The following is a 66,028-nucleotide window of genomic DNA, read 5'->3' on the forward strand; positions in this document are numbered from 1 at the left end:
TTGTCGTAAGTCCCGGTATGTTATGATCCTTGTATTGAGTTGAATAATTAGGCTAAATAAGTAGTGTGGTTGTCAAGGATCGATGGGGGTTGTGAAGAAAGAAGCTGAAGATTTAGCAATTGAAAATGAACGACCCAAATTGAATGCGGATTAATGAGCTTCGAGGGTGGAGATTGTGCTAGCTCAGCAGGGCCAACTCAGTAATTCTGTTACATAAGCTAACAGAATGCAGGGGATGAGGATATACCCGAAAATCTAAATTCCTTTCTTTCTCTCTTTTCTTCTTCTTCTTCACTCCTCTCTTCTCTTCTAACATCAATTCCCTTTTCAATTCTGTAGATCTTAGCCATGCAATGAAACATTGTAGCTTATCTTCATTCTAGTTAATTAGTTAGTTCATTTTGTAATCACATTTTAATTAATTAAAATTATAGAAAATTATCCCAAAAACTTATTATCTTTTATTGTTTGATTGAGAAATTCAAATTACAAGTCAGTTCCTGACATTTGGTATCAGAGCCTTCATACCTGCGACTTGTGAATCGTTAATTGTTAAAGGTACGAGGATGCAGACCATGGACGCGAAGATCACTCACCACGAGGAGGTGTTAGTTGAGCTCATTGTTGGGCAACAAACCTTGCAACAGACGCAACTTGGCATTCAAGGCACCTTGGAGCAGATTTTGGATCGTTTGACTACTTAGGAAAGACCACCAGCAAGGGTTCCAGATCTGGGCGATGGCTTGCTCCCTCTGCCAGCACATGAAGCAAGGCTCAATAGATAGGTTGGGTTTCTTATTCCCCCTCCCAAGTGGGAATTACCCAGTTTTGAAGGCAAGGAACCAAAGGTATGACTTCGAAAATGTGAGAGATATTTCAAATTGTATAAAACTGCCGATAACTTGAAAGTTGAGGTTGCTGCACTTTATTTGAATGGTCTAGCTGAAGTATGATATAATTCCTTAACATTGAGCAATGGAGTAGTAACTTGGGATGAATTTAAGGAAGAATTATGTATTAGATTTGGAGAAAATCTTATGGAGGATGTGGTAGAGGAGTTTAACAAACTCCAACAGATGGGGACAGTAGAGGAGTTTCTGGGCAAGTTTGAGGACCTTAAGGCTCACATGCTTATAAGAAATTCTGTTTTGAATGAGTCACATTTTCTGTCCAGTTTTATGGGAGCTCTCAAGGGGGAAATTAGGTATGCTGTTAAGTTGTTCAAGCCTACAACCTTAAGCAGTTCCATAGAACAAGCAAGGTTACAGGAAAAGGCTCTAGAGGTTTTGCAAATAAAGGATAAACTAGGGGCTAAATTTAGCCCGTCCCATGCTAACTCTGCTACTGCTAGGACCTCAGCAACTCCTAATCATGCACCTGCTACATTCCCTAACACTAGGAACAACAACCATCCAGCCAGTAGGAACAACACTTATAGGTTGAGTCCTGAAATGTATGAGTACATGAAGGCCAAACTGTTGTGTTTCAAGTGTGGGGAAAAATACACTCCTGGGCACAGGTGCCACAACCGACAATTGAATTGTATAGTTGGGGAGCATGAAGAACCTGTTGAAACCATAAATGAAGCAAATGATCTGCATAATGTGATGATAGAAGGAGATATTCAGCAGGAGGTACTGGAAGCTGTGTGTCTAAGTGCCTTATCTGGTAATTCCTCAGGAGTGAATTCAATACTAGTTAGGGGAATCATTAAACACAGGAACCTCACTATTCTAGTAGACTCAGGAAGCACTCACAGCTTCATTGTTGAGCAAGTTGTTAAGGACACTGGCTATGTACCACATTATAGCAGCCCAATGAAGGTCACAGTAGCTGATGGCAATTATGTCATGTGTCACACTATTTGTATTGCCTTTAGTTGGAAGATGCAGGGCAAACCCTTTAAGGAAGATCTGATAATTATCAAGCTAGGTGGGTGTGATATAGTGCTGGGCAATGACTGGATAAAGAAGTACAATCCTACCAAGTTTGAGCATGAGAAAAGATGTGTCACCATTGGGAGGAAGGAAATAAGACAGTGTTACATGCCATCCCTGAAAAAGGTAATCTAAGCATGATCAGTGGTAGCTCAATGGGAAGGTTGATCAAGAAGGGTCAAACTATACTAGCTCACTTGTTCATGGTCAGGGTGAATCATTCATCCAATCAAGAGAAGGTGGATGTGCCTATTCAAGAAGTGTTGAACCAGTATGAGGAAGTTTTTACTGAACCAAGGACCCTCCCTCCTGTCAGAACTCTTGACCATGCCATTCGAAAGATGGAGCCTCACCTGTGAGTCTAAGGCCTTACAGGTATAACTACTATCAGAAGGAAGAGCTTGAGAAGCAAGTCAAAGAGATGTTCTTCAATCAGATAATACAACAAAGCCAGTCACCCTTCTCCTCACCAGCCTTACTAGTAAAGAAGAAGGATGGTACATGGAGGTTTTGTGTGGACTATAGGGTTTGAATGAGATAACTTTTAAAGACAAGTATCCAATTCCCATTGTAGATGATTTGTTGGATGAGCTGCATGGGTCTGAAATATTCTCTAAAGTGGACCTAAGGGCTGGGTATCACCAGATAAGAATGAAGGCAGAAGATGTTCATAAAACTGCTTTTCGAACTCACATGGGCCACTATGAGTTCAAGGTAATTCCATTTGGGCTTACGAATGCCTCTGCAACTTTTCAGGCATTAATGAATCAGGTGTTCCAACCCTTCCTCAGAAGGTTTGTGTTGGTTTTCTTTGATGACATCTTAATCTATAGCAAATCATTGGAAGACCATGTGAAACATTTGTCTACTGTGTTTAAAACATTGAAGAAACACTCCCTATATGCCAAAAGGTCCAAATGTTTGTTTGGTCAGTCTAAAGTAGAGTATCTTGGTCATGTGATAACAGCTGAAGGGGTGACCATTAACCCTGACAAGGTACTTGCTATGGTCAATTGGCCTAGACCTACCACTGTCAAGGCACTTAGAGGATTCCTTGGGCTTACTGGCTACTATAGGAAGTATGTAGCTAACTATAGAGCTGTATGCAGACTCTTAACTGACTTACTTAAGAAAGATAGCTTCATATGGAGCCCTGAAGGTGAAGCTGCATTTGAAGCTCTCAAAAGGGCTATGTCAGCCACACTTGTGTTGGCTTTACCCGACTACACTAAAGAATTTGTGATTGAAACTGATACTTGTCACTCAGGAATAGGAGTTGTACTTATGCAATAAGGCAGACCTATAGCTTATTTCAGCAAGGTTCTAGCCCTAAAACATAGGGGCAAGTCAGTATCTGAGAAGGAGTATATGGCACTACTTAATGCCATTGATAAGTGGAAGCATTACTTGCAATTCAAGCACTTTGTGGTGAGGACTGCCCACCACATCTTGAAGTACCTTCTAGAACAGAAGGTCACATCTGCTATTCAAGAGAAGGGTCTAACAAAATTATTAGGACTTGATTATAAGGTTCAATACAAAAGAGGAGCAGAGAACTGAGTGGCTGATGCCCTATCAAGACAATTTGAAGGAATACAGACTCTACATGATAACCTCCCAAATGCCCAGATTCATGCTATCAGCTCTTCAGTTCCAGCTTGGGGGTTAGAAATCAGCACCAACTATGAACTAGATCCTCAAGCCCTTGATATGATCACACAACTAGTAGTAGCTAGACAAAGGCCTCATCTCTGGCACTATAACTCAGGTATTTTGAGGAGGAAGGGAAAAAATTATGTGGGATGTACTGGCAACTTGAGGTAGCAATTGATCCAAATCTTTCATGATTCATCTCTTGGGGGACACTCAGGGTAGTTGGGAACACTCAAAAGACTGGGTCAACTCTTCTACTGGCCTCTCATGAAATAAATGGTGATTCAACATGTGAATGAGTGTGAGGTTTGTCAGAGAAATAAAGATGAAAATGTGGCTTATCCTGGACTTCTCCAACCTCTTCCAATCCCAGATCAAGCATGGAGACACATCAGTATGGATTTCATAGAAGGATTACCAAAGTCACAGGGAAAGGATGTCATATTTGTAGTAGTAGACATACTAACTAAATCAGCTCACCTCATGGCTTTAGCTCACCCTTTCACTTCCTTAGAGGTAGCTAACAAATTCTGGAAGAGGGTCCACACTTTGCATGGCAGTCATGAGACCATTGTCTCTAATAGAGACAATTTTTCTCAGTAATATTTGACAAGCTTTGTTCAAACTGAAGGGTATTCAATTGTTGTATAGCTCGGCTTATCACCCTCAAACTGATGGCCAGACTGAAAGGGTGAATAAATGTATTGAGAACTATTTGAGATGTATGACTAGTAACAGACCTCAGAATTGGAAGAAATGGTTATGCTTGGCTGAATGGTGGTACAATACAAACTTTCACACAAGTTTGCAAGGTACCCCATTTGAGGCTCTTTATGGATTCACACCTCCTCAAATATCCTTGGGTCCTCTTTTGGAAACTGCTATACCCGATGTTGCTGATGCTGTCTTACAAAGATAGCAAATGGTGCAATTACTCAAAGACAACTTATGCAAGGCTCAGGAGAGGATGAAACTGTATGCTGATTCAAGAAGAACTGAAAGGGAGTTCCAAGTGGGCGACATAGTTTATCTGAAGCACTGGCCTTACAGGAAAACATCTATAGCTTTGAGGAAAAACCTTAAGCTCAGTTCCAAATATTATGGTCCATTTCTAATCATTGCTAAGATGGGTCAGGTGGCTTACAAACTTCAGCTGCCTCCAACTTCTAAGGTCCATCATGTCTTCCATGTTTCATTACTCAAGAAGAAGGTAGGAAGTAAAACAGTGGTCCAGATAGTTCTACCTATCTCCAATGAAGAAGGTCAATTCATGGTCAAACCAGTGGTCATACTCCAAAGACAGCTTGTGAAAAAAGGCAATGCAGCTTCTGTTACAGTCTTAGTCCAATGGCCGAATTTACCTCCTGAAGATGCTACTTGGGAAGACTATGCCTTCCTCAAGTCCAAATTTTCTGGGTTTGATTCTAATCCTTGAGGACAAGGATTGTTTTTGAGGGGCAGGGTATGTTATGATCCCTGTATTGAACTTAATAATGATGCTAAATAAGTAGTGTGGTTGTCAAGGATCGATGGGGGGTTATGAAGAAAGAAGCTGAAGATTTAGCAATTGAAAATGAACGACCCAAATTGAATGTGGATTAATGAGCTTCGAGGGTGGAGATTGTGCCAGCTCAGTAGGGCCAATTCAGCAATTCTGTTATATAGCTAACAGAATGCAGGGGAGGAGGATATACCCGAAAATCCAAATTCTCTTCTTTCTCTCTCTCTCTCTTCTTCTTCTTCTTCTTCACTCCTCTCTTCTCTTCTAACAGCAATTCCCTTTTCAATTTTGTAGATCTTAGCCATGCAATGAAACATTGTAGCGTATCTTTATTCCAATTAATTAGTTAGTTAATTTTGTAATCGTATTTCAATTAATGAAAATTACAGAAAATTGTCCCAAAAACTCATTCTCTTTTATTGTTTGATTGAGAAATTCAAACTACAAGTAAGTTCCTGACATAGTAGCAGCAAACATGTAAGGACTATCCCTATGTGTTACTTTTTCTTGAAGTAGACTCCTTCAAGTCCTCCCCTCACCCCCCCCCCCCCACCCCCACCCCACACCCCACCTCCTAAAAGGGAATGAAAACCCTAGAAAACAGGTATTATCCCAGCGTGTCAGCGTCATCAATGGAATAGAAAATGGTTCTAATTCTGATCTTGTACAAATTTTTTATATACATTTTGATATTCAGAGAAGGAAAAAAAGTCAGTGAGATCAATATTTTAATATACACAAAGAAGAAAAATAAAATTGTGATATACATTTTGGTATACACATTATTTGATGTGTTATACACTGTGATATATATAAAACAAAAATACTATTATTTTTGTGTTATACAATTGGATATATAGACAACCATAAATTATAGGATAACTATATTTTTAATTTTATATTTTAGATATATAAAGAAGGAACATAAAGTTATGATATACATTTTTATATATATAAAGAAAAAAAAATAAAGTTGTGATATACATTTTGATATACACATTATTATTATGATACAAATTTATTGGTTATCTCATACCAATATATGTAACTAAGGCTTTTTTCTGCAAATTATATAGATACGTAGTTGTTCCACCATGCCCAAATCCCCTTTTTTTGTTGGGATTTTTTCATATATATACAAAATTAGAATAACATTTACTAGGTTTTTCAATTTACAAAAAGTAACTTAAGTTTTTACAAAATATATACAAATTTGGTCAAAAGCTACAACTTTTATACAACTTGTATGTAATTCTTTATTATACAGAATCTGATCAAAAGCTACAATTTACATACAACTTTTATATAATTTTTTATTGTACAGAATTCTTCAAATAACTATAATTTACATGTAACTTACATACAACTTGTGTACAATTACATTAGTTGTATATATTTTATATATCGTTTGTACACCTGACATATAGATATATATAATTTTTTTTTTTGGTAATAACTATAAAATATTACCATTTAACAAACAAATTAGCACAATCTAAAGAGCACCTAGAACCATTACCACCTTCTAGGAAGGGTGCAATGTACTCTTAGGCCTCTAACCAATCACTAATTACAGAATTTCTGGAGCAAAGAATTGCAACCTCTAGCTTTCCTAGAGTTCCTGTGTATATCTATTCTATCTCTAAATTCCTTTTGTATCTGTGTCCTTACAAATTTAGTATTTACATTGATTCCTTTAAACGTTTTTCCTTTTCTGGCTTTCCAGGTGTGATAGCTCAAGGCCCCCTAAATTGTTGTAGCCACTTCCTTTTTTAAAAACTTTCAGTGCTTTCTTTTAATCTTTTCCAGTACCTGATGTATAGCAACCCTCAATTCTGTTGTCCATCGATAATCACAAAACATGTGTTCTTGGGTTTCAGCAACCATTTCATTACATAAGCAGCAATTTATATCTTGTACTATAACATGTAGCTTCAAAAGTCTATCTTTTGTAAGCAGTCGACCATGAGCAACTAACCAATGAATCATTCTGTATCTGTGAGTTTGGCTGCACGATAGAGTTCCATATAAACTCTGCTACTGGTAGTATGGTCAAGTTCCCCTGCATAGCAATATAACTGCTATTGATTGAGTATTTCCAGAAGCAGGTAACACATATTTCCCATTATAGTACCACTCCATCATTTCAAACCTTTAGAGAATTCAATTTCCTCCAATACCAACTACAATCAAGAGGAGGTGCATGAATCCATATACAATTTATTTATGTCTCCTTCTTCGAGTTTCAATCTGAAATTTTAACCAAAATCAATTTAAATCTTCACAAAACTCCCTCAAATGGAGATATAAACTTCAAATAATATTTTCAATCATTTGTAACAACACTCATCCAAACAAATAATAATTTTACAAAATTATTTGAATTTAAAGCTTCAAAGCTATTTAAAGATTATTGATAAATGACTAAAAGTGCATGTGTGAGTTGTGAAAAATCACATACTTACAAACGTGAAATATACTCAGTACGTGTTTATCATGTGTAGGAATGAATTTGGATGGAAGTTGACAAGAATTGGATAATTTGATGCAAAAAGAGTAGAGATGCAAGAGCTGGGAGCGTGCTAGGGGTCGCACGTTGCACCAACCCTAGCACGCAACTCAACTTTTCCTTTGCGAATTAGGAGAGATCAAGGACGCCCCACATAAACCCTAGTTGATATAAATACATCATAAAATATCCTTTTGAGTGGAAAGATACTACTTTAGGGTAAGACAACACCTAAGGAGGCGAGAACACGCTAGGAGCAAGGAGAAAGATTCAACCACGAGTTTTTCCCCTTCTTCTTCCTATTTTTCATTGTTGGTCATGACTTTTAGTATTGTAGTTTTATATACTATTATGAGTAGCTAATTTATTATCCAGAGTTTTGATGGAACCTCTTGGAGGATGAATTCTTGTTATGTTTTAATATAATTTAACCTTTGGATTTATCTACTTGTTCAAGTATGTGCTCATTTCAGTTGATTGAATAGCCATCGATTGATTGTGTCTATTTAGTATGTATTGCTTGAGAAATAGTGCATTATTAGGTTGTTGTTGAACAACGTCACTTTCAAGGTATATGAGAGATTAATACGACGGGTTTAAAAGTGAGATTAGAGATAACGAAACTTTGGTGTGATCATAGTGAGCGGTGAAAAAGTGCAAACTCGCGTAATTCGAGAGAATATGAATTATTGTAGTTGCTCGAGAGAGAATTACGATAAGTCGAGTCCTCATGATCAGTAGAGAATACTTAGGCGAATTATAGAAGATGTAGCGGGAAGGATTCTGACAATTGGGAAAATCATAACTCTAGGTCTCTTTAATCTTGTCTCCAACCATTAGTATCCTTAGTTGTTACTATACTACTTTAATTTGTTAGTTAATTAGCTAGACATAAGAATCTTAATATTTATAACTTAGGACTTATTCGAGCTTGTCTTCTTAGTGATATTGAACAGTTATCGCCTCCTTAGGTGTTGTCTTACCCTACAGTAGTGTCTCTCCCCTCAAAAGGACGTTTTATGATGTATTAATATCAACTAAGGTTGATGTGGGGCGTCCTTGATCTCTCCTAATTCTCAAAGGAAAAGTTGAGTCGCGTGCTAGGGTTGGTGCAACGCGCGACCCCTAGCATGCTCTCAATTATTTTTTTTCTTCTTTTGTTTTTTCGCATGCCAGGTCCAGTGCCAACCTCCATACTTCACTTTTTTTTGTTCATTTCCTAGGCCATTGCGTGCCTACCTTCATGCAATGCACTAATTGTGGCACGCTCCTAGCTCTTGCATCTCTACTCTTTTTGCGCCAAATCATCCAATTCTTGCCAACTTCAATTCAAATTCATTCCTACACATGATAAACACGTAATGAGTATATTTCACATTTGTAAGCATGTGATTTCCCACAACTCACACACAAAATGATATGAAATTATACTAAATAACATGCACTTTTAGTCATTTATCAGTTATCCATTGAGCTTTTACTGTACTTTACACGTAGTTGAGATGCACAAATTTCTCTTCCACGTTAATCATTTAATAGCAGTTGTAAGTTGCTATTAATTGGTACATTAACCATTTAATAGCAATTGTAAATTATTAATTAATTGGAAATTTGGTTTACTCATCGATTTCGTCCCCTAGAAATTTTGCCAATACAATCCAACTTAATAATATCAAGGAGAGGGTGAAACCAGATGAAATTCAACGAAATCAAATTTGATAGCAAACAACGGTCATAATGAAGCTCTATATGATCGGAAAATTGAAATTCTTCTACAAAAGTATCGATCATAAGCTGGGGTGGTGGAGAGGAAGAAGAGGGCGAGAAAATATGAAAGATTGGAGTCCAATACATAACCTGCTCTGATACCAATTAATATTTTATACGTCAATACCACACAAGAGGGGGTGATTTGTGTGGTGTCTAATTTTTCGCGTGCACAGATTATAGAAGGACTTGGTTCTTTTATGTGTTCCAACTACTACTGTTGCGGAATAATAAGTACAAAAAATAAAGAACACAGAGAGTTTTACGTGAAAAACACCTGGCTCAAAAGGTGAAAAAACCACAACCTACTTCCCAACAAGATTTTTTCAAACTCTCCACTAAATCACTGAGCCAAAAACTGCATTTACAAAACACTTTTGTAAGCCTACGATTAACTCTAATCCCGTTGTGGCAATCAGCCTCTAACTGTTGCGACAACTTCAAGTTAACTCTAACTTGAATACTTTGAGTACCTATTACAATTGCATCTAGATAAAGTTGAAAGGTACAATATGAAAACACCTACTATAATTGAACTAAAATAAAAGACAGACACTTGAAGCTCGTTGTTCTATCTGGTTCATGTAGCTTCAGGTTCGCACACTTGAATCACACACGAACTACTTGCAAAATGCCTTGCTATTTTGCTCTCAATTCACGTTTCACTTCTACTTTTGTGTGTCCCCTGTAGAATGAGAACATCCTGCGATTTATAGAGTTAGTAGAGTAGAAAATAACTAGAGTTCTAATGCTACTTTTCCTTGGTGGAAGAGTTCTAGTTGATCTCAACCTCTAACTCCTCACTTATCTTGGATAGTGTTCTTTTTGATTAAGGAGTCCTTCTCCTTATCAATTTTTCCTTATCAATTATGCAACCTTTTTCGATCAGGAGATATTAATTCGACCAAGTTAAGCTTATCTCATTCACGTGCATCCCACATACTCGATTCTGCCCGTGTCTATGCACACAAGGGATGGACCTGAGGGATGGACCTGGTTCATGCCTAAGCTTCCTTTGTCAATCTTCAAAACTAACCTTCACTTAGGCCAACAAATTCCCCTTTTTTTATGATGACAAACTCTATGCTTCCATAAGCTTAGGGCCTGTTTTAACTTAGCTCAACATCAACACAATATTAGAAATATTTTTTCTTTTTATCACTTATCATCAAGGACCAGGTAAATTAGGTTATACACATCACTGTTCAAAGTGTAAAGCACAACCTTTTTCCCCATTTTGGCATCATTGAAAAGTTGCATAAAAAATGTGAGATAACCAGATTTTAAAACTTACTCATGGCCACTGGGGCTACTTCAAATGTAATCATGGATTAATCATCATAGATCAAGCTAAGAATTTTAACCATCAAAGAAATATAAACAAATAGTTAGAGCAAAAACAGTGAATTTTATTGATGATTGATACGATTCTTCCATAAAGTATAAAAAGAATAAAAATACTGAAAACATGAGCAAACAAAACATCCCAACCACTCTGGTACAATAATAAGCCAATCATTCCCCTATACAACTTTTGATCAACAAATGAACCAGGTTCATCTATATCCAACTTTGTAGTTGTTGCAATAGGAGTGTCAATTTCTTTGGAATCTTCCATTTTAAACCTTTTAAGCAACTCTTTTACATACTTCTGCTGATGGATCATAGTTCCATTTGAATTTTGTTTAATTTGTAAGCCTAAAAAGAAATTAATCTCTCCCATCATGCTCATTTCAAATTCACTCCCCATTAGTTTAGCAAATTCTTTACTTAACTTATCAGTAGTTGCTCCAAAAATTATATAATCAACATATATCTGAACTACCAAGAGATCTTTACCTTTTTTCTTTCAAGAACAAAGTATTGTTAATTTTACCTCTCTTGTAGTCATGCTCAAGCAAAAACTTTGATAATCTTTCATACCATGATCTTGGCGCCTGCTTGAGCCCATAAAGTGCTTTGTCAAGTTTGTACACATGATTAGGACTCTCCTTGCTTTCAAACCCTGGAGGTTGCTTGACAAACACTTTCTCCTTTAGATAGCTATTGAGGAAGGCACTCTTGACATCCATCTGGTGGAGGCTGAATTCCATGTAAGCAGCAAAGGCTATGAGGAGTCTTATTGCTTCCAACCTTGCAAGTAGAGCAAAGGTTTCATCATAGTCTATGCCCTCCTCTTGGCTATATCCTTGAACCACCAATCTTGCCTTGTTCCTTGTAACAGTTCCATCTTCATCAAGTTTATTTCTGAAGACCCATTTTGTACCAATTACTGATCTGTCCAAGGGTCTTGGCACCAGATGCCAAACTTGACTCCTTTCAAATTGGTTGAGTTCATCTTGCATTGTATTTACCCAGTCTGCATCCTGCAAAGCCTTATCAATATTTTTAGGTTCAATAAGAGATAAGAAAGCATCAAAAGCACAAAGATTCTTTAATGAAGATCTGGTTTTGATTCCAGAGGTTAGATCAGTGATGATGTTCTCAATAGGATGAGAACTTTGATATCTGTAAGGTTTCATAACCAACTGGTTACCCCTTGATGTTCCCTCAATGTTTTATTGTTGTGGAACAGGTTCAGGTATAGGTTCCACTGAAGTTTGAGAATTGTTTTGTTCTATTCCCCTTGTCATGTTGCCAGGGATAGATAAACCTATTCCATCACCTGTTCCTTCCTCCAGAGATGCTTCAGTCTGGGCTGTGGTTTCATTTAAGTGTTTAACCAGCCCAATTGCTTCATCATCATGTTCCTGTCTCTCAGAAAGAATGTTAGTTTCATCAAAAATCACATGTACACTTTCTTCAACACACATAGTTCTTTTGTTATAAACTTTATAAGCTTTGCTATGTGAAGAATATCCCAAGAATACTCCCTCATCACTTCTAGGATCAAACTTGCCTATGGAGTCTTTACCATTGTTGTGCACAAAGCACTTGCATCCAAATGCCCTAAGATGGGATATATTTGGTTTTCTCCCTTTAAGTAACTCATAGGGAGTTTTATCAACAAGAGGTCTAGTCATGCACCTATTTATGATGTAGCATGCAGTATTTACAGCTTCTGCCCAGAAGCTATGGGGCAGTTTACTAGAAAGAAGCATAGTCCTAGCCATATCTTCAAGAGTCTTATTCTTTCTTTCAACTACTCCATATTGTTGTGGAGTTTTAGGGGCAGAAAAATTATGATCTATGCCATGCACATCACAAAATTCAACAAATTTATCATTTTCAAATTCAATACCATGATCAGACCTAATTGATGCAAGTTGATTTCCTAATTGTTTCTGAGTTTTTCTAACAAAGAAAGTGAACATGTCAAATGCTTCATCTTTAGATGTTAAAAACAGTGTCCGGCTAAATCTAGAATAATCATCAACAAGCACCATCACATATCTCTTACCACCTCTACTTAATGTTCTCATTGGACCACAGAGATCCATATGAACCAGTTCCATCGTTCTGGTGGTACTTACCACTTTCTTGCATTTAAAAGAGGATCTTACCTGCTTCTCCCTTGCACAAGCCTCACAAACTTTGTCTTCCTTGAACTTAATCTTAGGAAGTCCTATCACCAAGTCTTTGGAGACTAATTTGTTGAGTTGACTTAGACTTGCATGTCCAAGCCTCTTATGCCAAAGGAGGGGATCACTATCCAGCACACTTAAGCAAGTTAGTTCATTCTCTGAGAGTGTGGATAGATCTATAATATATATATTATTCACTCTTTTACCCTGCAAATTATTCACTCTTTTACCCTGCAAAATAATCTTGTCAGTGATAAGATTTATCACAAAACATTTAGTAGAGGTGAATGCTACCAAGTTACCTCTATCACACAATTGTGACATACTGATTAGGCTATACTTCAAGCCGTCTATCAAGTAGACATTCTCAATGGAATGAGAGTCACCGTTACCTACCTTACCAACCCCAATGATTTCACCTTTCTTTCCATTTCCAAAGGAGATATTTCCTCCTTTGAGGTCCTCAAGTGAAAGGAACTGGTCCTTGCTTCCTGTCATATGCTTTGAGCAGCCACTGTCCATGTACCATATTTGGCTGCTCCCCTTCACTTGAATCTACAAAAGGAAATCAGGGGTTAGTCTTAGGAACCCAAACTAGTTTGGGTCCCTTTCTATAAGCAAAAGGATGAATTAAATTCTTTTTAGCCCAACTTGGTAACCAATTCTTCCCTTGAACAAAATTTTTGTTCTTTTGACTGGCCCTTTCTTTTGCGTTACATTCACTTTTATAGTGACCAGTCTTACCACAGTGAGTACAAATCTTGTTCTCAAGAAGAGTGAGGTACTTTATTTTAGGATCCCACTTAGGTAGCTGATTCCCAAAGCCAAGTCCTCTTCTATTGCTACTGTGATATTCCTGTAGCCATGACAAAGCATCGGAGGACCTGTTCCATTTACAAGTTTTGTCTAGTTCATGATTGACCTTGCCTAGATCCTTTGCCAAAATTCTTACCTGCTCATCCTTCTTATACAACTCATCTTTTAGTTTACCTACATTTTCTTCTAGAGTGAGTTGTGTGCAATCAGCTGTCTTCTTACTTGTTCCTAATTTCAGTTTTAGGTTTTCAAATCTAAGTTCTAGGACATTTGATTCAAATGCATAAACCTGGTTCTTTAGTGCAGTATTTTTACTTACAGTCTCACTAACTCTAAGTTCCAGGTTCTTATACTTTGCTTTTAAGATCACACATTCTTAGACAGCTATTTCTTTTCATTGTTTATATCCCTAGATTCATCAATGAAATCTAGAAGTAATTCAGAGAGTTTTTCTTTAGACAAAAACTTAATCTTGTCTTTGAGATGAATTATACTTACCTCAGATTCCTCAGGAGATTCCCCATCTGATTCTCCAATTGCCATAAGTGCTTGTTCATATCCATCTTCACCATCTAATTCCTCATCTGAACTTTCTCCCCAAGCAGCAACCATAGCCTTTGTTGATCCTTTGTTCTTCTTGGGATGAACCTATTCCTTATTCATGTTCCTTCGTTCAGATCTTTCCTTCTTCCATTCAATTTCCCATTGAGGGCAGTTCTTGATGTAATGATCAGTCTTCACACACTTGTAGCAGCCCTCATTGGTCGTTTTTTCAGGAACCCTTGCTTTGCTGTAATTTCCACCTCTTGAAGAACATTTTCCTCTCATAAGGTATTTCTTGAAGTCCATGGTGATCATAGCCATTTCATTTTCCTTCAGATCAGCACCTTCAGTGATTCTGAGTGCCAGGCTCCTTTCCTTCTTGGGCACATCCATCTTCATGGTCTGCCTTCTAAGTTCATACGCAGTGAGATTTCCAATCAGCTCATCCAGTTTAAGAGTTGCAATGTTCTTAGATTCCTGAATTGCAGTGATTTTGCTTTCCCAAGAAACTAGTAGAACCTTAGTTAGAATCTTCTCAACTTTGTCTTCTTCAAGAAGAGTCCTTCCAAGAGACTTCAGTTCATTAGTCAGTGTGGTGAACCTTGTATACATCTCTTGGATAGTCTCTCCTTCCTTCATAGAGAAATTCTCATATTGAGAATATAGTAAAGTACCTTTGGACCTCTTCACCTGAGCAGTTCCTTCATGAGCCCCTTGCAAGGTGTCCCAAATTTTCTTAGCAGTAGTACAACTTTGAATTCTGCTGTACTCGTCTGGACCAAGTCTACACACAAGTCATTTCTTGGCCTTAGCATTCTTCTTCCACTTTCTCAAGTCGTCAGCAGTGCAGTCAGCTCTTGTTTTTGGCACCTCTTCTTCTTCGGCATTTATCTTCATGGTAGCCAATGGCCCATCTGTGACAATGACCCATAGCTCATAGTCTTCTCTTATGATGTGATCTCTCATCCTGTTTTTCCACCAAGAGTAATACCGGCCGTTGAAGAGTGGTGGCCTAGCAGTGGATTGCCCTTCCCAATTTCCAGATGGTGCACTCATCTTGATCTTCTCCTAAGGTGTTAGCCTCTTCAAGGATAACCTGCTCTGATACCAATTAATATTTTATACGTCAATACCACACAAGAGGGGGTGATTTGTGTGGTGTCTAATTTTTCGCGTGCACAGATTATAGAAGGACATGGTTCTTCTATGTGTTCCAACTACTACTGTTGCGGAATAATAAGTACAGAAAATAAAGAACGCAGAGATTTTTACGTGGAAAACACATGGCTCAAAAGGTGAAAAAAATACGGCCTACTTCCCAGTAGGATTTTTCCAAACTCTCCAATAAATCACTGAGCCAAAAACTGCATTTACAAAACACTTTTATAAACCTAGGATTAACTCTAATCCCGTTGTGGCAACCAGCCTCTAACTGCTGTGACAACTTCAAGTTAACTCTAATTTGAATACTTTGAGTACCTATTACAATTGTCTCTATATAAAGCTGAAAGGTACAATATGAAAACACCTACTATAATTGAACTAGAATAAAAGACAGACACTTGAAGCTGGTTCTTCTATCTGGTTCATGTATCTTCAGGTTCACACACTTGAATCACACACGAACTGCTTGCAAAATACCTTGTTATTTTGCTCTCAATTCACGTTTAACTTCTACTTTTGTGCGTCCCCTATAGAATGAGAACATCCTGCGATTTATAGAGTTAGTAGAGTAGAAAACAACTAGAGTTCTAATGCTACTCCTCCTTGGTGGAAGAGTTCTAGTTGATCTCAACCTCTAACTCCTCCCTTATCTTGGATAGTGTTCTCTTTGATTAAGGAGTCATTCTCCTTATCAATTATGCAACTCTTTTCGATCAGGAGATATTAATTCGACCAAGTTAAGCTTATCTCCTTCACGTGCATCCCACATACTCGATTATGCCCGTGTTTATGCACACAGGGGATGGACCTGAGGGATGGACCTGGTTCATGCCTGAACTTCCTTTGTCAATTTTTAAAACTAACCTTCACTTAGGCCAACAAGTAGTAATTTGCATATAAAATTTTAATTAAGTAATAACCTCTCTAACAAGGATATGTAAGTTTATAATGTAATATAGATAGGTAAATATTCTTTATTTCAAAATGTGGAATTTAGTAGGCAAATGTTAGTAGAACTCATTCTTGTCTGAATTTGAATATGCTAATGTTAATAGAACTAATCAAACTGCGTTAAAAAATGATGTATCAATCATTCCATTAATCATATCTCAACTTAAATTAGCCTAAATAGCCATCCACTTAACCGTTTAAATAAAAAGTAGCAGGTGAATATATGATATATTATATATGTATAATTCATATATAATATCTGTATAATCATATACTATAACCTATGTATATCGGTTAGAAAATAATAAATTTGACTGACTGGACTATTTAGGTAAAATCCCTAAAACTCTAGTCGACAAACCAACCAGAGAGAGGTAGCACTCTGATCCAGATTACATTACAGCGAGATTGCGCATTAGCCTTAGCCCAAAGTCTTTCGGTAACGTTTGGTCGTGAAAAACTTTAACACCCGATTTTGCAATTGGACTGGGAATCCAAAAATTCAAAATCTGGGCTGTAAAATCGGGTTAGTTTCTGACTAGCTAGCTGTGGTTTAATTGGCACGGGGATTAATCAGGGATCTTCCAACCCGCAGGTTGTACACAGTCTGTTCGACTATTTGATTCAAAGAGATTTCAGATTTTCATATATCTTTCAATCGCTCTTTGTCCATTCGTATTTAATAAAAATCTGTCAGTGGGTTCACTTAACCGCATTCAGAGTCCTTATTTTCTGCCTTATTATCATTTTGTGTTGCCTTTGAAGTTTGAGAAAGATGCTTATAAAACGTATCCTGTCATCTTCTATTTCTTCTTCATATGGCTTTTCATCGTTGTCCACCTCCTCGAATTTGTTAAAAAGCGGAAGCATTTTGAAGCAAGCAAGGACATTTTCAGATGCTGATATTATTGAGTATTCCAAGCTGACACACGACGCCAATCCATTGCATTTTGATGCTGAATGCGCCAAAAATGCTGGTTTTAGTGACCGCCTTGTTCCTGGGATGCTTGTCGCTTCCTTATTTCCTAGGATTATTGCTGCTCATTTTGTAAGTTTTACATTCCTCAATCCTGTCCCGTTGCTTCTCTTAAGAACTTAAAAACTTTATGACATTGTAAAAGACACTATTTGGTTAGTTAAGTAAAAGTCCAAATACATGTAGCTTGTATGGTAACAATGGATTAGTTACCTGAAAATGATGGTTAAATAATATGATACAACAATTAAACTACACGTTAGTGTATCTAATTTAAATCCAAAACTTTGTTAATACTTAGCCAAGACTTTAATATTCATAGAATGGTAGGATAAATAGGTTTTAAACACTATAAGGTTAATTAAAAGTCAAGTAGAAGTTAAAGTTTTAGTTGTTCATGTCGAAAAGAAGGTACACACAACCTACTATAATTAGTTAACCTACACCGATAGCTTAACAGATCCTTAAACTTTTTTGTTATATACTTAAGAGTAAATATGATGATATATTTCTTAAAGTAGCTAAATATGCAACATTGTTGAATGGCGAAGGTACTATGTAGATCTGGTTTTAAATTGGAAAATTCTTTAGTGTAACTCTAACTATTGTTGTTTGGTAATTTCTCCAGCCAGGAGCTGTGTATGTTTCACAAACCTTGCACTTCAAATTACCTGTTTATATTGGAGATGAGATCATTGCTGAGGTACAAGCATCAAGCATTAGACAAATGAAAAACAAGCATATGTAAGTACCTCTTGGCTGAAGATTTATAGTTCGATACCATATTTTGTGGCTCCTAATTGCATTGCTCTCTATGGTCCAGCGCAAAACTGTCAACAAAATGTTTCAAATGTGATGGTCCTCTAGTAATTGATGGTGAGGCAACAGCAATTTTACCATCTCTGGTAATGGAACCAACTCACTTGGCAAGTACTTCCAGCTAATCGGAAAAACCTTTGCTTGTCAGTTAAAGCACCTGAAGTTGCACGAGATTCTCTTAAAATCCTAGCAGCCTGCATAGTTGTCTGCTTATTATTAAGAAATACATAGGGAATGTCCCTCAGTTAATTGCAACCCTGGATGGTAGAATTCGATGTCATTCAGTCCAGAGCCTTTAGGTTGAGTCACAAGTTAGCATTGTTCTGAGCCTTTAGGTTAAGTCACCAGTTAGCATTGTTCTTGATCACACATTAAAAAGTCACTTTTGATTGTGGTACTTGGTCACAAACGCAGTCCTTGTCCTTTGAGCATGAAAGCGATTGAGCTGTAAAATCTTATACTATCTATTATGTTTTATTTCACCTTCCTTTCTAGTTTACTCCGAAAAATTACTTATATTTCTATAATTGTAAGCTTCTAACTTTAAAACTTTTCATTTACCTTTAATGACAAGCTATTATAGCTTACAGAAATGTCGTGAAACATCACTTTATAAAATGAAGTAAAGAGAGTATTGGATTTTTGTTCTTTTCTGTGGGAAATTTTGGTAATGCCCTAAAGAAACTTTATTGTGCAGAGTAAGAACACACTATTTTGAGATTTGTTCACTTTCACCAAAAGAACAGGGAAAAAAGATAGAGATTGCTATTTGAAGAAATGAAGTAGACGGGAAAGGAGATGAACACAAATATGAACGAAAAATAATTTACTTGCATGGGGTTGCATAACCAATATCAAATTGTCAACTGTTAAATTAACCTGATTTAATGTAAAAACCCGGAGGAAGTAAATTTCACCCCACACGAGCCCTTAATGCAATGCACTAGCACAAAGTGCCTTGGTAAGACTGTCAATCATACACAACAGAACTTTGCAAAGTGGCCTGGTCAAAGAAACAAGTAAAACCAAAGAAGAAAACCATGATAAACTCAAGAGACGACAGTGAATAACTGAAAAGTTTATTCATCCTAAAGTGAAGAAGTTTACAGCTAATCCTAGCAAACAATGTACTTTTTAATATGAGCTTATGACAACCAGAAACTGAACGCCAGCTTAAATTCAAATGGTCTTATCTTTTAATCCTTCGAGCATTGTCAACACTAATCTCTGCCATAACAGGGCACATATAAGTAACTGAACATTGCCCAAAGTTCCTAACTACTGCTGTATAATCATAGATTACATAGGAAGTCCTTGTGGAGGAGCAAATGCAGGTGCTTTAGGCGTGTGCTTGTCCACGACAATGGCTTGTGTAGTGAGTACAACTCCTGCAACTGAAGCTGCATTCTGCAAGGCACATCTTGTTACCATGGCTGGATCAATGACACCAGCTTCTACTAAGTTCTCATACTTGTCGGTCATTGCATTGTAACCCATCTTCCATTTGCTTGCCTTTATCTTCTCCACAACTACTTCCCCTTCAACCCCAGCATTTTGGGCTATCAAAGATGCCGGAGCTACTAATGCCTGCATGCACAAATAAAAATATTTTTTTTAAAAAATATGTATTGCTTTTCGTAAGAGATTCATCCAAATGCACACTGTTCAATAAGCATTCACTAGTTACAATCTTTTCCTTTCTCACATGGATTTTGTCCAATAAGAAATCATAATAAAGGACAACAAAATGCTAAAAGAATAAATAAATAAAAAAACAGAGTAAGCTCCTGTATATGCAGGAAGTGCTCTGCACAGTTATGTCTAATTGGATGTTATCCTGTGTCGTCAGTGCTTTCCCGTCCCTAAATCCAAATTGATACCACCCGAACTGATCATCTAGTACTATCACTGTATGTTCCCAATTAGATTGTGTCCAAGATAAATGCTCAGCCCCTAATACTTTGCAAGTTCTTGATCCTCCAGAGGATAATGAGTCGGTTGGCTCTTAGTATACCCTCCCAGTGTTAGCGATATAGCACAACTCCATTTTGCTATAGAAGGGTTGCTAGTGCCTACCAAGTCAAGTGACACTATTCAGCTGATTCTCTAGCTCAGATATCGAACAGATTATGACTTGGAAGTTCTAGAATACAGTTATTAGCTTACCAGTCAATTATATTGGGAACGGTTACATTGCCATAAAAGACTAAACCAAGGTGCCATAATAATATACTAGGTACCCGCAACTTCAACTTCAATACATACCCACAAAAATAGAATGAATAAAATGAAAGATTTCTTAATAGGAGTAAATTGAACATAATTTACCTTCTGCACAATGTCAGCCCCCAACTTCTCATCTGGATCTTCAAGATTGTCCTTAATGGCAGGGACATAAGTTGATAGATGAACCAAAGCAGCACCACCACCAGGTACAATTCCCTCTTCAATTGCAGCAAAAGTTGCATGTTTCGCATCCTCAATTCGAAGCTTGCGGTCCTCGAGCTCAGCTTCTGTTGCAGCTCCAACCTTTATGACAGCAACACCTCCAGACAACTTGGCAATTCTCTCAGCAAGTTTTTCTGAGTCAGATATTGAATCGGTCATGTCCAACTCCTTCTTAAGCTGAGAAATCCTAGTCTGTATCTCGTCCTTTGACGCATCATCAGCAAGAATGGTTGTTGAGTCCTTGGAGATGGTCACCTTTCTAGCAAAACCTAGTGCTTCAACTGGGGTATTTTCAACAAGCATACCCAATTCAGTAGCCTGGTACTCTGCTCCTGAAAATATACACAAGCAGCACGTTAGAAATTGTTTCTACTTAAAACAGAATTGCTAAATAAGCTGAGAGGAAAATCGTATAAATCCAAGGATAGGGAAATTAAGCATTATCTAAGAATTGTGTTGGCTAAACTTCCCACCAGTATCAGCTACAACTTCCTCCTTTCCTCATCACACACACATTCGACATGGAAAAGAAAAAAAACAAGGGAGGAAAAGATACTATAGTGCCTTCATTTATCTAGTTCAAGAATCTTTTTGAAGACAATTATCTAGTTCAAGATTATGCCTGACAAAACACAAACAGCTGTGAAACTAGTTTACTCTAACAAATTTGTGGGAAGTGGTACAATTAAGTCAAGCAAGTTGGACTACCTGTTACAATGGCAATATCTTGGAGAAGAGCTTTCCTCCTTTGCCCAAAACCAGGTGCTCTGATGGCAGCAACATTCAGTACACCTCGCAGCTTGTTCACAACAAGAGTAGCCAAAGCTTCTCCAGTTAAGTCTCCAGCTATAATGAGCAGAGGGGCTCGTAATTCAGTTGACTTCTCCAAGAGGGGCATAATATCCTTGATTGCTGAAATCTCCTGATCTGTAACCAGCACTCTAGCATTCTCAAATTCTACAATTAATTTCTCCTGGTTGGTCATGAATTGTGGGGAGATATATCCCTTATCAATCTGCAAAAAGACAGAGCAAAGTATTAGTTAGAGTTAGACATATATTTGATAACCCTCATTCAACTCAGACCCCACGTCATCTAAACCTAGGATCTACCACTGATTACAGGTGAACTACCAACGATATAGAAAAAACAGTAGAGAACACATTCTCATCTAAGTAGGTAAATACCTCCATTCCCTCTTCAACATGAACAGTTGTTTCAAAGGAAGAGGATGACTCGATTGTTAGAACACCATCAGGACCAACTTTATCAATTGCATCAGCAATCATGGTTCCAATGTCATCATCATTTCCAGCAGAGATAGAAGCAATAGCTGGTGGGAAGACAATTGTTTTCAAATTGTTAATTGCCATTCATTATAGCAAGTTTATAGGCCGGAGTTAACAGCAAAAGCAGTAAGATTAATTTACCTTTGATGTCATCACGACCTTTAACAGGCCTAGCCCTTCTTTCTAGCATTTCAATCAAAATGTTTACAGTTTTGTCGATACCCTTCTTCAAAGACACTGGATTTGCACCAGATGTAACACTTAATAGACCACGCTTAATGATTTCCCTGGCAAGAACTGATGCAGTTGTTGTCCCATCACCAGCAGAATCATTTGTTAGGCTTGCAACCTTCACCATAATAAATTTGGAAGCATCAAATACACAAATCCAGGAATACAATAAATATGACAATTGTTCTTAAACTGTCTGTCTGTAGAACAATTAACCAAATTCAGAACAGTTTTAACAACGATCTTGAAGTACCCCCCAATGGAAGAAAATGACCAACCTCTCTGATAAGGGCGGCACCTGCATTTTCCATAGCATCAGGTAGCTCTATGGCTCGAGCAATCGTGACTCCATCATTAACCACCTTCGGGGTATCATAGTCATCTAAAACCACATTCCTCCCTATAGGAAAGTAAACAGATGATCATGAGTTAAAATGCACTAATTGCAGAACTGCTGGAGGAGACACATATAACATTGATACATCTGTTAAATGTCTTATGTTTAAAGACTTATCGTCCACATGTATGGTCATCAATTCTCTACTTCAGTTCACTCCCTCCCTTAAGCACACCACATAATAGTCAACTAGATACGCTAAAAGTACTACGAGACAGAATAAATCTATAGCTCTAGTTGTGGGGATGTTACAAAGAATCCAACAAATAATCAGGTCGGACTTATTATCTGCCTCAATCATATATAGCTCGCTATGAAATGAAAGAAATGGCTCATAGAGAGAAAGTAAAAGAACTTAAGTTATCATATTGGGTTTCAAACCATAAGATATCAAAATATGAACTACACTTAAATCCCAAGTTAATTGGGTGATTATATGAAACTCATCTTAGTTTGACTACTTTAACTCTTGTCATCAAATTGCTGGCAAGACAAAAACTTTCTCCGACCTTAGAACCGGGTTAGTTTGCAGATGTGGTTGGTTCAAACTTCAAAACTTCCAACCTCCATAAAAACAATACTACTAAAAAGGAAAGCTTAAATTGATCTGCAAGACAAAGATGAAGCAGAGGGAACATACCCTTAGGACCAAGAGTGAGACCAACAACATCAACGAGCTTATCAATACCAGCCTGAAGGGCACTTCTTGATTTCTGGTCATATGCGATTTCTTTAGCATTTGCCCTTACTATTAACCGACTCTTTGAAGCCTTGTTATTGTGGAACTTCTGCCCCTGCAATTGGTTCACCCTTCTACCCTTCAAACCCACCTGCATTGACACCCCCAATAGACCAACAAAACAGATAAAAACCACAACTTTAAACAGATAAAAGCAGATCACAACTAAGAAGATAATAAAGATCACAACTCTAAGCAAATAATTAAAGATCCCAACAAACAATATAATATAAAAGACCCAAGTGAGGAAACGAAGTTAAAAATGCACCTGTTTAGATGAAGAGGATATGATAGAGGCAGTGGAGATCGCATTTGCAGATGCCATTATCAGAAGAAAGAGTATAGTGAAGAGGGTTTAAGCAGCCAGCTGCAATGAAAGCCTTTTTGCTCGGAGTAACTGTAAGGGCGAGGTAGGTGGGTTTTGGAGGGAGCAGTAAAGGTTAGGTGAAGTATTCGAAAAAGCTAATTACACAAGCATTCTAAAGTTAGAACCTTTACACAATGAATGAAGTAATTTAAAAAGAAGAGTTTAAGTTATAGAGTATTTTTTACAATATCAAATCGTCTTTGCATATAGTAAGTAGCTAAACTATTTTATTTTTAAGACTATAAATTTTATATTTTCAAGAGACTTAACTTGTAAAAATCTATATTTTATACAGCGATTTTTTGCTTTGCTTTTTTCAGAAGATTGTCGTGAAAAACGTGCGTCAATTTGGATTCGGGCTGTTTACCTACTACTACTATTTCATTGCATTTCCTTTTTATTGCCATGTCACAAATCATTATAATCCCGTCGTGGCCCTCTGTTAATTGTCTGTTTCTCTTTCTCGACTTGTGTGATGGTTGCTTCGATTTTCTCTTCTCAGCATGTGATTTCTGTAAAATTTTAATGCTCTCCGGTTGCACGAAAATCTCAACAATATGGAATATTTAATAATTACTTTTAATCCTGTTTAATAAAAAAGTATAATTTTCGTCTAAACTATTAAATTTATGTAGTAATGGGTTAAATCTATTTAATGATAATAACTCTAGATGCGAATTTTGAGAACGTGTGTGAGATGGGACAGATCCAGTGAAGGTGTAACTAGCAATAAATAACAATAAATGACATCAAAGTAAATAGAATGAATGATTCACCCAATAAATAATGAGTCAGACGAATGTTCCTCCTTACAATGATGAATGACAGATAACTTCAAGATTTGTTCGAACTATTCTCGGATTCGGTGGAAAAGTGTGAAATAATATGGGCAAGAATCTTGATAAAAAGGTAGTTTTTGTATCTTTACGAGAGAGAATCTTTCGATAAAGTCTACTCTTATCACCATGAATATTACCTGCCCTTTTCCCTTCCCTTTTTCCCTATTTATTTGAGACATGTCTCTAACAAATCCTAATAGTACAAGTGCAGAGAATATTCACTAGAATGTTCTCTTTAATATCCTATTTCAAAAACTAGTTGTTGTTGTTCTGCCAACGGTGCTTGACCTCGGCCATTGTTGCCATCTTTACCACGAACCTCGTTGTTCCCTAGCCGACCTCGGTTGATTCTTTCCGTAATGCTGCATTACCCTAAATATTTTAGGACAGATTTTGACCTATACAGTTAGTCCTTCCGCTTATTGAGGCCGGCCTCAGGCGGGCTCAATGAGCGGATATTGTGTAACGTGATCAAAGCATTTAGACGGTATGAACAAGTCGTGATGATTGGGGCGAGTTGGCAGCGTGTCACTTTGTGAGCCGCACTTTCTAGGTCATATGTCCCACGAATCAGGATGACGTCATGGCGACATGCATCATTGTGACGCAATTTCCTCATACGTTGCTTCATTTCGTGCGCGCCTTCTTATTGAATATGTCGCTTCGGTTACAGTGCCAGGTAATGATGGATTAATTCCTTAGTTTTGATGCCTGAATTTTTATAAATAGGGGTGTGTGGGTAATGTTCCAATCTTTACGAAACCTCTTGCATCCAAAAAACTATGTATCTTCTTCTTCTTCCATTGTTTGAAATTTCTTACTAGTTTTAGTGATTCTCGCTGCTTCTAACATTTCCTTGCTCGAACATCTTTCCTTAATCAACATGACTAATGTGTTCTCTGTTTCTGGTATGGCAATTGATCATGTCCCTTTGGCAGTGCTTATACCCCTTCACGTTGATAGAGTTTCTGTCGCCATAGAGGAAGAAAACTTTCCTACGGTGGAGGAAATAATCCCTCGTAGTGAGAAAGTTAGGTCCGATTTCTCGAAGGCAACTAAAGGTGAGCTTGAAATTTCGGAGTAGCAATGGGAGAGGCCAATCTGAGCTTAGGACAAAATTCAATATCCCTGCCCACATCGATCTGATCCCAGCAGGGCGCGACGTGGTGCAAATCCACCGTCCCAGATATTGCACGTTTTACGCGTATCCTTTCTAGGTCGGCTATACTCTCCCCCTTCTCCCATTGGCAGAGGAATTTTACCGCTATTACGGTGTCTGCCCGGCCCAACTCTCTCCGTACATTTACAAGCTTATTAGGATGCTCTCAAAATTTGCCGAGTTGGCCGAAGTCGAGGTCACACTGCACCATCTGGTACATCTCTTCGCCCCTAGCTTTTATAGGGGGCGATGTTGCATCTTCACCACCGAGAAGGTAAATGCTTGGTGGTGAAGATGGACGATAAAGCAAATCGTCAGTTCTGGCTCAACTACTTCTTCGTCAGAACCGGGGACGTGGTAGCCAATGCGGACGGCTTTTCTGAGACCTGGAATCGCGCTCGTAAATGCCTCTATTTTGTGAAAGGTATTTGATTTGTTTGTTTCTAGTCGTAGGTTCTAACATTTTCTGTTCCATGTACAGCTAAAGTCGCGCCTCCTCCTTTGGTCGAGGACATTTTTGACTGGGTTGGCCGAATTCTACCTCACTCGGTAGGGATTCGTGAGTGGTCGGGCTTTCTCAAGAGGTTCGGGCTTGCTTCTTATTTGGCCGGTGAGTTCGTCTATTATTTTTAGTTATCCTTTGACCACATGGTTGCTTGCACGCTACAGTTCATTATTGGTGGTGACGAAACTTATTCTTTTTCAGTTCGAGGGTCTTCGAGGAGGCCGAGGGCTCCTCCTCCTGCGTTTCGCAAGAGGAAAGTTGCTTCTTCTTTGGAGTGCGTTCCTACTGTGACTGAGGCTAGTCCTGCTCGGTCATCTGCCTCTGTTCGTTCTTCTGCTACGACCAGGCCTACTCATTCGTCGACCATACCTACTTCTGCTTCCGTACCGTCTTATTATGTGTCCGCGAATATATGGACAGCGGAGTTTCCGACTTCTCCTTTGCTTTATCTAGTGGACGAGGACGAGGAATTGTCGCCGAGTGGTGGTAATTTGGTTCCCCGCAAGAGAAGATCGGTGGACATCGGCGAAGGGGTTGTTCGAGCGGTGGATTCAGTGACGGGCGATTTTGTCATCCGAGAAATGGCGACCATAGAGCTTGAAGATGATGCTGAGTTATCGCCTGTAGTTCCGCCATCGACTAAAGCCACAGAGGTTATGTCTCTTCCTGAAACCATGATGGAATCTGAAAGGTCGTCGGCGAAAGTCCCTGATAATCTGCGGCGGGATGAGCCATCGGCTTCGCGACTGGCCGAGGATCCTTCTTCGATGGCCGACATAAAAGGAAAGTGCGTAGCCAAGGATGGTTACGAGACGGGCTCTGATGTGGATGCCGATGAGGTAAGGATGATGGGGGAGGGATTTACCCGACTCGAAGTAAGGTTGGAGGGGTCCACGCGGACTATTACGATCCCTATGGATCGAGATTTATTGGTCAACACGGAGGACATGGTCCCTTCTCATGGTACCCTCTGTTCTGATGTGGAGGGTAAAACCCTCGAAAAGCTGAAGGATGCTACCTTATCTAGGAGCATAGCCGGCCTCGCTCTTAGGGTAAGCTTTTTGATCCCTCTCATTTTTGTTTGTCGAGTTCAAAATTTGTTTCGTTCTTACTCTTCATTTTGTTTTCCTCTTTCTTTCAGACTGTGATTTTGAAGATTGAAAGCGCCCAAAGAGAGGAGAGGCATAAGGCTATTTTTCTGAAGATGGAGAGAAAATACCGCGAGTACCGTGGTAAGTATCGCGAGATTTGTAGGCGGTTTGGCGTAGGTAGCAACTTCCGAGCTCTCAGATACGAGGTGAAGGAAAACGATGATGAGCTGGTGAAGGTCATCAAAAAATACAGTGTTCTTGAGGGGGCGTTAAGGGACAAAGAGAAGGAATTAGAGGTTAGTAGAGGGGTTGAAGCCCAGTGCGGCGATCTTCAAGCCCAGGTGCTCTCGTTGTACGCCGAGATCGAGGAGTGTGAATTCGAAGCCGATGCTTTAAGGGGCAAGGTCGCTGAGAAGACAACGGATCTTGTGAAGGCGGAGTTATCTCGGTCAGGGGCTATGAGGAAGATGGAGGATTTGGAGATCGTTATCCGTGTTCTCCAATCCGAGCGAGAGAATGCCTTGGAGACGGCCAGACTTAAAGAATAGCGGCTTGATGAATGGATTGGAGAATTAGAGAAAGAGGCTTCTGGCCTTTGTGATCGAGTCGCCGCTCTAGAGTCCGAGAAGGCACAATTATTGGCTCGACCATCCTCTTCCTATGTTTCTGATTTCCCTGATGTTTATCGAGTTTTATACGAGGAGTGGATTTACGCCGAGGCCCAGTTGGATATATTCAGATATTTGATGAAGGCGAGAACCATTTCAGAAGCCGTCTTCGAGGATGCTCGTGTTAAGGCACGTGGAGGATGCTCGTGTTAAGGCACATGAAGGATGTTCGTGTTAAGGCATGTGGAGCTCGTGTCGCATGTGGCTACGATCCTGCTACACCGGAGGCCGGTGACGACGAGAAGTATGTGGGCATGGACCGGATTGAAGAGGACGTCTGGTATGAAGATGAGTATCCTGATGGCAATGGTGATGGTGAAGGGGTAGATGACAATGGTCTAGGCGACCAGGCTGATGGTGCGGCTGGGCCAGGCGGCGATTAGTAGCTTTTCTTTTTCTTCTTTTGTGTTGCTACAGACTTGAGCAATTTTTGGTGGGCATATTCTCGAGCCTTTGTAAAATATATTCTAAGTATGAAATACCAGTTTCGTTATTTGTACCTAATCATTTTTTCTTCTGTTTAGGTTTGTATGCTTTTTGATTTTGTTACTTGGTTGCCTTGGTTTTCTTGGTCATAATAATTTAGTTCGATTGGGGTCAAACGAGGTCGAAACAAACTTAGGTTTGATCATGGCCGAGGGCCAGTGGACGTTAGTTCGAACGAGGTCGAACATATCATATGTTTATTTATGGTCGAGGGATGATTAGGTGTTGATTCGAACGAGGTCGAATGTAACCTATACTTAGTTATGACCGAGGGATGATTAGGTGTTGATTCGAACGAGGTCGAATGTAACCTATGCTTAGTTATGGCCAAGGGTCGGTTAGGCGTTAATTCGAACGAGATCGAATGTAACCAATACTTAGTTATGGCTGAGGGCCGATTAGGCGTTAATTTGAACGAGGTCGAATGCAACCTATGCTTAGTTATGGCCGAGGGTCGATTAGGCATTAATTCGAACGAGGTCGAATGTAACCTATGCTTAGTTATGGTCAAGGTCTGGTTAGGTATTAATTCGAACGAGGTCGAATGTAACATATGCTTAGAGAGAATAGAAATAAACTTCATGTATTTGTGCTTTGTTCATACACTTAGAGATATTTACATATTTTTTGGGCGCTGGCTGGCATTTTAGTCCCAGTCCCAGTCTATCTAGCCCTTCATTGGTCGACCTGGAAAAGTATTGAGAGGTCGAGCAATGAACTAGCCGTCCAGTACCTTCGTTTGTGCGTACTTCAATCCTGAAGTGTCCCCTTCATCGCCTCGTTAAAAATATCCTCTAGAAAACCCAATTGGGATAAAACTCAAGTGAGGGGAAAAAGAATACGATTTTGGGGACACTATCTTTTAAAAGTTAAAGTACTTGAGGTGTGTAATATTCCAGTTGTTTGGTAGTCGCTTTCCTTCCATTGTTTCTAGTTGGAATGACCCTTTGTTTGTCATTGCCGTGATTTTGTAGGGGCCGTCCCAGTTTGTTCCTAGTTTGACTTCCCGCGGGGTCTTTGCTTGCTTGTGTTTTGGCTTTGAGCACGTAGTCCCCGGCTTTGAATGGTCTGATCTTTGCCTTTTTTGTTATAATAGCATTCTGCTTGTTGCTTTTGGGTGACCATTCTCACGTAGGCCATATCTCTTTGTCGAGCTCCTGCATTCTCTTTGTCGAGCTCCTGGGTCCACTTTCGCGGGTGTATCTTAGGTTGGGTTCTCCGACCTCGACCGGTATTACCGCATCAGTCCCATAGACTAACGAGTATGGTGTTTCTCCTATGCTCGTCTTTGGCTTTGTTCGGTAGGCCCAGAGTACTTCTGGTAATATTTTCGGCCACAGTCCTTTGGCGTCCTCGAGTTTCTTCTTCATGATGTTCAGTATCGACTTGTTCGAGGATTTTGCTTGCCCGTTGCTCGCGGGGTGGTATGGCGTTGAGAGTATTCATTTGATGTGCCATTTTTCAAAAAACTCAATGACCTTTTTTTCCCGCAAACTAGGGCCTGTTGTCGCAGCTGATCTCTTTGGGGAGACCGAAACGGCATATGATGTTTTTCCATATGAAGGCAATCACTTCATGTTCGCGTATTTGGGAGAATGCTCTTGCTTCTACCCATTTAGAGAAATAGTCAATTAAAACCAAAAGAAATCGTATGTTACCTCGTCCTGCCGGGAGGGGGCCCACGATGTCCATTCCCTTAAAAAAAATCCACGACCTCCTTTTTCATGGTGGGCCAGTAATACCCTGCCCGTATGAGGCATCTGACCAAAGCTCGATTGCCAGAGTGAGCTCCACAGTGGCCTTCGTGTACTTCTTCAAGGATGCACCATGTCTGATTTGGGCCTAAGCATTTCGCCAGAGAGCCGCCATACGTCCTCTTGTATAGGTCGTTATGAATGATGTCGTATCTGGCTGCTTGCATTCACAGTTTCTTGGCCTCTTTTTTTTATCATCGGGGAGTACGCCATCCTGCAAATATTTAACAATACGGTTGCGCTAGTCCCAAGTCAGGTTTATGGTTCTTACCTCGATTTGATCTATCAATAAGTTGAGGAGGTGGACTACATTTCTTTCTCCGATTGTAATGTTTTTGGTGGCTGCAGCTAATTTGGCGAGGCCGTCCGCCTCAGTATTCTGTGCTCGGGAGATCTGGCCGAGTTGACATTCGTCAAACTCGGGTAGCAGCTTGCAGATTTCGGTCTAGTACTTTTGTAACCTTTGCTCCTTGATTTGTAAAGTACCTGTGACTTAGTTGACCGCGAGTTGAGAATCGTAGTGTAGTTTTAGCCGCTTCGCCTTGTATTTGAGTGCTAGTCTTAGTCCTACAATTACGGCCTCATACTCGACCTCGTTGTTAGTCATGTCCGAGCATCTTATGGACTAGCGAATCACTTCGCATGTTGGAACTTCGAGTACGAGTCCCAGCCCAAACCCTGACGCGTTAGACGTGCCATCAGTGTATAGGACCCAGAAGTCTTTTGTTTGAAGAGAAACGTGGACGACTTCTTTTTCGACTTCAGGCATTATTTTTTGCATTGAAGTTGGCAACGAAGTCTACGAGGACCTGTGACTTTATCGCCGTTCGCGGCCGATATGTAATATCGTGCTCGCTCAGTTCGATGGCCCATTTGGCCAACCTGCCCGTTAGCTCGTTTTTATGCAAAATGCTTCTTAAGGGAAAAGTCGTGACGACCGAGATGGGGTGGCATTGGAAATATGGTCTAAGCTTTCATAAAGCTACGACTAAGGCTAGAGCCAGTTTTTCGAGATGGGGGTATCTTGTCTCGACGTCGACTAGTGTTTTGCTAATGTAATAGATGGGGGATTGCGTACCTTTATTTTCTTGGACTAGGACCGTGCTCACAGCTACTTCGGACATGGAGAGATAAACGAGGAGGGGCTGTCCCGGTTCTGGTTTTGAAAGCAACGGTGGCGATGACAAGTACACCTTTAACTCCTTTAGGGCTTAGACGCACTCAGGGGTCCATTGGAGGCTATTCTCCTTTTTGAGTACGCCGAAGAACTTATGGCACATATTGGAGGATCGTGAAATGACCTCGAAAGGGCGGCGATACGGCCAATCAACCTCCGAACCTATTTTTGGTGGTCAAATGCTCTGGTATTCTTTTGATGGCCTTGATTTGATCGAGATTGATCTCGATACCTTGCTGCAACACTAGGAAACCTAAGAATTTTCCTGAGGCCACGCTGAATGCACATTTTTCGGGGTTTGGTTTTATGCCGTATTGCCTGAGTATGCCGAAGGCTTCTCTCAAGTGGTCGATGTGATCTTCTTTCCTTTTGGATTTGACTAACATGTCGTATATGTAGACTTTTATCATTTTACCAAGTTGGTTTTTGAACATCTTCGTCACCAACCTTTGGTAAGTTACCCCCGCATTTTTCAGTCTGAAGGGCATGACCCTGTAACAGTATATCCCCTGGTGGGTGATGAATATGGTTTTTTCCTGGTCATCTTCCTCCATGAGGATCTAATTATAGCCCGGGTAGGCATCCAAGAAGCTTAGTAGCTCGTGCCCGGACGTTGTGTCGATGCGTTGGTCGATATGGGGTAACAGAAATGAATCCTTGGGGAAAGCTTTGTTCAGGTCAGTGAAATCTACGCACATCCGCCATTTGCAGTTCTTCTTTTTCACCATGACAACGTTGGCGACCCATTGGGGTACTTCTACTCCCTGACGGAGCCGTTTTCCAATAATTTTTCCACTTCTTCGTGTACTGCATCATTAATTGCGGAGTTGAACTTACGCCTAACCTTCCTCACCGTGGGGTAGAGTGGATAGACGTTCAATTTGTGCGTGGCGATCTCCTTTGGGATACCTGGCATATCTGTATGGCTAAAAGTAAACAAGTCCGCGTTAGCAGTTAAATATTCACGAAACTTACCCGGTTCCTGAAGTTTGCAGCCGATGTAAGCTTTCTTGTTGTGGTCGTTGTTGTCTAACTGAACGGGGTCGAGGTCCTCTATGGTCGATCCTGCGGCTTCGACCATATCAGGGTCTCTGATAACGTCCTCGCTGTCATCGCATACCGACCTCGATCCTGTTGATTTCTATGCCTCTTTTTCTTTATCCTTTGTTTGTTGGGTGGACGTATAGTCTAAGGCGATGAGGTAGCATTCCTGGGATGTGCGTTGCTCCCCTCGTATACTGAATATTCCCCATGGAGTTGGGAATTTGATGACTTGGTACAAGCTGGAGGGGATAGCTCTCATGGTGTGTATTCATGGTCGCCCTATTATGGCGTTGTATGATGTGTCCTCGTCCATGATGTGGAATGTGGTTTCCAGAGTGACACCACCCGATAGGACGGGAAGTGTGATCTCGCCGGATGTTCGCTCAACTGCATTGTTAAATCCTGTTAGTGTGATGCAGCGCGACACTATCTTATCCTCGAGTTTCATTTGTGCAAGTACTCGAGGATGGATAATGCATGCACCTCTCCCATCATCTACCATAATTCGTCTCACATCGATATCTAAAATTCGTAAAGTGATAACAAGAGCATCATAGTGAGGGAAGGCCAAACTGTCGGTATCTGACTTATCGAAGATGATACTTTCTTCGAGTCCATCATATCGTTCGTGAGTGATAGACCGTTTGAGCTTGTGGGTTGTAGTGAACTTCACGTTGTTGATGGAGGCGTCGCCCCTACCACCAATGATCATGTGGATGGTGCGGGTCGGCAAGGGAAGTTTTGGCGGCCCTTGATGTTATTCACGTCCTCTAGCGAAGTTGGTCCTTCCCCGATCGCTCAACAACCTTTTGAGGTATCCCTGTTGTAGCATGTTTACGACCTCCTCCCTGAGGGAGATGCAATCTTCGGTTTTGTGTCCTCGCTCTTGATGGAACTCGTAGAGGGCATTTGATTTTCTGGTATTTGGGTTTGACCTCATATTTTGTGTCCACTTCACCTTCAGTCTGAGCTTATTTAAGGCATAGACTATCTCTATAGGTGACACATAAAAATTGTGAGCGAATAATAAATGGGGCATACCTCTTTCGTTCCGGTGAATCCCTGTTCTTTTTCGGGGTGGGCCCTCTTCATGGCGGGATGAAGATGCAGCGGTAGTTCTAACATATGGGAGATGTCGTTCCCGATTAGGTCGCGAGGCTGCGAGATCTCTTCTGACATCATTTATTCGATCTTTCATGGATTCTGCTTGCACCGAAGTCAGTCGATGGGTTGGCCCATTGAGGTCATTCTCGTTTGCTTGGACTTCGGCGCAATAAGTATTATGTATTTGTCCCAAGTCGTTGGGGGTACTTCATGAGCCGACTAACTTTCTTATTGCCCTTGAACCATTTCTGCTCAACCCGTTTTGGAAAGCTGCATCGGCCATCCCTTCCGATACATTTGGTAAGGTCAATCTTACTCGGTTGAATCAGGCGATGAAGTCCCTCAATCCCTCTCCCGGTGACTGTTTGATGGCGAATATGTCGTTTACTCTCGCCCCTGCCTTTTTGGCCCCAACATGGGCCGTTACGAACTTGTCGGCCATTTCTTCGAATGTTACGATGGAAATGCTCCTCCAGTAAGGGTCTTGCCGAATTATTTCAACAAAATGGAGGATACTTGTTCATTGGCGAGGTAGTTGCCTTTTACAACGGCGACGTAATGGGTCACATCATCCTCGGGGTCAGTCGTGCCGTCATATAGTTTTAGGTAGGGCGGCATTTTGAAGGTCTTTGGTATGGCATGTGGGGAGGCATCATCGCTATACGGCTGCTCTACGAACCGACCGATATCTCTCTTCGGCAAGAGTTTAGGAGCGTCCGGTATTTTATCGACCCTTTCTTGGTGTTCTCTTATTTGGTCCCGAAGTAGCTTGTTCTCATTTTTCATTTCTTCCATCCTTTTCAAAACGGCCGTGAGAGCATTATCACCTGCATTGTTAACAATATTATGAGTAATACCTGTCGTTGTGGGAGGAAGAGGAAGTTGATCATGTTACTCATCCACTGGTGGTATAACATAAGTTCTTGCGTTTTCTGTGGCCGTATCACGAACGGGCTTATGGAGGACGCTGGTCAGCGTATCAGTTAGCCGGGCCTCAAGGAGCTTCTTTATTGTTGGCGGCGCCTCCGCGGTCGCGGATGTGGAGGCTGTCTTACCAAGAGATTTGTGATGCTGCAGTAGGGAGGGGTGACCCACCTCGCTTGGGGGAGGCATTAGGCGTTGTGTCCTCGTCCACTACTTCAAAGCTCTCATGGATGATGTTCATGAGGTTAGTTGGGAGGTCACTCATTATTCTCGTTCTTTCTTCTCTATTACCAGCCATATTAGATCGATGTATGCAGAGAGAAAAAAGGTTCTTGTTCTTTTTTTTATTTATTTTTATACGTTAGTAACCAGTGTCAATTGTAGATCTAGAAGAAACTAAAAAAGTTAACTAGATAATCCCTACAGACGGCGCCAAACTGTTTGACCAAAAAGTATAACTTTCGGCTAAACTATTAAATTTATGTAGTAATGGGTTAAATCTAGTTAATGATAATAACTCTAGATGCGAATCTTGAGAACGTGTGTGAGATGGGACAAATCCAGTGAAATATTGACAATGATAAGCACAAAATGTTCATAAAGTATGGGCAGTAATGGAGGTGTAACTAGCAATAAATAACAATAAATGGTATCAAAGTAAATAGAATGAATGATTCACCTAATAAAGGATGAGTCGGACGAATATTCGAACGAATGTTCCTCCTGTCAATGATGAATGACAGATAAATCCAAGATTTGTTCGAACTATTCTCGGATCCGGTTAAAAAGTGTAGAATAATATGGGCAAGAATTTTGATAGAAAGGTAATCTTTGTATCTTTACAAAAGAGAGAATCTTTCTATAAAGTCTGCTATTATCACCATAAATATTACATGCCCTTTTCTGTTCCCTTTTCCCCCTATTTATTTGAGACATGTCTCTAACAAATCATAATAGTACAAGTGCACATAATATTCATTAGAATATTTTTTTTAATATCCTATTTCAAAAACTAGCCGTTGCTGTTCTGCCAACGGTACTCGACCTCGGCCATTGTTGTCATCTTTACCACGAACCTCGTTGTTCCCTGACCGACCTCGGCTGATTCTTTCCTTAATGCTGCATTACCCTAAATATTAAACGGAGAGAATAATTACTTTTAATCCCTTTTTTAAATGTTGTACTCCTTAATTAAGACGCTACTAATCTAAAGCAATAAGGTATCTAAAACTTCAAATATTATAAAATAAATTCAAATTGTCAAAAAGACTAATATTTCAGGCTGGAAAAAAATATTCAACCGATGAAACATATAAAAATTTCATACGGTATGCGTTTGGTCATGTGTGTAACTATATACTATTTTCCGGATAAATTCATGTGCAACTAAATATTTTTTGGATACGTACCCACCAACCTACACAATCCACAAACCTTAAGTCTTGTTGAGGTTGAATAAAGTTACTCATCACCTTATTTGTTACTTATTTTTTTGACATTTATTATTATTATATTAAGATAATTTTATGGATAATCATTCAGCTTAACTTACTTTTACAAAAACACTAAACTATTTTTTGTAAATGAACAAGCAAATAAACAGAGGGTGAAAAACTAAAACTTCAAATGATTTTTTTGTAAAAAAAGGAACTTTTAAATTTACATTGATAGCTGAACAAATCAACTTGTACTCCAAAATAAGAACAGTGAAGAAAATGTTTCGTTTTTGCAGTATATCGGAGGAGGGTATATAAAGTGGGCGTTTGGACATAAGAATTAATAAAAAAAAATTCTAAGTGAAAATGATATTTGAAAATTAGAGTTGTGTTTGGACATGAAAATAATTTTGGGTTGTTTTTGACTTTTTGTGAGTGATCTGAGTGAAAGTTTTGAAAAATAGCTTTTTGGAGTTTTTCAAATTTCTGAAAAATTTCAAAATTTTTCTTCAAGTGAAAATTAAAAATTTTATGGCCAAACACTAATTTCGAAAAAAAAGTAAAAAATTTTCGAAAAAAGCTTTTTTATGGCAAAACGGGCTCAAAATTTACTTAATACTCTATTTGTTTCAATTTATATGAACTCATTTGATTGGGCACGAAAACAAAAGAAGACTTTTGAACATATATTTTGTGTGACTATAAATCATTCTATAAAGGTAAATTGTTTACAAATGTGAAAAGAGACCATTATTTTTTGCACGAACTAAAAAGAAAATAAGTTAGACTTAAGTTAAAAGGCATGAGTACATGTTAAGTACATATTCTATTTTTCAAAATTCATATAGCAATTGAAATATTAAAATAATGACCACCAAATAATAAAAAAAATTCTATATTTTAAGAATTGTTCACAATTTTAAGACAGGTAGCCGCAAAATTCGAACTCTAATACAGTTTGCCCTTTAGCGTGTTTCGTCTCTCTGCTTTCCTACATCACCTCCCCGCCATTTCTTTTCCCCAACAAAACTAAACTTTTACATTCTTTCCACTTTTTGGTTCTTCAAAAAATCACAGAGAAATTTCCCAAAATCGCCATAAGAATCATTCTCTAATATTGATGAAAAATGTGCAGACTAAAACGAGGGAACCACAAGAATGTATTTGTATTTTTGGCGATTTTGCTTACGATGGCGAATTCTGCAGTTGGACAGCAGGCAAATAGCAATAACTCCATGGGAATTCAGCTACTGAAGAGTGTTCTCGCTTCACGTGTCAAGGATATGGGCGCCATTATGACCCAAAAACTTAAAGGCCAATTGGATTTTTGCATTGAAGATGTGTAAGTCATTATATTGTATGAAATATAAGTTTGTGAACATGCATAAGAACGTGGAACATGTAAAATGTAATTCTCTGTTAAATTTGCTATGTTACAGAAGTTACGCAATTGTAATTTTCTAATTGTTCCAATGTCTTATAAGTTAAATTAATCAAATTCAATTTTTCTCTTTCTACCTCGGCGTAAGGGGAGCTTTGACGTAGTAAAGTTGCGGCCATATGACCAGTAGGTCACGAGTTCGAGCTGTGGAATCAGTCTCTTGCAGAAATGCAGGGTAACGCTGTGTACAATAGACCCTCGTGGTCCAGTCCTTTCCCGGACCCCGCGCATAATTGGAGCTTAGTGCACCGGGTTGCCCTTTTCAGTGGTGGAGCCACATGCACCAAAGGGGTGTCCGTTCGCCGAAAAATTACACTGTATAACTCGGTAATATTTTTTAAAATATGTATATATACTATATAATGACACCCCTTGAATTTTTGGTGAGTTTGTTTCTTTATATTTTGACTCCCTTAATGAAAATCCTGGCTCCGCCACTGACCCTTTTTACCTCGGAGTATCCATTCACGTGAAACCGCTCAATCCCCAAATTAGTTGAGGTCGGCTGTATGAATTCCCAATATTTATTCTTGGTTGATTAGGACACCATTATTTTCCAACCTTTTTTAATCATACTAGAAGAAATAATAACATTGGGAATCTGTGATGCACATGTAGTAGTATGTCATAAAAGCACACTTGCCTAAGAAATCTGTTTGTTTCCTACTTTAGAAAGAGCAGATTCTTCTACTTCTCTGTTAAGTATTAAACGTGGAGCAACATGAGTCAATGAGTAAAGATTTGGTGAAATTAGCAGCATTAATCATGAAGTCAGTTTTCAAAGATTCTGCCAATAATCTTATGGTATATATAGGGAATGGAATTATTTTTCTTCTCCTAAAATTTGTTTCATTTTTATGATGATATATATTCGGCTTTGATGATTCAAGTCTATGGAAGGTTACAATTTGGTTTCGGCTGATAAATTTTGATTATATTACAGAGATGAAGAGTTTGATGCTGCTTTCAATTTCTCCGAAAACTCAGATTTTTTGGCAGCATGTCTTAGAACGACAAAAGGTACCATGTGCTGAATAAATTCTCATCTTTTCTAGTTTGAGATCCACTCGTCTAGTTCATAATATGGATTACAATTACAATCTTGCAGAATGATGTTAAAATATAGTATTATAGTTTCTGGCCAAGTACATTTGAATATATTAGATTGACTTTTCTTGTGATTAATCATCAATATGTGACGCTCCTTTCAGTCTTGATATTCACAATTTGTTTGGTGGCGTGATAGGGGATGTTCAGCAGCGACTGTGTACGGCAGCAGAAATAAAGTTCTATTCGACCAGTTTACTGGAAGTGGCGGATGAAAGTGGCGCAGCAAGAAGTTCCAATTACCTGAAACCTAACAAGAACTGTAATCTGTCATCATGGATAACTGGATGTGAGCCGGGATGGGCTTGTAGTGTTGGAAAAGATGTTAAGGTTGACTTCGAAAACGATAAGGAGATGCCAGCTAGAACTCTAGAATGTCAATCTTGTTGTGAAGGCTTCTTCTGTCCTCATGGTCTCACCTGCATGATTCGTAAGTATCTGGATTCTCCATGTTAAAAACGACTCGCAGCTTCTTGGACTGATTTCTGCATTTGTTTGCTCTAACAATTAATCAGAAGCTGTGAAATTTAGTATATACCTTTCTGATAATCCTGTTCTTTCCCTCTTGTTGGTTTGTCTTCCTTTTCTTCCCTTGAAGCCTGTCCGATGGGTGCTTATTGCCCTCTTGCAAAACTCAACACGACCACTGGTATATGTGATCCGTAAGTTTCATATTTCCCGCTGGAGTTGTTATTACTATTATTCTTTTCACACACACACACACACATTCACTTTCTTGACCTGATCATATTGCCTTCCTGAAAATAAGCAGCTACCAATATCAACTTCCTCCTGGAGAGACCAATCATACTTGTGGTGGAGCAGATGTGTGGGCTGATTTTATAAGTGCTACTGAACTTTTTTGTTCGGCAGGATTTTACTGTCCAACTACCACCCAGAAGAATCCTTGCAATAAAGGGTATTTATTTTTCTCCCAAAAAAAGTAGCTCATGTATGCTTCTCTTATCTCCCCAGCAAGTTTAGCCAGTAGATGACATAATGTATTCTGTTGCATCTTTATGCTCATGTTCATAAGCTCATGCTTAACCCCATTTACTAACCTACAGCTATTTTATGCATTTTTCAGACATTACTGCAGAGCTGGTTCAACAGTACAGACAAGTAAGTATATCTCTTCAATAACAGTCAGCTCTATTTCAGTATTTCTAACTATTTTTGCTTATTTTATATATGAATGTCAGAGAATGAATCAAGTTTGATGTTTCTAGACATTAGTGCTAGTGAAAACCACTTGTCAAATCTCTTTTCATTTGTTGTCTCATTACATACTCCCTCCGTTTCAATTTATGTGAACCCATTTGACTGGGCACGAAGTTTAAGAAAAGAGAGAAACTTTTGAACTTGTGGTATAAAATGAGACACAAATATTTTGTGTGGCTATAAATTATTGCATAAAATTAAATTGTTTCCAAATAAGGAAAGGGGTCATTCGTTTTGTCACGGACTAAAAAGGAAATAGGTTCACATAAATTAAAACGCAGTGTAACATATTTCTGGGAAAAAAAAAAAAAGAAACAAAAACATGCTGATATTGTTGGGGAGTCTGCAGCTTGTAGCTCCAGCTAAAATACAGTTAGAGAAATACTTGGGCACTCAGATCCAAATTAGGGTTGTCATCTCAATAATTGTCTTTCCTTGAGCTGCTGTCTACCATTGCAATAAGATCAAATAAATTTGAAAATATAATAATAATAATGGCTGGAAAGTTCCAGGACATGTCAGAATGTGAAAATAATTGATCTACTCCGCACACTGTAACAATTGGCTTTGAATTCTTTCTCCTAAGAGGATGGTCTATTCAAGTTCCTTGTGTTGTCGTGAGGTGAGACTTGAGACTCTATTCTTGTTGTCTTGCTTTGAAGCATGTATTCTTTTAACTTCAAGTCAATACCACATGTTTTTGCGACGACTAAATGGATGTATATTAAGTAAGAACTCTTTGCATGTTCTTCTTGATTGACAATTCGTGAAACATTTTGTGAGTTGAACATGACAAATGATCACAAATGAGTAACAGTGATGTATGCACATGCAGGCTGCTATACATTTGCAACTTGTGAACGTCAGGCAACAAACCAAAATATCACTGCTTATGGTATTATGTTTTTTGTAAGTCATCATCTCATTCTTAAGTTATCCGGTCAATGACTATCCATTTGATTGTTGTGCTTATGGAAATAAAGCTTTTGAGTTGGTTAACATTGCATGTCTATGCATCTTACCAAGGTTTCTAACTATCACATTAATCTGAATGAATATTCTATACTATTAACCTAGATATATTCTAATATCTTGACTTTCAACAGAGTCAATATTTTCCCTTTTAGTTGCTTGGTGATTCATCAGAGGATTTCCCCTTGATCTCTAGCAAGTTTGTTCATTTTGATCTGTTAGTCATTGGCTGTGAAAACATAATTTGGTACATATTTCATTATAACACTTGACACATTCAGATTTTATCAACTGAACCATGTGGATATAGAGTTGTTTGGGCCTGGTATCGGTAAATTGGGAGTTTGTGTTAACGAAACTATGAAATGCTGTTTTAAGTAATTATTTTACAGGTTCTCCTTCTATCTGAAAAAAGAAATGCTGTATACCTTTTCATTCTGTAGAGATATTGGATTTCTGATGTATATGGTTTTTCTGTTCAAGACATTTTTCTACCATTAAAGATGCACATACTTAGGATTCAGATTTTACACAAGATTTTTTAACTGGTTTTCTCATTTTCAATAGGGTGGAATCATGCTTATACTTCTCATAATATACAACTGTTCTGACCAAGTTCTGAGCAGCAGAGAAAGAAAACAAGCCAAGTCCAGAGAAGCCGGTGCAAGAAGTGCAAGGGAAAGTGCTCAGGCACAAAACAGATGGAAATCTAACCTTGCTAACATGGGTTCTCAATTGTCAAAGACATTCTCCCGTAGAAAGTCAACAAGGCAGGACCTGCAGAAGGATAGTGATCAAAATAAACCTGGTAAAGATTCTGGCTTGCCCTTGCCCCCAGGTATGTCTCAGGCAAAAGCAAAGAAGCAAAACAACCTCAAGAAGATGATCAATGAATCTGCAGAGAACCCTGATAGTGAAGGTTCCAACATTGAGACTGGGGATAAAAATTTTAAAAAGAACAAGGGTAAACAATTGCATTCAAGGACTCAAATTTTTAGATATGCATATGGGCAAATTGAGAAAGAAAAAGCTCTGCAGGAGCAGAACAAAGATATGACCTTTTCTGGAGTAATCAACATGGCAAGTGAGTTTGAGACAAGGCCCAGACCTCCTATTGAGGTCTACTTCCAAGATTTGACACTAACTTTGAAGGGAAAAAACAAGCATCTATTGAGGTGTGTAACAGGGAGATTATCGCCTGGTCGCGTTTCTGCTGTTATGGGTCCATCTGGGGCTGGAAAGACAACATTTCTTTCTGCATTGACTGGAAAAGCTGCAGGGTGTACTACAACTGGTTCGGTTCTCATAAATGAAAAGTCTGACTCTATTCAGTCCTACAAGAAAATCATTGGCTACGTTCCACAAGATGATATAGTACATGGAAATTTGACAGTGGAGGAGAATCTTTGGTTTAGTGCTCGGTGCAGGTATGCTACAATGGATATGTTACTACTCTTCCTATAGCTTAGCTATTGCTGACTAATATCTTCCAAGTTGCCGTAATTTCTGAACTTAAAGTTGTCCTCGATTTCAAGTAGAATAGTCAATCTTTAACTTCTCTCTAAGTTTGGTTTAGAGGTTGAGTTTGTCGTCCACATGTTCTGACAAATATGTTTGCAAGTTACCGAGGTTCAATTCTTTCTATGTGCATTTTTCTTCGTAAGTTTCTTTCTACCATGAGTCTGCTACTTCAGAGGCTATAGACTCCAGTAATTTGTTGTTTTCAAAAGTTATGCTTCCTTTGTCCTAATTATTGGATTGCTATATGATACTTATGGTCATTTTAGAAGCAACTCTCAGATACTTGTTAACTCAATGTTTCGCAATGGATTAATGAAAATATGCATTTCGAAGGTCTGAAACCAATGCATATCATTGTATTTGAAAAAATATGAGGACAACAAAAAAACTTAGGACCTTGTTTTATTACTCCTATCAGGAAAAAAGTTAGCCTTGCTTCTTGTTTCTGTTTGTTACAGTTAGAATTCTAGTTTGCCACTACTAGCTTCGCAATTGATTCTTATCTACTCGTCAATGTTGAATTGTTCTTCCAGATTGGCTGCTGATTTGCCAAAACCAGAAAAAGTTTTAGTTGTTGAAAGAGTCATAGAGTCCCTGGGATTGCAACAGGTGAGAGATTCTCTTGTGGGGACAGTGGAGAAGCGAGGCATCTCTGGGGGTCAGAGGAAGCGAGTAAATGTTGGGCTCGAGATGGTTATAGAACCTTCTTTGTTAATTTTAGATGAACCAACTTCTGGTCTGGATAGCTCTTCTTCTCAGTTATTGCTTAGAGCACTTCGTCGTGAAGCTCTTGAAGGAGTGAATATATGCATGGTGGTTCACCAACCAAGGTAATGTTTGCAGTCATACTTTTCTTCTTTTCGGTCTTCCAATCAAAATGCTCATTGTACTATATATTGGAATATCTTCCAATATAACAACCGAAATACTTGCTCTGGAAACATGAGGCACGGTCATGAATAGTTTCCAGCAGTCATACCAAAAAGAATTTTGCTCTCCGTTCCTACATTGTGGAACAACATTCTGACTTTGGGTCTCATCTTAAAGCACTTCTTTAAGAGAATAACATATCTATTACTAGATTTCCTCACAAAGTCATTCCTTAATTGCACATTCATATATAAAATCTTCGCTGCTTTTTGTTTGCAGAAGTAATTTCGTAACAGATAGTTTGTTAATTGCTGATTGCCGTAATTGATTTATTAGATTAATAGTCCTGTTCTGTATCTAATTGTAAACGTGTTAGCCAAAGTTGTATTCTCCTCACACTAAGTGACAGAAAATCTCTTGTTTCAGCTATACTTTGTTCAGGATGTTTGACGATTTGATACTTCTAGCGAAAGGTGGCCTTACAGCATACCATGGACCAGTATCCAAAGTTGAAGAGTACTTTGCAGGAATTGGAATCAATGTCCCAGATCGTGTTAATCCTCCAGATCACTTCATTGATATTTTAGAGGGAATTTATAAACTCCCGGCAAGTATAGGAGTAACCTATAAAGATCTTCCTCTTAGATGGATGCTTCATAATGGTTACCCAGTACCACCAGACATGCTAGCTTCTTCGGGATCAGCAGCTTCTTTGGCTGGGGATAATTCAGCACATGGAGGAAGTTCTGCAGCGGCTGGTCCTGATCTATCTTTTGCAGGAGAGCTGTGGTCGGATGTCAAATCCAATGTTGAACAGAAGAAGGACCATATACAGCACAAACTTTTGGCCTCAGCGGACTTGTCGAATCGGAAAACACCTGGTGTCCTCCTCCAATATAGGTATTTCCTTGGAAGGTATGACTAGCTCCCTTTATTTCTAATATTATGGAGTACTCTTTTTATTTGTTTGTTAAGATATGCTAGCAAGTCACTTATTTTGCTCTTCAATTCCTGTGTTCGAATATTTTGAATTTGTCCAATGTGCTTTCCAATAGTTAGGCTATAGATATTTATATAGCAGCTAAGACAAGCAGTTTTATGAATATTATGTGAGGTATTTAGTCACAGTTTATGAGGAAAATATGTGCACAGTATGTTTTTTGCTTTATGAATATTTCAATTTTGTCTGTGATATTCGATGAATGGCATCTACTAACAATTTGATTCTGCATATTAGTCAGACTCGGCAAGCAGCGACTACGAGAAGCGAAGATGCAGGCAGTTGATTTTCTTATACTATTACTTGCTGGGATCTGTTTAGGAACACTTGCTAAAGTGAGTGATGAAAGCTTCGGAGCACAGGGTTACCTTTATACAGTCATTGCAGTTTGTAAGTTAAAACTTTGAGACAGCAGATATATATACACTTGCCTTATTTTGCTTCAGCATGTACAATTGGTCAAATGACATTTAACTTTGAAGTTTAAGACAGGTAAGCTTTTATTTCCAAAATTTTGAGAGGGAAATGTTAAAGAGGAACTTTATAAGTTTTATAACGGTGCATCAAATTTTGAGTTCTGCTTGAGAAATTTGCAAAACACAGATCATGATTTCTCTTAGCAGTTTATCTCTAACTCATCACTAATAACTCCATTTTTTCTTTCATTCTAACAATTTGAAACAGTTTTTGCAAATAAAATATATGCTGCTCTTGGAGATTAGCATACTGTGTAAATTATTATATCAAGCTGGAAACTTCTTTTCTAGTTGAGTAAAGTAGTTCTTTGCTATTATTTGAACTTCATTACTAGTCACATGACTCCCATCATTATCACTAACAGAGAGAAAGCATCCTGAATCTCAGAAAAGGTAAGATATGACAGAAACTGAGATAGTGTAATAGTAGAAGTGCAAAAGTTAGAGAAGAAAAGCAGAAGCTTCCAAGCAGTGAGCAAATATAGCATCTTCTTCACACTATAATGAATTCTAAAGTCGGATACTGTATTAAGATTAAGAACTTGGATTAATGATTAATCATGGTATCTGTTTCTCTGGAAGTATGTCTTGTCTACATGGTAGAAAACCGTGAAACTTCAAAAAGATAATTGTATGTTAGTTTGTTTTGCTTGATGTTTCCCCATTCTTTATGAAAAGTTTTTAACTGGCAATCCTGAAATTAGCCTTTTTCATTTGTGCTAAAACATTGTTCGGGTCTAATTAACATAATGTTTATTCCTGACTTCCAGCACTCCTCGGCAAGATTGCAGCATTGAGGTCATTTGCTCTAGAAAAAGTATACTACTGGAGAGAGAGTGCATCCGGCATGAGCAGCTTGGCTTACTTTATGGCCAAGGATACACTTGACCATTTCAATACAATTGTAAAGCCTGCAGTTTATCTATCAATGTTCTATTTCTTCAATAATCCAAGATCCACTATTTGGGATAATTACCTTGTCTTGCTTTGTCTCGTATACTGCGTTACGGGAATAGCTTATGCTTTGGCTATCTACTTTGAACCTGGTCCAGCCCAACTGGTGGGTGTTTTGAACTTTAATAGTGATATAATATGTGAAGTCTTTACTGTGATTCTATACTTACAAACTAATTTTGTCTGTCAGTGGTCAGTTTTGTTACCAGTCGTTTTGACTCTCATTGCAAACCAAGACGGCGACCCACTTATGGCAGAAATAGGAAATTTTTGCTTTCCTAAATGGGCTTTAGAAGCATTTTTGCTTGCAACAGCTAGAAGGTCCGGTGCATCCTATCTCTCTTTGTATCGAATAATATGTCAAGGAATGGTTTATTTCTTTAATGCTTTAAAACTATCTTGCCACGGCATCATCAATTCCTGCTAGGTTTACAATTAGCTTGGAATTAACCATCAGGCATTCAGAATCAATTTTATATCTGATATTTGGCACTAAAAATGTTTCTTCAACTCACTCAAGTGTAAAGTTCCTATTCTTCTTATATTCTGCTTCCAGGTACTCTGGTGTATGGCTGATCTCAAGATGTGGTTTACTAAAGTCAAGGAACTATGATCTTGGTCACTGGTATCCTTGCTTGCTATACCTCATCCTCGTCGGCTTTCTCAGCCGTTGTTTAGCATTCTTTTGTTTGGTGACTTTCCAGAAAAAATAAGTCTTCTTGCTCTCTTGCTTCATTGCTTGGCATTCTAGCACAAACATGGAAAAATGCAGGTTTGCAGACTGACTAACAAAATGCCACAATGTAATGTAAGTGCAGTAAAAATGGTCTGTGGCAACTGAAGTCAACAATTTTGGCAGAATGTAAATGTACATATGAGCGAATTTTAGTTTCTCTGGAAGTGTTACCTTGCTTCCTGAATCTTGTAATTAGCTATGACCCTTCAACAGAAATGGCAGATGCCGTCTTTAAAAGAATATACTGCTGGTAGTGGCAGCTATTTCTGGAGCCAACAGTAAATGAATTCCAATCTTTCGCCTCTCATTAGGTTCAATAAAATGCTTGTGAAACTAATAAGAAAATGTGAGCGAGTTTAATTGAAGAAAATGGAAAGGTATTATACTTTTATGGACGGGTGCATCAAATGTCTCTGTTTTACTTTTACATGGTCAAATAAATTCAGAAAACCTCCTTTCATTTTATTATTACAGACATGACATGTCTAAGGAATATTGTGTTATACTACGTTATCCTGAATTCCAGGCCCCACTCGTGGTCGTGGTTTTTGGGAAGTTCTTTGTTTTGCTCATTAGAAGACTGTATGAAATGGGGGTAAAATTAAAGGGAGTGGGTGGGGGTGGGGGGTGGGGTTGATGAAACACCACATGAAATGGATTCTATATGTAATTGCATGGAAAATCGAAGGAAACTTAAGGGAATGATGGAGTACCCACTGCCCACTTATTGCTGTTCTTTTCATACCTAAACCTGTTTCCCATTGCCACCGCATGAAGTGTGGAAATAAATATAAAATGCCGTCTAACAAAAAGTTAAACTTTATAACATTGAGTATTACTTGACTAAAAACATGAACCATTCAAGTGAACAAAATTCCACTTTAGTGGTCCAAATCATAATATATAACAAGAAGAGTAACCGTAAAACATACTACTTAATTTAGGCAACTATAATATTTATCAAATACTTCCACAACTAATAAAGAGGTTAATCAATATTAAGTTCTTTAATTGAATATTTAAGAAACCAATGGTTAACTCTCTTCCTTAATCCTTTGCCTCCTGTGATGCTTCCCCCGATTCAGCTTAGCAGATAAACCAACTGCAAAATAGTGCAGAAAATTAGCTATCAGGTACAGGTCAGTATTGTTACTCCAATAACTCATTCGCTGCTGAATCACCACTAATAAAATCAGTTATAACCTTATTATCTTCAATCATATTTGTCTTTTCCCAAAAAAAAAAAGAAGATTCAGTAATAACAGTTACACGTTCCAGTGGCATATTGAGTTTTCACCCTCTCACTACCAAATACTGTGTCTCAAGATAAAGTTCAGATATATCTTCCCCATCTTCTCCCAAAATTCATCACCTATTTAGTAATTTTCCTGGGTTATCCTCAGAAGAAACCTATCCACAATTAAATCATCTCATAATACCGATGTCCACAAGTACATCTCATCTCATAATACTGATATCCACAAGTACATCATCTCAAAATATCGATATCCACAAAAACGTTTGAGCAACTGAAGCTAACGAAACGACAACAAACAGCACTAAGAGTCATTTTTTAAATTGACCCATCCCTCCCCCACACAAAGAAACAAAGCAATAAAAAAAAGAGGAGAGGAAATTGTATACCTCATATCAGATTTTTTTTTTTCTGCAAAGACGGGCAATATTCTCCTCATGTGGTCCTTTATATGCATGGATTTGAAAAGTTTCTAGAGGTGTACGCATAGTCAGATTGATAACTTTAATAGTTATAAAAAATTCACGACATTCGGCAAAAATGAAATTAACTTTTTCAATACTCAAAACATTGTACTTGTGAACCTGCAAAGCATATAGAAAAGACCGTAAAGTCATTAAGGCTGAGGGATACTATTCACCCAAAGCAAATATGAATAGAGGCATGCATACACATACACTGGTTTTCCTATTGTTTTACTCCTGAATAGCATGGTTAGCCAGTTCCATCAGCATGTCAGCTTCTTTCTCAAAATCCAGATATGGTATATATACAGCTGCCTTAGCATCACCCGGATAGACGTCAATGTCGAAACCCTATAAATAAGTCATGAATTTTATATCCAAAAAAAGAGGGTCTAATTGAATTGCACAGACTTTAGTTACAGAGAGATAAGTTAAATCGAGTCGGAAGTCAATTCAATCAGGTAAATAAAGTCGATTACATGGAGCAAAAATTATCTTTCAGTATTTGATCTATTAGCTTAAAGAGAAGCAGGGGCTAATCAAGGAAGAAGAATCACTTTAACACTAACGGCTAAAAGCACCACCAAAACAGCCATGACCTCCAACATTTATTTTAAACACGTAAACAAGACAATAGTGGGTTTGTCTGCGAACACACTACCCTCCCAAGACCCCACTTGTGGGATTATACTGAGTTTGTTGTTATTGTAAACAAGACAATGGTGACTTGTAAGTAAGCTCCATAATCTTTTTTGCCACAGTTAAGCCACTAATTGAATTGCACAGATCTGTCCAGACAATATTTATCTCTTATTGATAGTCTAAGTTGGCACATCTGTAATGCTTAGATAAGAGAGGGTGGTCAGGGAAGGCCTTGCTAGATTTGGGAAGAGAAGTGAGAGCTAAGAGCAAATAGAGAACAAGTGTCAAAGTTTTAACTATTGGGATTTTTGCGCTCGTGAGAGTTTCACATGTTACAACTAACAATAACCAAGAGATAAGAGCGAAAAATAGGAGAGCGATACGTAAAATACAGGGACTTACCATGTGATCATCCTAAAAAGAAAAAAAGAGATATATACAAGAATTGGATGGTGAAGAGTTGAAGTATAAGAAAACACCTTCCAATGTTAAGAAAACTCCACGTAAACAGGGTAAACAGCTAGGAGTAATATGAAATTCTACTGCCTAAAAATAAACTCCAAATATTAAGAATACCCTCAGCTAACGAAACTGGCAAAACTTTTCTTATTGGTGCTCCCATTAATCTTGGAATTGTTGAATTGGATTACAAATTACTTAGAAATTTGACTAGCTTCTTTTTTCTAAGACTGACTGAAAAAACCATTCCTCAAAAGGGCACAATCAAAACAAAATTACTTTTTAATCGCTGCAATCAAAGGCTTGCAAATTAGCAACCAGTTTGCCTGCACATCAACTATTTCACAAATAAACACCAATTTATGAAGCCAAATTAAAGGCTGCGTTGTGTGTATAAATACATATACTGATATAGTATAAAATTAGAACAAAAGATAAAAGGGAAGTAGTAAAGAAAGAAGACAAACATCGGTTTGACAAATCTGGCGGAAGTATCTCGTATAAATTTTGCGAAATACATCGCGGTGCTCCTTTGAAGCGGCTTTGGGGATAAAATCGTCGTCATTCCATAGATTTTCATCGGCTATGTACCTGCGGGGCAGTTCCTTCTTCCACTCACCAGAATTTGGCTTCGATTCAGTGTCGGCCATTTCGATCAAACTATCAACCAACTTAATATGCTTTTCTCTATATATACTTTTTGGGGACCCTGCTCGTTGGGCCACAACATTTTCTTTCCCTTTCCGAATACAATATAGTTCCCTTTTCTTTTTTATTCCGATTTTCTGGGTAATTTTTTATATTAATAATTTTGTTTGTGGTGACTCAACTTTGTTTCAATTTTACAAAAGTCACTCAACTTTCGTTTATAACTTAAGAGTCATTCAACTTTGGCTACATCACTTAAAAGTTACACCTGATGAAATATGTATATATCGTCACCGGAAAAATGACATGGCAAACTTTTAGTTATTTTTTATGCCACGTGAGCAACCACATAGGATATACCATATGGTATATTTGTGTCTTTCTTTTGTTTAAGCTGTCGGCTTAGGCTGCTTGTATTTGTGGATATTTCTTATTAAAATATTGCTAGAATGACATGAATTTAAAAGAACTTTCTTATGACTTGCATTTGTAATCCATGTGATTAATAGGTTGTTTGGCCAAACTTCTCTAAACTTGTATTTTTATTTTTAAAAAAATGCTTTTCCCCCCAAAATTTAAGTGTTTGACCAAGCTTTTAGAAGAAAAAAAATATTTTTAAGGAGAAGCAGGAAAAAGTAGCTTCTTCCCCAAAAATACTTTTTGAAAAGTAATTTTGAGAAAAAAATACACATAAAAGTACTTTTTAAAAGCTTGACTAAACAGTAATTGCTGCTCAAAAGTGCTTTTCAAATTAATTAGCCAACCACAAACTACTCTCATCAAAAGTACTTTTGAGAAAAACAGATTTAAGAAAAAACACTTCTCAAAATAAATTGGTTTTAGTAGTTTGGCCAAACATGCTATAATTCATGTACAACTATCTAGTACGTTTAAAGGAAAAAAATTATGGTTACGACTTTTCACATCCAAGCAAGAACCGGTACAACATGTATTAAATTATCTAATTCGTTGTTAAAATCCTATGTGGTTGCTCACGTGGCATAAAAAATAACTAAAAGTTTGCCATGTCATTTTTTCGGTGATGATATATCCATATTCCATCAGATGTGACTTTTAAGTGATGCGGTCAAAGTTGAATGACTTTTAAGTTATAAACGGAAATCGAGTGACTTTTGTGAAATTGAAACAAAGTTGAGTGATCACAAGCGAAATTAACCCCTGATTTTCTATATATTCGTGTATGATTAAGTTTTACTCTTTTAAAATAAACTTTATGTTTTAAAATTACCATTAATTACTTTCTTAATTTTTAAAAATTTAAAATTAACTAAAATATTGGTTATTAAATATTTTCTTATTTTAAATTATGTAAAAACTCCTAATATTTAGAAATTTAAATTCAAGTAAGATTTTCCTAATTTGTTAATGTAATGTAACCGGAAATTTATAGATTACAATTGTGAATATTTGTTACTAGTTTTTTGTTCTGGTTCCAAGTAAAATATAAAGATTGGGGTAATTTTGGTTTCCAAATACAAACTCATTTTAAATGCAAGAAATTGAGCATAAAAATATGTTTGACTATTTATCTTTTTTTGGCTCCCTTTTATTTTATTCGCTAGATGACTTTCCAGTAAACCCGTCAAAAGGACCGGGTCAACCCATGTCCGGCGGACCAGCCCGGTAAAACCCCGAGCGAAACAGCCTGATTGAGCTCAACTTCCCAAATTCCCATTCCAAAATCGATGCCCTGAATACCCAACAAAGAGACAATTCATGACTATCTTAAATCATATGCCAAACACTTTTGACATTAACCCACACTTCAATGAAACCGTGTGCAAAAAACTTGTCTATAGAGGGTAAAAACTGTTTCACCCTATGGCTCAGAAGTTGAATATATATGTCAGTGGCTTGATCAAAGATACTAATATCATGGCCAATCTTCTCCAAAGGGCAAAAGGGTTTTTTTTCCCGAAAACACCTTTTTTTCCTTTCAATTTAAGGTGTTTGGTCAAGTTTTTTTTGAGGGAAAAAATACTTTTGGGAAGAAGCAGAAACAGTTTCTGAGAAGCAGAAAAAAGTAATTTTTTCTCAAAAAGCAGAAACAGAAGCAGTTTTGACTTTTCTTCTTACCAAAAATACCCTTAACAAAATATAATATATACCAAAATAACCGTTAAATCTAATACTTAGGATATTAATATATAAGTATTTCTTCTTATTTTTAGGATAGTTTTCTAATATATAGTGATTTTAGGGGTGAATACTTTTATATTTGTTGAATGATTTTTAATATATTTGAATAATATTACAAGAATTAAAGTACTTTTTAATTTTATTTTCATATTTTACTTAAATAAAATGAAAAGATTTAATTATTGCTTGTAATAATAAATTTTTAAGATTATTTATTTACTTATAATATTAACTATTAAGTAAATCTATTCATGTCATTATTCGTAATTTGATACTTAAAAGCACTTTTTGAAAAACTTGGCCAAACAAAAATTATTGCTCAAAAGTACTTTTTAGAGTGATTAGCCAAACACAGAGTGTTTCTCTCCAAAAGTAATTTTTTCAAAAGCACTTTTGAAAAAAGCATTGGACCAAGATATGTTTTTATTATATGGTCAATATCGATCTACTGTAGTAGATCATATGGATGTATCAAAATAAGCTGATTTTTCCTGTTTGGCCAAACAGGCTATAAATCCTTTTCTAATGCAATCCTTTTTGGGGTGGATGCAGGGGCGTCCATAAAGCAAGTAAAGCAACTGCTTTATACCCCACATTTATGGAGGCTCCATTTTTTATTATACCGAATAGGTTATGTATAAGTTAAAAAAAAGATTTTGTGAAGTGAAAAGTTTGATTTCTTTCTTTAACAAGTATAGAGAATAAGTATTAGCAAAAAAAAAAGTATAGAGAATTGCACTTGCTATGATGATTGCACTTGCTAACAAGTATAGAGAATTGCACTTGCTATGATGATAGCAAAAAAAAAGTATTTGCAACTGTTATGATTTCTGCAATGAAAATTACACTTGAAATAAATATCGAACCCGAATTTCATAAGAAACGTATGATATATAGGAAGTAACAATTTGATGAGAATGTTGATAATAAAATCTCAAAATCTTTCGAAGAGTCCTTTAGAGTTTACTTTATACATAGTAGACAAGGCTATTTTTTTCACTTCAAAATAGATTTGAACAATTCGAAGCATATGAAAATATTTTTATTTTCTATTTAGCGGTAAAATTTAAGATCACTAGATGATGGAAAGTTGAAAAAATATTGCATTAATCTTGAATGTTCCTTAAAGCATAATAATCAATCCGATATTGATGGTTTAGATTTATTTTCAGAATTAAAAATATTAAAAAAAATAGTACAATTAGAAAATAATAATTTAATTGATACATTCGGTCAAATAAAAAGATTTGATTCTTTTCCAATGCCTATATTACTTATGAAATAATATTAATAATTCTTGTTACCGTCGCTTCAGCTGAAAGAAATTTTCAAAATTAAAATTGATAAAATCTTACCCAAGATCAACAATGTCTCAAGAAAGGTTAAATGGATTAGCTATATTGTCAATTAAGAAAGACTTATTAAGAGTTATTGATTATAAAAAATTATTAATAACTTTGTATCTAAGAAATGCTAGAAAAATAGATTTCAAATAAATAAATATTTTTTTTAAAAAAAGTAAGGCCCCTCGTAAAGTTTGACTTTAGACCATAGAGCTCATCGGGCCGCCCCTGGTGGATGACAGGTTAATAGCATGTTTGGCCAAACTTCTAAAATTAATTTATTTTGAAAAATATTTTTCTCAAAATTGTTTTCGGTAAGAAGTAATTCGTATTTGACTACTTAATTTGAAAAATACATTTGAGTAGCAATTAATTTTGGCCAAACTTTTAAAAAGTACCTCTAAGCGTATTTTTTTAAAAATACTTATCAAAAGTGCTTTTGAAGACTAACTATACCTTTCTCTGATTCTCAAAAATAATTTATGTTTTTATTAAAAAATACTTTTTCCTTCTAAAATCTTGGTCAAAAGAAATACTTTTGGTAAAAAAAGTCATGTTTTTATGTTATGATCATTGTTAGAAGAAGTATACTGCTGATAAAATCAATTCAGAAAAACCTCCTTTCATTTTGCTATTACCGACTCTGACCACTCATGGGGTTTGGGAAGTTCTTTTTTGGAGTTAATTGTTTTCTTTTTTGACTAGGTGAGTTCTTTGTCAGTAATTTTTGTACTACGGCGATATCTGTAAAAGTTCATTTAGAATGTCACAGCTGTTAGGATATACTATAAATCATGCTTATAGTTATAGTATTTTTTTATGGAATAATTATTTATTTATTTATTTAATTCAATAAAATTTTATTTTAAATAAATCTTGTATTTGTTTGTGTGTTCTTTGTTTATATAGTAGATGATTTAGTATATAGAGTTTAATTTATATATGGAAGATTAAATCATCTGTTCTTATCCGACAGTTTATGTTCACAATCTAATAATAGAATTGGACAAACCATCAAAATGATTATAGCACAAGATTAAATATAATTTATCTTGTTTATGGGAATGGTTTAATTCCGACTTCTTGTGCTAGTATATTAGTTGTGTGTGTCATTTATTGTTTGATTTATTAAAAGACGAGATTCTTTCGTGGGTCAATAAGCCTGATAAATTGGACAATAATGATATACATTGGCGAAATAATAATTAATTGATAGAATCCATGTCTCGGCTTTTGATATTGATGATAATACTTTATGAAAGCTTATAAGTTTTCATGTGTAAACCCGACCGATGAATTTTGTATCCGACACATGAAATAAGTTAAACGAAAGTCTAAAGTAAGTAATCAATAAATTAAATTGTCATTAATTTAATTTGATTGATTAGTATCTGAATCTTAACATGAGGAGTTAAATAAAGTTTTATGGAAGAATTTTGAAATTGAACTAAAGAGTGCAATTACGAATTTTTAGTGGAGTAATTTATAATTTATTATGGTAGAAATATAATAGGGAGCCTTGTTAATTAAATTATATGGTTCCTACTGTGCCTAAATAATAGAAAATAAAGGAAACCTTTCTTTTGTGAAAAAAGAAAACCCAACAGATTTTGAAAAAGGGTTTTACCCTAAAAAACGTGGCTATATATACATGGTATAGAACTGACCGTTTTTTCTACACGTTTTTCCTTGGAATTTTGCCCACCCGAAATTCTCTATTTTTGGATATTATTTGGGTAACACAGTATAATACTGTAGAATAAATTTTGGAGGTCGTGGCCTTACTACTCTGGAATTGGATGACCGTGATTGATCTACTTTGTTCACACTTCAAGAGGTAACTCGTATAATCTCCATATGTGCTAATTGTTTAATTGAAACGTGAATATGATACTGGAATTACTTTCAATGTGATATATAATCCAACAATTGGTACCAGAGCCTACTCACGTCTAATTAGACAATTAGGATGATCATGAAAAGGGAACATTATCTTAATATGCAAGTTTTGAATTACATGTAAGGATTATTTTTCTGAAAAACTGCACTGCTCTATGCATGAATATTTGTTCCAAAAATTTTGATTATTCTGTAAATCATGTAATATCTGTTTATTATTGATGATATTTGATATGAATAATATGAAAATTTCGTTAATCCGAGAAAAACGCAAAAACTCATTTTTTGGCCGGATTGGTCAGAAAATAGGAGGCCCATATGTTGACGGACTCTGATTGACCTGAAATTTGGTAGGTCCATGAAAAACGGTCCAGTGGTCAATACACATCAGTTTCACTCATTATGTAAGCTATTTTTCGGGCAACCGGGGTCATTTAGATGGTGTTTTGGGCATTTTTCTAATTTCCTGGATTTTTTTCAAAAACATATTTTAAGTTGTTTTAATCCAGTGTTGGTAGGGATCTTTCCCTATGGTCTCCATGGTTAAATTCTGGTGATATAATGAATTTACACGTTGACATTGGTCTTCTTCCATATCGGATAAACTCATTATAGGTAATCACTAGGTAATACTAGTTGTTGATGACTTGTATTTACTCTCCATCTTAGTATGCATGTTGGTTCAATGAGTTTAGTATCTTGAATGTTGATATTCACTTGACTTAAATTAGCAGTTTACTCTCCATCTGAGTAAGGCCTGTTTAAATTGTGGAGTGAATAGTCTGTCATTACATATGTATATTGCAAGAATAACTCTTTTCCCATCGAAACTTATTGTTCAAGGTGCATGGATTAGATGTATGTAGAGTGTTTTGAATTCTAATATTCAATGAAACATGACTGGTTTTGATCTATTTGTTTAATTGTCTCTTAGATTAACCATAACTGCTTTCAATCCCCTTACTGCTATTCTTACTCAAAACAAACTTGAGGATCCAAATTATATTGATTGGAAACGAAACTTGGATATTGTCCTAATTGCTGAAGGTACAAATTTGTGCTTGATGAGGTGTGTCCAGAAAAACCTAGAGAAGATGATACGGATGATGAACAGAAAGCTTACCAAAAATGGGTTAAGGCCGATGAGATGGGGCGGTATTACATTCTTGTATCTATGTCAAATATTCTGCAACATCAGCATCAGTTTATGGAGTCTACTTATGACATTGTGGAAATCTCAAAGAGATGTTTGGAGATCTGAATTGTACGGCTAAGCAGACTGCCATGAAAGCTCTTCTGAATACCAAAATAGTTGAAGGTTCATCTGTTAGGGACCATGTTATGAAGATGACGAGTCTTCTAGATGAACTAGAGGTCCTTGGAGCTAACATTGATAAGGATACACAGGTTGAGATGATCCCGCATACTCTGCCTGGCAGTATTCAGCAGTTTTGCCTGAATTATAATATGAACAAAATGGATTTGATTTGTCACTTGTGAAATTGTTGAATGAGCTGCAGTTGGGAGAGACTATTATCAAGCAACAAGCTCCTCATGTGGCACTGAATTTTGAGATAGGTTCTTCTTCTAAGTTGAGAGTTGGGAAGAAGAAGAAAAAGGCTCAAAAATCCTATGTTACAGGCACAACTATGTCACGACCCCAAATCTCCTCCGTAGGATGTCATGACAGCACCTAGTCTCTAAGACTAGGTAAGCCTAACAATATGTGAAACCATCAAATAAAAACTTAAATTTTAAAACTTCAACAATTTCATCAATAGACTATAAGCTCTATACGTACAATTTTTCAAAATCCGGTGAGATATGAGTCACAAACTCTAGATACAATGCTGAACAATCATATACATCACTGTCTATCAAAAACATGAAGAAATAAGGAAAACAGGGTAGAAGGGGACTCCGAGACCTGCGGACGCGGGCAGGTGTACCTTGAAGTCTCCAAAGCAGTAACACATCATCCTAATACCGAGGCTGATAGGATGCACCTGGATCTGTACAAAATATATGCAAAAGCGTAGTATGAGTACACGACGGTACCCAGTAAGTGCCAAGCCTAACATCGGTAGAGTAGTGACGAGGTCAGGTCAAGGCCCTACTGGAGATAATAAGAAACAAGACAGAAGATATAATAATGATGTAATAAAAATGACAGGGAAGTGAGCAATAAAGAATATGCGGGAAATAACAACACGGAATCAAGGAAAGCTAATACCACACGAAAGGAAAACGAGAATTTTACATGTTAAAGAAACAAGAATCAAATAATACAGCAAATAAAGAATATCAACAGGGGCACTCCTGAGGTACATCCTCGTAGTCCCAAATCGTAAAACCATATCACAGTCTTTCCTTATATCACAGCGGGAGCCTTTATATTTGGTTTTGAAAATTATTTTCCTTATATCCCAAATCGTAAAAACATATCACAGTCTTTCCTTTTAGCCCACCTTATCACATGGCTTTTAGTAGTTTCCCTACTAGCCACGCGTATCAAGCCCACCTTATCTCACCGCATGCGTTTCAATACCCAGACCTTATACCACCGCATGCGTATCAATAATCACAATGGCACGGCAGAAACCTCGTGCAACAATAAGAACCGCACGACAGAAATCTCGTGCAACAATAACAACACGGCAGAAACCTCGTGCAAACAACCAAACAATCACCTCAACAATAACACGAAAGCCAAACACACAACAACTAACTAAATGATATTTTATGGCTTACACCTTGCCTCAAGAGAACCACTGCCTTGCAATTCAATACAAAAATCAACAGCAAGATATTTCAAGGATAGCAATTTCAACTAATGAATTCCACAGTTAAGTAATGAATACAGAAATCAAGAAAAGCAAGTAATTCAACTAAACATGTTATACAAGTTGCAAAATAGGAGATAAGATAGGAAGACGCGTGAAATAAGGTTAAACATGATGACTACAACATGCTAAAGTAACTCAATTAAGACATGAAAAGGAAACTACGTAGCTAAAATCGGAATTTCAACATTTAACACGTGTACGCACTCGTCACCTTGCGTACACGGCCTTCACATATCACAAATTATCACAACAGTACCAAATCATAAGGGAGAATTTTACCCACACAAGGTTAGACAAGTCACTTACCTCAAAACATGCTCAATCAATCAATTAGAAGGTCTTTCCCTCGATTTTCCAACTCCGAACGGCTCGAATCTAGCCAAAATAATTTTATACTATAAATATAACTATAGGAAGCTAGTTTAAATAATGAAATAATTATTTTTTTTGCAAGAATTGGAAAAATCGCTCCAAAAAGTCGACTCGGGCCTACATCTTGGAACCCGACCAAAATTATAAAATTCGAACACCATTTGATATCGAGTCCAACCATATAAGAATTACACAAATCCGATACCAAAATCTCGTTCAAATCCCCAAAATTCGGCCTAAGAAGTTTCTCCCAATTTTTCAACCCAAATCCCTAATTAAATGATAAAATCAATGAGAGATTAAGGGAATTTAATCAAAAACGAGTTAAGAACTCTTACCCCAACAATCCCTCAAAAATTCGCCTTAAACAGAGCTCTCTAAGTCCAAATTGTGAAATATGAAGAAAACCCTCGATTTGGAATTTAAGTTTGTTGCCAAGTTAATTCCTTCTTCGCGAACGCGAAAAATTCATCGCGTTCGCAAAGCACAAAGATGCTACTGCCCTGATTTCCTCTTACACGAATGCGGATTCTAGTCCGCGATCGCAGTGCACAAGGGTTCTCAAGCTTCGCGATCGCAAAGCCCTTCTCGTGAACGTGTAGACCAAACACAGGAGTCCACCGAGACTGCCTTTCCTCTTCGCGAATGCGGATTCCAATCCGCGATCGTAGAGCACCAAGTCCTGCCCCTTCGCGAATGCGTGTCCATCTTCGCGAACGAGGAGGGTAATCTTTCAGCAAATCTCAGACTACTCTACGCGAACGCGGGAACACCTTCGCGAACACGTAGAAGAAAATCAGAACTGAGAAACCAACACTTCAACTATATTCTCAAAGACCCAAAATGCGTCGAACATGGTCCGAATGCCACCTGAGGCTCCCGGGACCTCAACCAAACATACCGACAAGTCTCAAAATATGATACGAACTTAGTTGAGGCCTCAAATCACATCAAACAAAATAAAAAATATGAACCGCACCCCAATTCAAGCCTAAGAACCTATGAACTTTCGAATTTTGAAACCAATGCTGATTCATACTAAAACAACTCCGATTAATCCCATATTTTGCACACAAGTCATAAATGACATTACGATCCTACTCCAACTTCCAGAATCAAAATCCAACCCCGATATCAAAAAGTCCACTCCCGGTCAAAATTTCCCAAAATCTTCCAACTTTTCAACTTTCGTCAATTAACGCCGAAATGGCCTACGGACCTCCAAATCAACATCCGGACACGCTCCTAAGAATCAAATCACCATACAAAGCTTTTGGAACCTCCTGGAACCTCCAAAATTCCATTCCGGAGTCATCTTTATACAAGTCAAACTACAGTCAACTCCTACGACTTAAACTTCCAATTTAGCGACTATGTGTCCCATTCCACTCTGAAACTCTCTCGAACCCGACATCAAACGCCCCGAAAAGTCACATAATCACAAAATAAAATAGAGGAAGCAATAATTAGGGTATCGGGGGTAATACTCTCAAAATGATTGGCCCGGTCATTACAAACTACTGGTATGAAAAATCTTAAGGGCAAGTGTTATCACTGCAAGAAGCCTGGGCATCATAAGAAATAAAGTCCGGCTTATCTAGACAAGCTGAATAATAAACCAGGTGATTTACATCTACTTGTCGTTGTCACACCTTCTTTTTCCCAAGGGGATAGGGGAGTTTTTTCAATTAAAGTGACGTTATTCGAAATGAGATTATTTATTTATTCAGAGTCGTCACTTGGAATAATTCATTATGGTGTCCCAAATCACCTGTTTATTTTAAAATCCCAAATCGATGAAATTGACTCTATTCATGGTCCGCGAACACATAAGATCGGGTAAGAAATTCTGTTAACCCGGGAGAAGGTGTGAGGTACTCCCGAGTTCCGTGGTTTTAGTATGGTCGCTTAACAATTAATACTTGGCCTAATTATCTGATTTATTACCTGTTTTAAACCTATTATGTATTTTACCTTTGACCGCTTTTAGTTATTTATGGGATTTGTTTGAACAAGTCGCGATGTCGCGCACTCGTTTGTTTTTTGTACATATTGCGAATCGCGTCACGTGAAATGCACCTGCGATCTGCAACATGTTGATTTTAATATTATTTGAAGTTATGGTCGAGTCGCATGAAACGCACACTCAAATTGGGGATTATATATCACAGCTAATGCCACAGGAACCGTACCCATAGCCATGATAATTTATTTTTATTAATCGCGCCTAAAACAAACTACGATATTTATGAGTTATTTTCCTATAATTATGAGCTACATTTGTTTAAATGCTCACATGAGATCTCCAGCATATCACGTACGACTAATAGTGGTTTCCTCCAACTTTTCGAAAGCCCTCTCAAATCTGAGCCTATCTATGTCTAACTATTCTAAAAAAAAAAGAATTAACTGATAACCAATTTCAACAAGTCAAAATCAACAATCATACAATCACAATCCGAAAGAAAGACTTATAAAGAAGAAAGAAAATATTTTTGGATTTTGATTTATTTTTGAATTTTTTTTAAAAAAAGACTTCTAAAGAAAAAAGAATTTTTTTTTTTTGAATTTCGTTGATTTTATTTTTTGAATAAAAGACTTCTATAGAGGAAGAAAATATTTTTGATTTTTTGTATTTGAAATTTTCTAAGGAAAGACTTCTAGAGAAGGAATTAAAAGAAATTATTTTTGGATTTTTAAAAATTGGGGTATCAAAGAAAGACTTTTCTAAAGGAGGAAGTAAAGGGAAATATTTTTGGATTTTTAAAAATTGTGGGCCGGAACCGATGAGGTTTGCCTACGTATCTCATACCCGGTGAGAATCAAACCCGCGTAGTTCGTCCAGTTTTGTCGGAACAGGGAAAACATGATTTTTTAAAAATATTGGCTTATTTTCTCTCTCTTCGTCTACATTGATTGATGGTCTTTTTGTTGTTGATTCTATTCCTAAACCGTAACAGCCTAAAGAACTGAATTATATTGATTTACCAAATAAGAGAAAATATTCTTCTGAATTGAGTGAGACATATTTATGGTACTTGCGTTTGGGTTATATAAATCTAAACAGAATTTCAAGGTTGGTTAAGGATAGACCTTTAAGTTCATTGAAAGTGGAGGCACTACCAACTTGTGAATCTTGTTTAGAAGAAAAAATAACAAAACAAAATCTCCCCTTAAAAGGAAATCGAGCAAGTGATAAATTAGAATTAATTTATTCTGATTTGTGTGGTCCAATGAATGTCCAAGCAAGAGGTGGTTTTGAGTATTTTGTGACTTTCACAGATGATTACTCAATGCATGAATATATTTGTGTGGTCCAATGAATGTCTGGGGACATGGACTTTTCTATTCATTTTTTTAGACTTTTGACTCTAAACTTGATTTCAAATGAGGGTGGTCAAAGAAAATAACATAGGCTCAAAAGGAGTAACAAAGGATATAAAGTGTTTGGGTAGCAGAAAAAGAGCCTCCTAGCCTTAAGAATGCCATTCATATTAGCCCTTCACAAACACGACATTGATGGACATATTGCTTTCTGGATCTTTTCCAGTGTAAAACTGTATGAGAAATACTTTCCTCGCAGTGAATGACCTTGTCAGTTTGGGTGACTTTTTCTTGGATTTTGTCTTGATGTAGAAGATGTATTTTGCCACTAAACTGATCCATTTCAAGTTGTCTGGAATGCACCTTCTTTTGAAAAATACTTTCTATCTCTTAGTACTAAACAGACTTCAACCCGTCTGATCATCCTTAAGCCCGATCTTCTTAATTATTCAAAAGGTAGAAATCCTTAACTTCCATGAGCATGATTGCTTTGGTTCCATATAAACTTGGGTCATACTTATTTTCCAAATGTTTCATGTCTCTATTCACCTTCAAAAGTGTCTCTTTCTCACTTATCCAATTCAAAACCAAATCAGTTTTCTAAGATTTGGCCAAGAATTTCGCATGCATGTCATGTCACTAGAACTAGCGTGAAGAACTATGCACAAAATGGACACAAAATGACTAGGTTTTTTTAATTTTTTTTTTTATTAAATACAGGATAGCAGGGTCCGATAACACAAAAAGAAGAAGAAAAGACGACAAAATCTACCATGTCTCCTTAATGGCTAAAAAGGGAGTGACTTTCTAGTTACTAAGCGACATCTTAGCCACAAATTTACACATCAGCACTACTACGACATTCAAACCTTTTATTCCTTCTGATTTAACACTCAAATTTTGACTTTTTGATCAAACCGTCCCAATATTGACTATCGAATTTCAGGACTGACGGCATGGGAACTTTCATGGCAACCAATTTGCCAAAACACTTATAAAAAATTCTCATGTCTCCCTATCATCAAATCATCCCGAGCAGGGCATGTCCTATTGCTCAAACCTGGTAAAGTCAACCAATATTTGCCTCCATTTTTAATTTTTCACCGCCAACTTGCTTACTTGCCTTTTCGTGACTTTGGGTCAACAACAATGGTGCTTGTTCCATTGGTTGAGAAGATGCTTTTATTTGCGAGGGATCTTGAATTGTTTTTGTGATTCGCCATTGCAAACCAACAAACCGACCACCTTTAACTAGCTTTTATTTCGAAAACAACAAGCATATTAGAATAAGCACTCTCTTTATTTTTTTTCTTTTTTTCTCTTTTCTCTTTTTTTCTTTCTTTTCTCTCTCTCTTTTTTTAAAACCATTAGATCGAACCTGATACGGGTTGCCTACGTATCATGTGGGAACATGAATCATATCTTGCGTAGTTCGAAGAGATCAGGAATAGAGTAAATAAACTAACTCATTTTTTTGGATTTTAATTTTTAATTTTTTATTAATTTCCGAAAGAAAGACTTATAAAGAAGAAAGAAAATATTTTTGAATTTTAATTTTTTTTTTTTGAATTTAAAAAAAAAAGACTTCTAAAGAAGAAAGAAAATATATTTTTTGAATTTCATTTTTTTGTAGGGAATTTCGAAAGAAAAACTTCTAAAGAAGAAAAGAAATATTTTTTATTTTGGTGTTTTTTATTTTAAATTTTTGGGAGAAAGACTTCCAGAAAAGAAAAAAAACATATTTTTGAATTTTGGTTGATTTTATTTTTTGAATGAAAGACTTCTATAGAGGAAGAAAATATTTTTGGTTTTTTGTATTTGAAATTTTCTAAGGAAAGACTTCTAAAGAAGGAATTAAAAGAAATTATTTTTGGATTTTTAAAAATTGGGGTATCAAAGAAAGACTTTTCTAAAGGAGGAAGTAAAGGAAAATATTTTTGGATTTTTAAAAATTATGGGCCGGAACCGATGAGGTTTGCCTACGTATCTCATACCCGGTGAGAATCAAACCCGCGTAGTTCGTCCAGTTTTGACGGAACAGGAAAAACATGATTTTTTGAAAATATTGGCTTATTTTCTCTCTCTTCGTCTACATTGATTGATGGTCTTTTTGTTGTTGATTCTATTCCTAAACCGTTACAGCCTAAAGAACTGAATTATATTGATTTACCAAATAAGAGAAAATGTTCTTCTAAATTGAGTGAGACATATTTATGGCACTTGCGTTTGGGTCATATAAATCTAAACAGAATTTTAAGGTTAGTTAGGATGGACCTTTTAGTTCATTGAAAGTGTAGGCACTACTAACTTGTGAATCTTGTTTAGAAGGAAAAATGACAAAATAAAATTTTTCCTTAAAAGGAAATCGAGCAAGTGATAAATTATAATTAATTTATTCTGATTTGTGTGGTCCAATGAATGTCCAAGCAAGAGGTGGTTTTGAGTATTTTGTGACTTTCACAGATGATTACTCAATGTATGAATATATTTGCATCGAAAGTCTGAATGTTTTGAAATGTTCAAAGAATTTAAGACAGAGACTGAAGAGTGACATAATAAATATATCAAGACATTACGATTTGATCGTGGTGGGGAGTACCTCTCTGCAGAATTTATTAGTTACTTATCAAAATGTGGAATTACCTCTCAATTATCTGCACCTGGAACACCAAAATAAAATGGTGTAGCTGAACGAAGAAATATGACTCTTATGAAAATGGTTAGATCAATGATGAGTTATTCTATTTTGCCTTCGCCTTTTTGGGGGCATGCCTTAGAAACAACAAATTACGTTTTCAATTTAGTTCCTTCAAAGTCAGTACCTTTGACCCCTATAGAATTGCGGATTGGGCGCTAGCCTAGTCTGCGGCATATTCGAGTTTGGGGTTTTCTGACACATGTGCTAAAAAGGAAAACAGATAAATTGGAGGCGATAACAGATGTATGTGTGTTTGTGGGATATACAAAAGGGACGAAAGGTGGTTTATTCTATTGTCCTAAAGAAAAGAAGGTAATTGTTAGCACAAATACCAAGTTTCTTGAAGATGACAATTTGACGAACCATGTTCCTGGAAGTAAACTTGTTTTACAGAACTAAGCAAAGGAATGGAAACTCAGTCATATGAAAAACAAAACGTCCAGATGCAAACCCCGGAAGTCGACTTTGACATACCATTGTATTTTAGTAGTGGGAGAAATATCAATAGACTTGATGTCCTGCAAGAACAAGTGCCCGAAGTCATACTACCACAAAGTAGTGGGAGCTATGTTGAGCAAACTACACAACAAGATGAAGTCGTTGATATCCTTATGGATAGCATGGAGACTCATGTTCCTAATAATAATGTCGTTCAACCACAAGATCATAATGGTGTAGTTACAACTGATGTAGTGCGTAGTCGTAATGGGACAGAAATAAGACAGCCAGTTCGTTAACTCTCCTGGGAGAATCAAATGATAGGATCCCTGAGAAGCCAACTACCGAACCTGTCAATTACGACCAAGCACTACATGATAAAGATGCTGATAAGTGGGTTGCTGCTACAAAATCAGAGATGAGGTCTATGTACTCTAATCAAGTCTGGGATCTTGTAGAACCACCTGATGGGGTTAAACCCATTGGATGCAAGTGGATCTATAAGAAAAAGAGAGGTGCAGATGGAAAAGTGTAAACTTTTAAAGCAAGGCTTGTAGTGAAAGGGTTTACTCAGAAAGAATTGATCGATTATGAGGAAACTTTTTCGCCGGTATCTATGCTTAAGTCTATTAGGATTCTCTTATCCATTGCTGCTTATTATGATTATAAGATTTGGCAAATGGATGTCAAGACAGATTTCCTTAATGGAAGTCTTGATGAGTGCATCTATATGATGTAACCAGACGATTTCGTGGAAAGTGGTAAGGAACATATGTTGTGTAAGCTTAAAAGGTCCATTTATGGACTAAAACAAGCATCTATGGCATATAACACTTGTTTTGACAAGGCGATTAAAACTTTTGATTTTGATCAATGTCTTAACGAGTCTTGTGTATACAAGAAGTGGGATGGTGGTATTTTTAATCTTATATGTAGATGACATATTGCTAATAGGAAATAATGTGGGCATGTTGGGTTCAATTAAGTAATTATTTTTCACGCACTTCGATATGAAATATTTAGGAGAAGCGGCTCATATCCTTGGGATCAAGCTCTTGCGAGATCGCAAGAAAAGGATATTAGGCTTATCTCAGGCTCTTTATATTGATACAATACTCTCAAGGTTTAGCATGCATGATTCCAAGAAAGAATTTCTTCCTTTCAGGCATGGAATTGCTCTATCTAAAGACCAGTCTCTTAAAACCGATGAAGAGATAGAAAAGATGAAGATGGTCCCTTATGCATCTGCAGTGGGGAGTCTGATGTATGCCATGTTATGTACTAGACCTGATATCTGCTTTGCCGTGGGCATTGTTAGCAGATTTTAGTCTAATCCTGGGCGAGATCATTGGATTGCGATTAAG

At 37.3% G+C, this 66,028-nt stretch overlaps 4 protein-coding genes and 1 long non-coding RNA gene across 10 annotated transcripts; 3 read left to right on the forward strand and 2 right to left on the reverse strand.

The window, feature by feature from the left end:
* The first annotated feature begins 4,512 nt into the window (after positions 1-4,512).
* LOC142175896 (uncharacterized) lies at positions 4,513-5,025 on the forward strand. Its single transcript, XM_075242902.1, has one exon. The coding sequence runs from the start codon at positions 4,513-4,515 to the stop codon at positions 5,023-5,025; it is 513 nt and encodes a 170-aa protein (XP_075099003.1).
* An 11,686-nt stretch (positions 5,026-16,711) lies between these two features.
* Positions 16,712-18,659, forward strand: LOC107769053 (3-hydroxyacyl-[acyl-carrier-protein] dehydratase FERN, mitochondrial-like). Its single transcript, XM_016588227.2, has 3 exons — positions 16,712-17,413; positions 17,970-18,085; positions 18,165-18,659. The coding sequence occupies exons 1-3, from the start codon at positions 17,141-17,143 to the stop codon at positions 18,283-18,285; spliced, it is 510 nt and encodes a 169-aa protein (XP_016443713.1). The 5' UTR covers positions 16,712-17,140; the 3' UTR covers positions 18,286-18,659.
* Positions 18,660-19,223: 564 nt separating this feature from the next.
* Positions 19,224-23,890, reverse strand: LOC107769050 (ruBisCO large subunit-binding protein subunit alpha). Its single transcript, XM_016588225.2, has 8 exons — positions 23,533-23,890; positions 23,166-23,355; positions 22,407-22,528; positions 22,039-22,246; positions 21,796-21,941; positions 21,317-21,623; positions 20,489-20,940; positions 19,224-19,747 (listed from the first exon to the last, which is right to left on the reverse strand). Exons 1-8 carry the CDS (start codon positions 23,587-23,589, stop codon positions 19,460-19,462), a joined length of 1,770 nt encoding a protein of 589 aa, XP_016443711.1. The 5' UTR covers positions 23,590-23,890; the 3' UTR covers positions 19,224-19,459.
* A 12,878-nt stretch (positions 23,891-36,768) lies between these two features.
* On the forward strand, positions 36,769-46,420 carry LOC107769049 (ABC transporter G family member 28-like). Of its 6 annotated transcripts, none has more exons than XM_075244663.1 (14): positions 36,769-37,586; positions 38,203-38,279; positions 38,506-38,796; positions 38,965-39,028; positions 39,139-39,285; positions 39,454-39,488; positions 40,423-40,496; positions 41,127-41,986; positions 42,614-42,910; positions 43,377-43,865; positions 44,192-44,340; positions 45,197-45,486; positions 45,571-45,701; positions 45,937-46,420. In XM_075244663.1, the coding sequence occupies exons 3-14, from the start codon at positions 38,721-38,723 to the stop codon at positions 46,091-46,093; spliced, it is 2,769 nt and encodes a 922-aa protein (XP_075100764.1). In that variant the 5' UTR covers positions 36,769-37,586; positions 38,203-38,279; positions 38,506-38,720; the 3' UTR covers positions 46,094-46,420. The 6 variants fall into 6 exon arrangements, with proteins under 6 accessions (XP_075100764.1, XP_075100761.1, XP_016443710.2 ...); XM_075244660.1 differs by having other exon boundaries at positions 36,769-37,160; positions 38,517-38,796; XM_016588224.2 differs by having other exon boundaries at positions 36,804-37,160.
* A 497-nt stretch (positions 46,421-46,917) lies between these two features.
* On the reverse strand, positions 46,918-49,671 carry LOC107769048 (uncharacterized). Its single transcript, XR_001644306.2, has 4 exons — positions 49,404-49,671; positions 48,049-48,186; positions 47,761-47,955; positions 46,918-47,218 (listed from the first exon to the last, which is right to left on the reverse strand). It is a non-coding gene; the product is annotated as an uncharacterized LOC107769048 (long non-coding RNA).
* Positions 49,672-66,028: the final 16,357 nt, after the last annotated feature.

The sequence above is a fragment of the Nicotiana tabacum genome, chromosome 22, assembly GCF_000715075.1.
Source record: "Nicotiana tabacum cultivar K326 chromosome 22, ASM71507v2, whole genome shotgun sequence".
Taxonomy (NCBI): domain Eukaryota; kingdom Viridiplantae; phylum Streptophyta; class Magnoliopsida; order Solanales; family Solanaceae; genus Nicotiana; species Nicotiana tabacum.

Coding starts and splice junctions, on each gene's coding strand:
- LOC142175896 (XM_075242902.1), top strand. CDS start 4,513: ATGGTGCAATTACTCAAAGACAACTTATGCAAGGCTCAGGAGAGGATG.
- LOC107769049 (XM_016588224.2), top strand. CDS start 36,946: ATGTGCAGACTAAAACGAGGGAACCACAAGAATGTATTTGTATTTTTG. Junction 39,029..39,138: donor ACCACTGGTATATGTGATCC/GTAAGTTTCATA, acceptor GAAAATAAGCAG/CTACCAATATCAACTTCCTC. Junction 44,341..45,196: donor TTATACAGTCATTGCAGTTT/GTAAGTTAAAAC, acceptor CCTGACTTCCAG/CACTCCTCGGCAAGATTGCA.
- LOC107769050 (XM_016588225.2), bottom strand. CDS start 23,589: ATGGCATCTGCAAATGCGATCTCCACTGCCTCTATCATATCCTCTTCA. Junction 22,247..22,406: donor GTGCCGCCCTTATCAGAGAG/GTTGGTCATTTT, acceptor ATTATGGTGAAG/GTTGCAAGCCTAACAAATGA. Junction 21,942..22,038: donor AGGTCGTGATGACATCAAAG/GTAAATTAATCT, acceptor TCTTCCCACCAG/CTATTGCTTCTATCTCTGCT.
- LOC107769053 (XM_016588227.2), top strand. CDS start 17,141: ATGCTTATAAAACGTATCCTGTCATCTTCTATTTCTTCTTCATATGGC. Junction 17,414..17,969: donor GGATTATTGCTGCTCATTTT/GTAAGTTTTACA, acceptor TAATTTCTCCAG/CCAGGAGCTGTGTATGTTTC. Junction 18,086..18,164: donor CAAATGAAAAACAAGCATAT/GTAAGTACCTCT, acceptor TCTATGGTCCAG/CGCAAAACTGTCAACAAAAT.